Source organism: Phaseolus vulgaris, chromosome 10 (assembly GCF_000499845.2).
Source record: "Phaseolus vulgaris cultivar G19833 chromosome 10, P. vulgaris v2.0, whole genome shotgun sequence".
Taxonomy (NCBI): domain Eukaryota; kingdom Viridiplantae; phylum Streptophyta; class Magnoliopsida; order Fabales; family Fabaceae; genus Phaseolus; species Phaseolus vulgaris.
Window position 1 is genome coordinate 39990176 of NC_023750.2, and position 72089 is coordinate 40062264.

General features: G+C 30.2%; 6 protein-coding genes and 2 long non-coding RNA genes across 22 annotated transcripts in view; 6 read left to right on the forward strand and 2 right to left on the reverse strand.

Annotated features, from left to right (window-relative positions):
- The first annotated feature begins 4900 nt into the window (after window positions 1-4900).
- LOC137819755 (two-component response regulator-like APRR9) lies at window positions 4901-9743 on the forward strand. 8 transcript variants are annotated; one of them, XM_068623731.1, is made up of 9 exons: window positions 4901-5075; window positions 5182-5403; window positions 6480-6641; window positions 6735-6865; window positions 6999-7145; window positions 7494-7602; window positions 7698-8112; window positions 8677-9448; window positions 9604-9743. In XM_068623731.1, exons 2-9 carry the CDS (start codon window positions 5226-5228, stop codon window positions 9715-9717), a joined length of 2028 nt encoding a protein of 675 aa, XP_068479832.1. In that variant the 5' UTR covers window positions 4901-5075; window positions 5182-5225; the 3' UTR covers window positions 9718-9743. The 8 variants fall into 8 exon arrangements, with proteins under 8 accessions (XP_068479832.1, XP_068479831.1, XP_068479837.1 ...); XM_068623734.1 differs by having other exon boundaries at window positions 4923-5075; window positions 7722-8112; XM_068623732.1 differs by having other exon boundaries at window positions 4923-5075; window positions 6999-7130.
- LOC137819756 (uncharacterized) lies at window positions 8381-9086 on the reverse strand. Its single transcript, XR_011082385.1, has 2 exons — window positions 8913-9086; window positions 8381-8830 (listed from the first exon to the last, which is right to left on the reverse strand). It is a non-coding gene; the product is annotated as an uncharacterized lncRNA (long non-coding RNA).
- A 459-nt stretch (window positions 9744-10202) lies between the features above and the next one.
- Window positions 10203-10456, forward strand: LOC137819757 (uncharacterized). The gene is made up of 2 exons (XR_011082386.1): window positions 10203-10329; window positions 10422-10456. It is a non-coding gene; the product is annotated as an uncharacterized lncRNA (long non-coding RNA).
- A 9275-nt stretch (window positions 10457-19731) lies between these two features.
- LOC137818054 (uncharacterized) lies at window positions 19732-20409 on the reverse strand. The gene is made up of 2 exons (XM_068621276.1): window positions 20406-20409; window positions 19732-20090 (listed from the first exon to the last, which is right to left on the reverse strand). Exons 1-2 carry the CDS (start codon window positions 20407-20409, stop codon window positions 19732-19734), a joined length of 363 nt encoding a protein of 120 aa, XP_068477377.1.
- Window positions 20410-23743: 3334 nt separating this feature from the next.
- On the forward strand, window positions 23744-24941 carry LOC137819499 (NDR1/HIN1-like protein 12). Its single transcript, XM_068623372.1, has one exon. The coding sequence runs from the start codon at window positions 23882-23884 to the stop codon at window positions 24635-24637; it is 756 nt and encodes a 251-aa protein (XP_068479473.1). The 5' UTR covers window positions 23744-23881; the 3' UTR covers window positions 24638-24941.
- A 12026-nt stretch (window positions 24942-36967) lies between these two features.
- Window positions 36968-41878, forward strand: LOC137818351 (metal tolerance protein 1-like). 7 transcript variants are annotated; one of them, XM_068621710.1, is made up of 4 exons: window positions 37030-37107; window positions 37240-37287; window positions 38683-38745; window positions 40495-41878. In XM_068621710.1, exon 4 carries the CDS (start codon window positions 40495-40497, stop codon window positions 41746-41748), a length of 1254 nt encoding a protein of 417 aa, XP_068477811.1. In that variant the 5' UTR covers window positions 37030-37107; window positions 37240-37287; window positions 38683-38745; the 3' UTR covers window positions 41749-41878. The 7 variants fall into 7 exon arrangements, with proteins under 7 accessions (XP_068477815.1, XP_068477812.1, XP_068477811.1 ...); XM_068621711.1 differs by lacking the exon at window positions 37240-37287 and having other exon boundaries at window positions 37021-37107; XM_068621713.1 differs by lacking the exon at window positions 38683-38745 and having other exon boundaries at window positions 37040-37107.
- A 12773-nt stretch (window positions 41879-54651) lies between these two features.
- LOC137818875 (transcription factor bHLH67-like) lies at window positions 54652-58115 on the forward strand. Of its 2 annotated transcripts, none has more exons than XM_068622512.1 (4): window positions 54652-55385; window positions 55841-56449; window positions 56805-57227; window positions 57529-58115. In XM_068622512.1, the coding sequence occupies exons 1-4, from the start codon at window positions 55353-55355 to the stop codon at window positions 57610-57612; spliced, it is 1149 nt and encodes a 382-aa protein (XP_068478613.1). In that variant the 5' UTR covers window positions 54652-55352; the 3' UTR covers window positions 57613-58115. The 2 variants fall into 2 exon arrangements, with proteins under 2 accessions (XP_068478613.1, XP_068478614.1); XM_068622513.1 differs by having other exon boundaries at window positions 54749-54854.
- A 12439-nt stretch (window positions 58116-70554) lies between these two features.
- The window catches only part of LOC137818111 (protein CURVATURE THYLAKOID 1B, chloroplastic-like), a 2445-nt gene continuing 910 nt past the window's right edge, over window positions 70555-72089 (forward strand). The window contains exons 1-4 of the mRNA XM_068621342.1: window positions 70555-70962; window positions 71310-71413; window positions 71506-71592; window positions 71722-71784. Of these exons, the coding sequence (XP_068477443.1) occupies window positions 70806-70962; window positions 71310-71413; window positions 71506-71592; window positions 71722-71784 (411 nt within the window). The 5' untranslated portion in view covers window positions 70555-70805. The remainder of the gene's footprint in view (window positions 70963-71309; window positions 71414-71505; window positions 71593-71721; window positions 71785-72089) is intronic.

A 72089-nucleotide genomic window follows, 5' to 3' on the forward strand; every position in this document is an offset into this window, starting at 1 on the left:
ACGTGAAGAAGATCATAGAAGAAGGAGACCTCAACCCAACTTTCATGGATTTAGACCATCTCATGCTCATGAAGATAAACGTGAAGATGGCTACTACCGAAATGCAAAGGCTAGGCTACCTTCGGTCCAGCTTCCTTGTTTCAATGGCTCTAGTGATCCTAATGTATATTTAGATTGGGAGGCTAAGTGTGAACAAATATTTGAGACCCATAAGATCCTTGATGAGCACAAATATAAGCTAGCCACCTTAGAATTTAGTGATTATGCCAAAGAATGGTGGCGTACAATTGTAATGGACATTATGTATCGCAAGAAACCTCCCGTGGTTTCTTGGAATACTTTGAAAGAGTATATGCGCGCGAGGTTTATTCCTCATTCTAGGAAGGAACACTTGTTGAAGTTCCAAAGGCTTCCTCAAGGACATAGGATGGTAGATGAATACTTTAAAGATTTTGAAACCACTTTGACTAAAATGAATATGCATGCTAATGAAAAGTCAAAGATAAAATGGTTTGTCCGTGGTTTAAGAAGAGATATTAGAGAATTTATAGAATTAAATGAGTACTCTTCTTTGAAGCAAGTGCTTCGCATAGCCATCAAGATGGAATTATATCTTTTGAAAACCACGTCTACAAAACAAGTTTCTACTACAAATTCTTCTACTCCTAAGTCACCTACCAAAACTTCCAATATAAAATGTTTTAAATGTTTAGGTTTTGGGCACATAGCTCTTCATTGTCCACAAAAAACCTTAATGACAAACAAGGTAAAACAAGACCTACCTCACCCACCTCCCTCACGTAAAAATGAAAAAGACAAAGAAAGCCAAGTTGACATGAGTCTTATCCTTTCACCTCCAAGGTGTTTTCCTTCCTTATCTTTTTCATTACCCAAGGTTTCTATTTCAACACCATCTTGGTTAAAAAGTGTTAGGGATGATTTCATACCTCCTAATGGTTTTCACCACTTAAGAGGCCTTTTTCCAAAAGATATCATCATTCCCAAACAAATTTTTCCAACTTGGTCGATTTATAGAACCTCCTTTTCTGAAATCCCATTGTTTACAAAAACTAAGTCATGTTTGCCTTTTTCTTCTACTTTTACTTGTAAAACTAAACTGACTTTGTTATATGCAGGGATTCAGAATTCGTGGACGAATTCTCTCCAACTCGAGGAGTATGATGAGAATCAAATAAAGAAGGCTTTTATTAATGAAGGGAGAGGTCATTCACCTACACATTTGAAGTTCTTCCTTCTAGTCTTTTCAAAATTAAAAAGAAGACATAAAATAAAGAGAGGATCAAGCCATAAAGCCAAAGAAGTCTACAAGCTTTCAAGAATAGGCTTCATTTAAATATCTCTCTTTATAGTTTCTTTTATAAATTTGTAAATAATATAGAATGTTTAAATACATAGTTTTTAGGAAAGGTGCTTAGAGGGAAACCTTAGATACCTCTTTTGTAAAAGCATCTTTAGGCATTAGTTTAGAATTTTCTAGAAGGTGACTCTTCATGCTTCACTTTAGGTGCTAGAAGTGAGTAGCATGCAAGGGACTTTTGGTTAGCTTGTTTTGTAAGCTTCATGACCAGCCCTTGCTCCTATAAAAGGAGGGCTTAGGTCATTCACAATTCAGATTTGAATTTTATCTAAAGAAACTATACTCAAAATTGGAGTGAGCATTTGGAGAGCTTTGAGCTTCTTTTCTAGTCTTATCTTGAAGGACCATGGTTTCCTCAAGTGGCGGCTTCCACACTCATCTAGGAGCATCCATTCTTCTAGTGGCGTGATCATCCAACCATTCCTCCATCTTCATGAGCATTCTCTTCTCCTTCCTTTCTTCTTCTTCAATTTGTTCTTATTGCCTTGAGTTTTGAGTTGTTTTTGTTTCGGTTCCTTTAATTTTCCAGCACCTATTTTCTGTTTAGTTTTTAAATTCTGTTCGGTTCTTTTGTTTTGAAGTTCAATTCTGTTCGGTTTGTTCTTTTCCTTCTCCTTTGTTGATTCAATTTGACAATATTTGGTTCATCCAAATGAGTTTGGGATTTGGTACTTGTTTTGGTGAGTTCTTGATCTTAGAACTATGATCCAACTTCTAAGAAAGTGCCTCTACATTTTCCAGCTCAAGGTGATTCCTCAAAGTGTCAAGAATCTTGTTCTATGTGGCTATTGGAATCACATCAATTAAGAACTAGATTTAGTAGATCGACTCATCAGGTAATCCGATGAAGTCGACCAAACATGTCTACCTCCTCCATTTTGGTAGCTTGAGGTCTAGGCGAGCATGCCGACCTCCTCCATTCTGGTAGCTCATGGTCTAAGCTGAGCACGTCATTTCGGGACCGCTAGGAATTAGGTCGAGTAGACTGACCCATCAAGTAGCCTAATGAAGCCAACAGAACAGGTCCAAAATGCAGTAAAGTGAGCCTATATCCAATTCGATGATCTTGTTAAAATAATGTTAGAAATAAGTAATCTCGTCACAACGTAATTAATGTGTTTTTAATGCACGAGGAACCCACCTCCTCAAACACTCTAATTCTCTTACACAATATCCCTTATTATATCACTTAAATGCTCTGATTCTCTTGCGTAATATTCCTTGTTATATCCCTTAAATGATCTGATTTTATTTGCGCAATATCCCTTATTATATCACATAAATGCTATGATTATATTACAAAATACTTCGATTTGTATACATGATATTCATATTTTATGAAAGGATCTAATATGGCACATTAAAACATGAAGAAACCAAGGTCAAAGATCCAAGCCACTAGAATTATTTCTCCTTTTGACCACAGCATGGAAAAAAACAGTATTTCGATCTCCATCCTTAAACCATGACATCTTAGTCCTTTCTTTCCAAAAACAAATATTGACAATGAAGAGCATGATCAAGCTCCTCCTTAGCAATCTTTTCTTGACAGAGAAGTCCATCACTATCAGACAAACTAGCAGTCTCTAAGTTTTTTTGAATACCAAGAAGGATACCCTGCTAAAGAAGAACTGCATCGTAAACATTACCAAAAGAATTTTTATTCCAGTCTCGAAGCTCAAGTTTCAACCTTTTTAACTTATGTTGCAAGATAAACATAGGACAACCAACAACCTTATTAGCCTAAGAATCATGAATAAGCTTCAGGCACGAAGTGTCCTAAAGCCACACATCGAAAAGAAACGAAAATTGATAACCTTCCGCAAAGAATTACTAGCAAGAATAGAGGAATGATCAGAACAATTTTTAACAAGAGCCTGATAAGTACAAGAATCACATTCATCCAGACACACTCCATTACATAAAACCCTATCAAATCTTCTATGTATTCTATGCAACCCTCTCCTTCCATTACATAAATCATAATGTGCATTAAAAGTCTTACATAGATTGGTTTTATCATCAATCAAAATTAAGGATAGAGAAATGATAAGAGTAATGGGTCATATGTCGATTAATCAAGACATTTCTTTTAATGTACCACCCTTATCTTTAATATTTTATTAAATCACAATTAGGTCTAAGACCCAAAATCTATTTCACATTAGTTACATTATATAATTAATTTACATTATATAATTTTCTAATAGAACATTGAGGCTTTGTTTGGATCAAGGAGATGTTAAAAAATGTAAGACAAACAATGTCACCTTTTAAAATATTCTAATAGTAATATTAAAGTCAAGTTTATCTTGATGATCGATTGAGATGAAGGCAAATATGAGTGTTAAAAGATAATTTAAGAATCCAAATATGAGTTAAAAAGTCTTACCTTAATTACAAATAAAATAGTTAGATAATATATAAAGAAGAATACTTAGAAAACTATTACATTAATATTTTAGGTTAGATGTAATATCCTCATCTTATATTAATTGTTTATGACTTATTAATACTGAATACCTCTTATATATCTCACTTGAAACATCCTAATGGAAGATTAATTTATTACAATGCTAGTAAAATAGTAACAAATGAATCTCGTATAAATTAATCTTGAATAAGAACCCCATGATGTCACTTCGATTATAATTGTGACTTTTATTAACCATCCTTTTAACACATTCACACAAAAAAAGTTATTACAAAACTAATTAAAGGATCCATAAAAAAGAATTATATTAATCACCCAGTACTTATAATAGTAGAAACAAAATATTTTTGATATCAATCAACCAATACTTTTGTAATTTTTAAGTCCACAAAAGCTATTTCACTCAATATTTTAGTTTATGTCACTCTTTCTCATCTCTCAATAATGTCCTTATTTTATTTTACCATAAGAAAGGAAATAAGTGTTTTCATTTTATTTTATTTTTCTTATTCTTTCATTTCCTAAATTCTTAACATTTTAGTTTTTGAATTTTATTTTCACTAGCTATCAAATTGTTGTTAGATACTCACTTATATATAGTACACACGAGATGTATATGTTTTAACTGTGACAAAAAATATTACAGACTACATTATTTACAAATAAACTAATTTATAGTACATAAATAAGAATAATTCATATCTTACCAAACTCAGTTTTGTAAAAAAGAATTAAACCTAAAGTTACTTCTCAACAATTTTATCTTTTCACGTATTTTTTCTTAAATTTATTTTTACTTAAATTAGAATACTTTTACTAAAATGAAAATAAAATAAAATGAGAATGGATAACGTATCAGACCGACTGGACTTACAAACAAAAAGGAAGGCATGAAAAAACAAATAGATTAAATCTGGGTGACTCCACGTGTCAGTGTTTCGACCACAAGATCAGAGTATTGTAAAATAATACCAGCTATTACTGTACAGCAAAATATCGGCCCTAAGAGAAGACATAAGGATGACAAGTGTCCATTAGGTGGACCCCACGTGTGGCTGAATATCACCTCAAGCGCTTCATATTAAAGTAATGGATGGCGGACACTGCGCCACGTCATCATGGAGCAGCGATCCACCTTTTGATGATCTACCGAGAGAGATGGAGATTTTGGTGGGAAGATATTTTTGACGATTTTCGCGGTTGTGGGAGAAAGCTGGTCACCAGTGAATCAGAATCGGAAGCAACTAAAGAAGAAGAAGAAGGGTTTATTATTATTATTATTGTTATTGTTGCTCCTGAAGACGACGACTGTGACGAGATCAATTTCACTTACTCTGTTTTCTTCTTCTTCCTCGTCGTAACCGATTAGGGTTTTTCTCTTTGGTCGTGGAATGAGCATGCTGTTGTTCGAGAATGGCTGAGTTGAGTGGTACGATGCAAGAGCACGGGACGGACAACAATAATCGCTCTGCAGAAGTGGTTCTGTGGGAGAGGTTTCTACCGCGGATGGTGCTTAGAGTGCTGCTTGTGGAAGCTGATCATTCCACTCGACAAATCATCGCCGCGCTTCTTCGCAAATGCAGTTACACAGGTTTTGTTTCTTCTTCTTAATTCGGAAGAACTTGTTGTCGATTTCCCTGTTTGTGTCGTTTTCTTCTGGATGATGTTTGTGGCATTATATTAGTTGCCTTTCGTTTGCGAAAATTTTACTTCTGTTCTACCGTTTTGATTATGGTCTATGGAATTAGGTTACGTGTATAACAGCGGTGGTATCCAGAGAATACTTTTATTTAATTTTCCACCTGTTGGATCCGGGCAACGTCATATATACGTTGGTCAATGTGTTGCTGTTTTTTTTTCCTCAGAATTTGTAATAAGCTTTTGCAGTCATGATGAATTATGACCTGAGTGCATAAAAAATGAGAATCTCTGTTTTCATTCATATATAGACTTATTCGTCGTTATGTTTAGAGTGTTTTGTTATAAAAGAAAACGCAATAAACGTGATTACCTTGACCAAAGTTTTAAAAAAAGGCCACAACCCTGTGCAAGTTCACGAGTGTACATGGCCACAACAGTAGAAGCATCGGCAATTTTCCGCAGTATCAATAAACACGATGAAACTGCAACTGTAACCGCAATTTAAAATCTTGACTCCCACTGTAATTTTTTTTTTAGTAGAAGTAAATTTGTTTATCAAGGGGTATAGGTCTGTCGGTTAAAGCAGTGTAGTAAGTGAGTTGTTATAAATTCTTGGTACCCAGTTTGTCTCCATCCTTTGAACAAAAAATGAATAATCCAATTTTTTTCATTTCAATCCGTTTCGTTTCAAATAATGTATTTATTTACATTGTATATTTGGGAGATACATTTGTAAGGAAAGTCTGGTAACGTTTATTGTGTAATACATATACATACATATAATACATATACATACATATAATACATATACATATATGCATACATGTAATACATACATGTAATATATACACACATATATATGTGTATATATATATATATATATATATATATATATTTGGTTTGAATATCAAACAATTTATTTTTTCAAGAAACTGATAATGGAAAACATTATTGACGATCCAATTTCAGCATGACATTATTGTTTTCGTGCTTTATAACTTAATGATAATTTTCTTTTCCATGTAGTTATCGCGGTTCCAGACGGATTAAAGGCATGGGAATTGTTGAAGAAGAAGGCGTCTGAGCTAGATCTTATAATAACTGAAGTGGATCTGCCAGCAATATCTGGATTTGCACTTCTTTCTTTAATCATGGGGCATGAAATTTGTAAAAACATTCCTGTCATAAGTATGTTGTCATTTTACTTTGTATTTGTATTTTTAGTCTCAATGTTAGACAGAAATGGCTAATGGGCTCAGGTTTATTCTCATCGCTGTGCAGTGATGTCTTCTCATGATTCTGTAAGCATGGTGTTGAAATGCATGCTAAAAGGGGCAGTTGATTTTCTTATAAAACCTATTCGGAGGAATGAACTCGTGAACTTGTGGCAACATGTATGGAGAAGGCACGCTGTATGGCATATTTTTCAATCTTTTTATAGAGATTTTTTGTATTATTTTCTTCTTTTATAATTGCTTGCTCTTTTAGCATATATTTACTTGTTCCTTTTTTCTTTCCTCTCTCTGCCGTATACTATTTATTCAGAGTAGCGCTCCTACTCAAAATACAACTTTTTCACCAACAAATCTTAAAACTGCCTCCGAGGATAACTCTGCAAGCAATAAATCCAGTGGTTCTGTGGCTTCCTCTAAGAAAAACAACGAATGCAGTGAGAGAGTAAGTGAGACTCAAGTAAGTTTCGCTGCCTCAATTTTGCCAAATTTGTCTTCTAATGTGATTCTTACATATGTCAATTTTCTTAGAGTTTGGTTTGTTGAGTGTGAAGTGATTGACTTTTAATTTAATTATATTTTATATCTGAAATTCTTTCTACAATTTTCACTCTGCATGGATTGAGTGACATATAAAGACATGCAACCTAAAACTATTGCACAATTCATTTACAAAACCACTTCGCTTGAAGAAAATATCCTTTCTAGATTAGTTTTGCTTCTGAAATTTCACATAGAAAATATCTTGTCGAGCACTTGTACCTTGCCAATTTTGGAAGTTTATAGTACATACGTGGAAACTATGCAGGACATGCCCCAGCTGAAAAATTCTAAACAGAAGAAAATTGATTTGGTGAAGCATGAAAAGTTTGCCAGATTTGAAAGTGAATCAGCGAAGATTAATAATGAAACAAGAGGTATACGAATTTTGTTTAACACTTGGATAAGAATATGTTTTTATCTTGTTTTAATGTATTGACTGTTGTGTTATCCGTTAAAACATTTAATACAGATAAATCAATTACAATTGTATCAGACACTGCAAGGTGCGACAAAACTTTTGAATCGACGGATCTAAGGCTAGAACAAGACCATTGCTGTGCTGATACTGAAATTGAGGTTGAAATCTTAAAATATGATTTAGGCATAGGAGATTCTAATATTAGTACTGAGTTGCATGAATGGAGTGATGAACGGGTGAAACCAATTAAAGGAGCTATTGACTTGATTGCTACATTTGGAAATCTTCCAAAGCACCCTGATGAAAACTGTAATCTCAATGGTGGTAATACAACCATGTTTGATGGTGTTACGCAATTGGAACTTTCTTTAAGAAGTGATTTTCCTGGAAGCTCATGTAAACAAGCAAGCGAAGCAACTGAGGAATCTCAAAGATTGAACCATTCACACAACTCTGCATTTTCTTGGTGAGTTCTGTGTTTTCTTGTGACTTTTTTAGTTCTTTAAATGATATCTACCAATACCAGATTCTGTAAAATCTTTCCAAAATCTTTCTACCCTAAGAAACTAATTTTGATCAGTGGAAGGAAGTTCTTTGTGGAGTTCTGTTATATTATTTCTCTCATGTTCTTTCATGTATTTTGTCAGTTTTGGTTATGCTGTTCTATATTAACATTAGTGAAAACTGAACAAATGGTGATTTGGAGTGAAACATAATTTTGAGAGCCTATAATCTATTATAATCTCATGGAAGGATCCAATTCATGGTAAAATCAAATCATCTCTTTCTTAAACTATACAGGTTGGTCCCTCTTTTGTTAAATATGAAACTTCTGCACCTTATGGTTCCCCCAACTCCCTGCAGCCAAAATTAAAGGCTACGTTTAAGCTTTCATCCTTGGATGATGAGACATCAGTACCCAGTTTTTCATTCTAAATTATCTTTCCTAGTGATCCTCTAAAAAAATCAACTGGCATTTCTTAGCGATTACACAAGTTTTCTGACTGTGGGTGACAATTTCTATATGCAGGTATAGTAATAGTAAATTGGTGCACCCTCTTTTTCAAACACCATCAATTACATCAACTGAAGTAAACAACCCCAGTTGGGATTCTCACGAATCCCATAAATTGTCTCGAACTACTTCTGGAAATTGTTGTCAGTATGGTGGCTCAAATAAAAACCTGGAGAATATGATCAGTACAGTTATTGATCAGTATGGACAAGTTAAGCCAAATTTATCAAACAGTCAATGTGGAATGTTACCTGTTTCAGGGGTTATTTCGGATCTTAAGTCCAAGGGACATGGTAATGTTCTCACTTCTGTGTTCTCCGCACCATGCGGTACTCATCCTGTGTGGAGTTCGAAACCAGTCTGCCAGAACGAGAGTTCTTCCTTTCCCATAAGTACCTCCTCCCAGTCCAATCCGGAAAGTCACAACTCTGACCAATATCATGACTGTTCCAATATTGCTCCTTGTCTTAATCAAAATGTAAAGGAAGACACTGATTTGGATCAGGCAAGGCATGATTCTCCTGCTGCTGATCAGAGTACTGGTAACAGTTTATGCCATGATACTTCATATCATGTCAATAGTAGTGCTTATGGAAGCATGGACAGTGGAAATGATGGGCATGCTACTTCAGCTATAGTATCCAAGAACAACCCAGAAGGTTTCAGTGATAGTGTTTGTCATAATTATGATGGGTCTCGAGCCACATATTCTCATCGCACTAGTCAAAGAGAAGCAGCTCTAACCAAGTTTCGACTGAAGCGGAAAGAGCGATGCTTCGAGAAAAAGGTATTACAACCTCCACTGATATTGTTAGTAAAATGCTACTTTACTTTGAAAGTATTTATGGTAAATTTATTTCTATGGCTATAGTTAGGTTGGAAACTCCTGTACTATCTTCTGCTGATGAACTTACTGATAAGAACTCTTAATTTCTTGTAAAGGTTCGATATCAAAGCCGGAAGAGACTGGCAGAACAGCGGCCTCGGGTCAAAGGGCAGTTTGTACGCCAAGTACACAATGATCATCCAGTTGCTGATGCTGGTGGTGATTCATAAAGTTGTTTTTTTTTTGTTTTTTTTATTTATTTAGGTTGCCTGTAGTATTAAATTGCAGCTGACTGTAACACTGATTGCGTCAACAAGGATTAGCTGTAGGTTGGTGTGCGTGTGTGTGTGTTGGTGAAATCTGTTTATCTTGAAGCATTAGGCAAAGTAAGAGTAGGCCAGTTGGGAGATAGCTAAAGGGCAGTATTTATTCTTAAGGTGTTTCCTCCTGACTTTATATTTGGACTGCCACTTGCAAATTTAGGATTTTGTAATATTTAGTGGGATCGATTTTGGTTTTACCTGTGTATATGAATTCTTGGTTAAATACTAATATAGGTCTGTAATTACATAGTTTGTTTCAGTTTGAAAAAATTTCCCTCGAGAACCTCTGGTTCTGCAGTTGAATGATCTTTCTTTGCATTCGATTATTGAACATTGTTTTAAACTCACATGGTGCAGTTGCCCATCTATTTCAATTCGCAACCATTACTGACGTTAATTTTCACTCTACTCCATACATAGGTATAAGTGTGAAAGGTAAGATTGCATACCTGTAAGTCTCCGTGCCACTTGGAAGGTGGTGGTAACCTGGGAGAGTATATAAATTATGGCTTTAATACTGTACGGTTCCCTTGCATGTACATGTTCTACAGTTTTCTTTTTCGTCTATCTTTCAAGTTTCCTCGTCTCTAATGAGAGAGATTGGAACGCAGTTGATCGGAAAAGCTGAATGTTAATGGAAAGCACTTTCATAGCTATTGGCTGCGGCTGTGGATACATTGATATTGAAGAGTGGTCCTTGATGAAACCAGCACATGGACTTGCACAGCAAAAGCATCAATAATGTGCATTTGTGGGACACACCATAATGTCTAGGATGATGTGGGACTGGAAGAGGCAATGATCCAAACTCTGATTAGGAACGAATTAACAAGTAAAACATTGAACTGAAGACACGTTAGCAGTAATGGGCACATCATGCAGAAGCGTGACAATTTAATCTTGTCCATACATTTGTAAAAGGGTTAAGATCGAGTCACATCACCTTCTTCGGCTATTCTTTCTTGGGTAATTACTATGAACCGATTTTGATTTGGACGTGAAATGATAAAAGTATCTTTAGATAAAATAGAGTGCAAATCAAAATAATCTTGAAATCTCTTTTCTGAAAAATGTTTTTGGATTTGAATTTTAGAATACTTACTATGAAATCTAAATATGTTTTTCGATTTGGATTTACAGAATACTTACTATCAAATCTCTTTTCTAAAATACGTTTCTTGGCTTTATTTTCCGGAAATTTTTGGATAGAGATTATTTTTTCATTTTGGAATTGCTTTTTCTGAAATGCAATTTTGATTTTCGAACTTTATTTTAAAATTTTATATTTGGAACACAATCATTTATTTTGGATAATGTATTTTCTTAATTCTAGATTTTCATTTCGGAATGAAAGCTAGTTGAAATTTATAAATGTATTGGGTGCATGTTAAAGAAACCCGGGTGTAGGAAGAATTTTCCTCTTTCTTATTCTTATCATTGCCCGCTTCAGACCTAATTCTCTTAATATTTTTGTAAAAAAAATCAGGAGCGTTCGGTAGAACTGAATTTTGACTGTTTCTTTCTGCACCTCCATATATTATTCTCTCACCTCCATAAATTTTTGTATTTCCAAAATTATCTCTGTAATATTTTGGATTACATAATCTGGAAGTCTTTTCTTAAACTCGTAATTAGTTTTTTGATTACATAATCTAGAAGCCTTTTGTCAAATACATGATTAATTTTCAAATTATGTAATTCGAAAGTCTTTTTAGTTTCTGGATTATGTAATCTGGAAGTCTTTTTTTAAATGTGTTCAGATTACATAATTCGGAAGCTACTTTATGAAAGTGACACAAGAAGGATAAAAATGTATTTTCAAGGAGAGACAGAAAAAACATGTAGAGATGCATGAAGAAGTAGCCTGAATTTTTATTTTTCTAGAAATAATTTTTTGTTTAGATTTGGTCCATCTTCTAAAAATAACATTAGTAAATTAGGTTTCCCATAAATGATTTTTAGTGAAGTTTTTCACAAAAAGCATTACAGAGAGATGACTATTTAACTTTTTTGAGTTAAAGTTAAATGTTTATTACTGTTATTAAATCAGTAAAGGGGTATAAAATTATTATTTTTTGGTAAAAATCAAATCCTCGCTTTGGTTCCTAATGTAAGACACTTATAACATAATTCCGTATGCGTAAAAGTAATTAATTCAGTTTATTTTACTGAATTTTTAACTCAATATTACCAAGTAAAAATTTGCCTTTTATCATTAAAAACTTTTAAAATTCTCTTCTTATTAATAAAAATATATATTCATACTATTTAATATGGACAAACTATAACACACCCTATAATAAAGGCCACCGATTTTTTTAAAACGTATTCCTCTATTTTGATTTTTTTTATCCTTTTTATATAAAATAAGAAATTGTACAACTATTTTATTAGAATAATTTTTTTATTACATTTCTTATTCCTGTAAAATAATATTGAAAGGCATACAAAAAGAAATGGAGAGAGTATCTCAAGGAATAATACTTTTTGAATTCAAGAAAACTCATGTGAATATTTTGTGTATACACTTCAGTAACCAAATAGATTTGAAGCATTTTATGGATTCGCGATTCCTAAAAGTGATATGATATCTGGGTACGAAAGATTTATCTATTGCCAAACTTCCTTTAAGAGTATAATAATTATATATTTCCAATTATATATATGATCTAGCCATAAAAAAAATAACAATAAATAATTATTATAAAATTTGTGATAGAATAACAACTAAACCAATTCATAAGTTATTTTATCATGGAAGAAAACATAATGGTCATTTAACATTACCGTTTCCCATTTTAAGGTTTTTATTATAAGAAAATTCCAATCTAATGAGGTTTGGTTTGTCTTTTGAGATTGAATGACAGAAGCAGCCATAATGCTGACAGTGGTGCTTACACGTGAAGATGTTATATGAACTAAAACTCAAACAGAAATTCGTTAACACAGCGTATGTGAGATTGTGATATTTCACCACTTTCACACCTATGTCATATATGCTTAAAAAAATAATTTTAAAAAATAATTTATTAATTTCTTCTCTAAAATAATAAAATTAATCACTAATTTAGAATATTTATTACCGAGATATCGAATAGTCGTTAGTTGATTCCATACCGGTATATAGGCATCTTAACATAATTTCACTTAAGTATCATCTATAGTATACTCACATCATTAATAAATAATGAAAAGTAAGATAGACACAAATTAGGATATAGTTGAATTTTATTGAGTCCAATTTATTCGTCAGTAAAAGTATTATAAATAAGAGAACATCCAAAGTTAAATGAAATGTAAGGTCAATTTGATCATAAATTAATATTATTTACTCATACCGAGAGAGTGATTGTTAAGGTTATGAATAAGTATTGCAGGTTAGTAGCCATTTAGGTTTAGTAAAAAGCAAGTTCAATTTCGAATGGTTTTTTGTGAGTGATGGAATTTGACTTGTAAATGTGTTGTGTGGATTTTTGGTTGTATTAGGAGATATTTTGTGTGTATTGTTTTGACTAAAGACTAGTTATAAAAATCTGATAAGATAAATTATGATTTATTTTGATGTGGCTTATCATTTCTATTTATAAGATATTTGTCAAATAGATTTTTCATCTTTCTCAATTTTTTTATTATATCACATTACTAATTAAATTACCTACCATTTTTAATTTCTCACTGGGTGTTTGGACTCCTTGAATGCTCAATAATTTTTTTTTCTGGAATTATATCTGTCGAGTTTATTTTTCCTTTCTGCGTTTCTCTAATTAGACTATAACATTTTGTGTTTATTAAACATTTTATCTCCTTTTTTCTTTCATTGTAGTGAAAAACAAATATGGAGATGTTGGCCCAGAACTAAAACAAGTCTATATACTAGATTAACATTTCTTTGATGTAGTTTCTTACCAGAAAATCATTAAATAAAAATCAATTTTAAAGATAAAAATTAATTAATTGTTATATTTTTTTCAGCAAATAATTAATTAAATTAAAAATAAAAGGAACACTTCAAGGGTGTCTCAATCCTTCTACAACCTACTCTCTACATAGTCATGCATCCTGATAAAATTACTATATTTTACAAAACAAATAGTTCATGACAGAATAGAGATTACAATTAAAAAGTTTGTTTCCTTTTGTGGGTTTTGATCCACTCCCTAAGATATCAACAATCTGCATAATTTGTTGCTTTATACCAACAGACTTCTCATGAATCCTCAGGGAACTGTTTCACCGTGATCACATTTGGCAATCGTTGCTCTTCCTAATTATTAATTGTTATATTGACTAAATTAGATAATATTTTAGAGACTAAAAAATTATTGATTTATAAATTAGTTTCTATTATTGACATATAATTTTTAAATTGGTATCTAATTAGTTACTAAGTTTTTTGCTACCTAATTTAGAATCTAAATAATTAGTAGTTAAAATCTTGGTAACTAATTATATACCAATTTAAAAATTATTTATCAAATAAATAATAGAAACTAATTTAGAAACCAATAATTATTTTAATCTCTAAAATAATATCTAATTTAATTAATATAGTAACTAATTATTTTTTATATTTAAAATTACTTTTTATTTAATATTTTTTAGTAGTGTAAATTAGTGATTAGTAATAATCATTTTTCAAAGTTACAGAAATCTAAGCGAAAGAAGAAATTGGGAAACAATTTTGGGACACCATATACTTTTAGACAAATGACACATTCGATTAATTTTAAAAGATACAAATAAGAAGATAAAATTAAATTAACTTCTTCATAATTTTAGTTAATTTTAATTTATGGAAAAAAATATTCTTTTTATCCTCTTATTTTCCTTTTTTCTAAATGTTATCTTTTATTGTTATAATCTCTCCTAAAACCTCTATACTTTATATATAGTTTAATACAAGTATGTGTATAAGGTAATTTATTTTTAATTTGTCTATAAATCATCATATATAAAAGTAATTGCAGATTAACGTTATGTGTTAATAAGAGACTCACCACTGTATACAACAAATTATTCAACATAGTTTTTGTGTTTAATATTTGAATTGAATTCAAAATTACAAGTTAAAACAAGCTTACGTTAATTAATGCATGTTTTCAACAAGAGAGACGCGTCAGTGTGGTAAATAGAATTAAAAAGTAAATTGAGTAGTTGGAAAGATAGATTTTTGTTGGGAGGATTTGTTTGACTAAGTTCATGCTTTCATCAATATCATTGTTCTACGTTTCTTTGTATAAAATGTCTTCTATGGCGTTGAAGGAAATTGTGAAATTACAGAGGAGTTTTCTATGGGATTCGAAAGGGAGGAAGATTGTTTGGGTTTTCTGGAAAAAGGTTTGCGAACCACGGGAAGTTGGAGATCTCGGTATCCTAGATCTAAGATTATTCAACATGGCTTTGTTGGGGAAATGGATTTAGCGTTTACACTCAGATAATGGAGGTTTATGGAAAGAGATTTTTGAATATAAATACGGAGGGTGAAGAAGCCTGAAAGAGAGTAGGATGTACAGTAAGAATTCTCTTTGGTGGAGAGATCTGAAGGGGATTTGGAGTATGGAGGAGTGGGCAAGGAGATTTGAGGAGTGCGTTGAATGAGATGTGGGAAACGGGAAAAATATCTTCTTCTGGGATGATGTTTGGGTGGGCAATGAAGATTTGAAGAGTAGATTTCTGAGGTTGTTTTCCTTAAGTATTAGTAAAGACGCAAATATAGAATCCTTTGGGAATTGGGATAATGATTCTTGGAAGTGGGACATTGTTTGGAGAAGGTGTTTATTTAATTGGAAAAAAGTTCAGGAATGTTAGCTTCTTCAGGAGCTTCAAAGCAGATGACTCGTCTCGAGTAAGGATAATTGTTGGGTTTGGAAGGATGGAGTGTCATTTGGGTTTTCAGTTTGTTCGACATATAATATTTTAAGAGGATGTTGTGAAAGGGATGTAAATCAAAACATGAATAAACGTAAATTGAACACATACAATAATGTTCACATATAGATCTTATCATATTATGATTCTCACACAATCATACAATCAAGAATGAATAGGCACTTACCTTGATCCATGAGTGATCCTAATTGAGTAATTACTTTATCTCCTTCTTTCCAATCTATCTCTTAGCAATTCCGTTCTTGTCACACACTTTCGTGATGGTTAATAGTGAGACAACTATTATTTGCAGAGACAGAACCTTATAGCCTTTCGTTCCCAATCTCCATCAGACGTGGATTTTTCATTAGGTATATCATCAGATATATATTTCTCATGTTAACCAATGGACCCTTTATTATATTATTATTATTAAATCATATTTGGGCCTGAAGCCCAAACTCTAAGTCATTAATCAAAATCAAGGATACAAAAATAATAAGAGTCATGACGGTTACATGTCATTTCAATCAACACATTTCCTTCCATGTACTACTATATCATCATTTCTCCTTAATATGACTTTATAATGAGAAATCCATAATAGGTTCAAACATAATGTCATTTTCATCAATTTTCATCAATAACAACATAATTTGTTTTCCACAACATAATTTACATGCATATACATAAAGTAGAAAACATAAATTTCAGAAACTTTATTTATTCAATGAGCTCAGAGTGTCAAATAAGCATTAATAACAACATTCATCATTCACTAGTAGACATAATGCCCATATTTACAACATGACCAGTAAATGTTTTGGGCGGTAACCCTTTTGTTAAAGGGTCAGCAATCATAAGATCAATGCTAATATGTTCTATTGACACTCTATGTTTCTGAACTTCTTCTTTAACGGTAAAGTATTTCAATTCCATATGTTTAGCACCTTTGGAATACTTGTCATTTTTAGAAAAGAAGACAGTTGCAGAGTTATCACAATAAATTCTCAGCGGCTTGACAATACTGTCAACAATTCCAAGTCCCGAAACAAAATTCCGCAACCAATTAGCCTGAACTGTGGCCTCAAAGCATGCCACAAATTCAGCCTCCATGGTGGATGCAACAATGTCTGTCTGCTTCGCACTTTTCCATGAAATCGCTCCTCCGGCTAAAAGATACACATAACCAAAAGTAGACTTTCGTGTATCCACACAGCCAACAAAATCTGAATATGTATATCCAATCACCTCAAGATGATCAGATCTTTTATAAGTAAGCATGTGATCCTTCGTTCCTTGCAAGTATCTTAAAACTTTCTTTGCAGCTTTCCAATGATCCAATCCTGGATTACTCTGGTATCTTCCAAGCATACCAACTGCAAAACTAATATCTGGTCGTGTACAAGTTTGAGCATACATTAAACTCCCAACAATAGATGCATAAGGTATATTCTCCATCTGTTTCCGTTCCAAATCATTCTTTGGACATTGCATGAGACTAAATTTGTCTCCTTTCTGTATTGGAACAGGAGATGTCGAACATTTATCCATTCTGAATCTCTCTAAAACTTTATTAATATATGCTTTCTGAGACAAACTTAACAATCCTTGTGATCTGTCACGGAATATTTCAATTCCTATCACATAGTATGCCTCACCCATATCTTTCATCTCAAAGTTATTAGAGAGAAACTTCTTAGTCTCACTTAATAGACCAAGATCATTAGTTGCAAGCAAGATATCATCAACATACAAAATCAGGAATATAAATTTGCTTCCACTGACCTTCAAGTATATACACCGATCAACGATGTTTTCCTTAAACCCAAAGGACACAATAGTATCATTGAACTTAAGATACCATTGCCTAGAAGCTTGTTTAAGCCCGTATATTGATTTCTTAAGTTTACACACCATGTGTTCCTTTCCTTCTTCAATGAACCCTACTGGTTGGTCCATATAAACATCCTCTTCTAAATCCCCATTCAGAAAGGCAGTTTTGACATCCATCTGATGCAACTCAAGATCATAATGAGCTACTAATGCCATGATAATTCTAAAGAAATCTTTCTTAGAAACAGGTGAAAATGTTTCCTTATAATCAATGCCATCCTTTTGAGTAAAACCTTTGGCAACAAGTCGGGCCTTGTAACGTTTGATATTGCCACGAGAGTCGCGTTTAGTCTTAAAGACCCATTTACACCCGACTCTCTTGCATCCTTCTGGCAATTCTATAAGGTCCCATACATCATTCTGTGCCATTGATTTAAGCTCATCTTTCATGGCATCTAACCACTTATCAGAATTATCATCTTTGATGGCGTCTGAAAATGAAACTGGATCATTATCAATACCTAAGTCATTTTCTAACTCTTGTAGATAAACCACATAATCATTCGAAATAGCAGACTTTCTTTCTCTTTGAGATCTTCTTAACACTATTTCTTGTTGTTGTTCTACTACAGGTTCATTGTTAACTTCATGATCATTAATTTGTTGTTCTGCTACTACAGGTTCATTGTTAACTTCATGATCATTAATTTGTTGTTCTTCTTCATTGTTGAGTGACTCAACTACATTAGGAACAACAATACTTGAAGTAAAGGTACTAGTTAAAGGAACTTGTACTCTAACTTCCTTAATCTCCACATTTTGTGAAGTATCACTCCCACTGGTTTCACCATTTTCAATGAACCGTGCATTTCCAGATTCAACAATTCTTGTGTTATGGGTAGGACAGTAAAACATATACCCTTTTGACTTTGCTGGATAACCAATGAAATATCCACTGATTGTTCTTGCATCCAATTTCTTCTCTTGCGGATTGTATATTCTAACTTCTGCCTGACATCCCCAAACATGCAGGTGTCTCAAAATGGGTTTCCTTCCTGTCCACAATTCAAAAGGTGTCTTTTGAACTGCCTTACTAGGAACCCTGTTCAACAGATACATGGCAGTTTTTAAAGCATACATCCACAATGAAACAGGTACAGTTGACTTACTTAACATGCTCCTAACCATATCCATTATGGTTCGATTACGCCTTTCTGAAACACCATTTTGTTGTGGTGTACCTGGCATTGTGTATTGAGCACAAATACCACGTCTCTCAAGGAACTTAACAAACGGACCAGGGTGTTGTCCACTTTCATCATACTTTCCATAATTTTCACCACCTCTATTTGACCTAAAAATTTTCACCTTTCTGTCTAATTGCCTTTCCACTTCATTTATATAAACTTCCAAGGCATTCATCGCTTGCGATTTTTCATGCAGTAAATAGACATAACCATAACGTGAAAAATCATCAATAAAGGTGATAAAATACCTTTCTTTATTGAAAGAACTTGCATCAAAAGGTCCACATACATCAGTGTGTATAATTTCAAGAAGCTAAGTACTTCTTGTGGCTCCCTTCTTTGTGTGTTTTGTTTGTTTGCCTTTAATACAATCCACACATACATTCAGATCAGTAAAATCCAAACTTGGAAGTATTTCATTCTTTACTAATCTCTCCATCCTTTCTTTGGAAATATGTCTCAAACGTTTGTGCCACAAGAAAGCAGAACATTCATTCACCAAACTACGTTTAGTGCCAACATTATGATGCGAGGTCATAAGAGTTTCAGCATATAGATTATCGAGATTCAATCTATATAATCCATCATAAAGAGTACCAGATCCAATCAAATAGGTACGCTGATATAAACTGAAACAACCATTCCCAAATTTAAAAGATTATCCGGCAACATCAAGTTTAGACAATGAAACTAAATTCCTAGATATACTAGGTACATAAAAAGTATCCATTAAGTCTAAATAAAATCCAGTGTCAAGGATTAAACGATAAGTCCCGACTGCTTCCACTGGAACCTTCTCTCTATTCCCCATGAAGACAAACTTTTCATTTGGCTTTATGGTTCGGGTTGAAAGGAATCCTTCCATCATGTTAGAAACATGAGTTGTGCATCCAGAATCAATCCACCAAGAATTATGTGGAACTTCAGTTAAGTTTGATTCAAAACATACATAATAAGCATTAATGGTGGTTTATGTACTCATTAATGTCTCAACAAGAGACTTATCAGTTGTTTGTGAGCGCTCTTCCATAGACTTCATGAATTCTTTTGCATTCTCAGTTTCGGGAAGAGCAGACTTAATATTGTTTGCTATGCTCATCCGCATAAACATTAGGTTAAGTCTGTTTGACTTTTCCCAAGCCCTATAATGAGCTTTCTCCTCATTGCTACTATCATCAGTAATAGCAGCAGGTTTCTCGATTCGAATGGCCAAATCAAGATCCAATACACCTAAGTGAAATTGGACTTTTTCACTCCATTCAGAAAAATTTAGACCATTAAAGACTGGAACAGACGTAACTTGCGAATGTAAGGCTACAGGAACAGATACTGCAATCACACATGCTTAACATTAATACTTTGAGTCATAAACTAAACATACAATATAGATTCAGAAAACATTCTATGTGTACTAATGTTCTCCTTTGGGAGATTCATTAATACACAAAACATAATGATGCTAATAGTATTAACTTTATTTGGCAAGATATATGCATTAACTAGAAACATTTGTTATCTTTGGATATACAAGCAAAAACTAATAACACATACTCACTACCAACAATCATATCCATTAATCATAAGGACAACTAATCAACCTTTGGGCGATCCAAAAATGTCTTATAATAACGAATTTTCATTTACCCATATTTAAATAATTTTTAGCATTCATTCTATAGGTAATTGAAATAAAATTTATCAATAATCTGGAATTAAATAGAACTTAAAGATTTGATCACTTTGGTGATTACAAATCTATCATACAAATAATTCCATAAATAATATCATTAATTGAAATAAAATTTCATCCATAATTTGGAATTAAATAAAACATAAAGATTTGATCACTTTGGTGATTACAAATCTATCATGTAATTAATTCCAAAATTTCAATTTAAAATTTAATACATAAAGTGGAAAATTAATTTTTCATTCCTCACTTTCAATCAATTAATTAAACTTTAATTTAATGAACATAACAAAATTTCATTAAAACTTTAATTTAATGCATAATTTAAACATAATAATAAAATTTCATACATGCATAATTTTATTTTATTTTTTTATTTTTATTTTATTTTGTTTTATTTTTAATTTCCCGTAACACAAATGCAACCAAAATTAGTTGATACATGATACTATTCACAATAATAGGTGCATGAAAAAAAAAAGGAACGTAATGTGCAGGGAAGAATATAACAAAATTTGAATTAAAACTTAAATTAAATTTTGATGAATAATGAGTCATTCCAAACGGGTCAACTATTTCAGCCCATTTCACATTTCTCATGAAACCCTAATCCAGAAAACTAGACCTCCACGTAATGAACCAGCAACGGTGACCCTAAGCCACGAACCACCGCGACGTCAAGGGTCCAGAAACCTCCGCGTCGCAGCCACGAACCACCGCGCGCAAAGAGCCACCGTTCTGCGCGAACCACCGCGCCGCAGCAGTAGCAGCCACCATTCTGCGCAAACCACCGCGCCGCAGCAGTAGCAGCCACCGTTCTACGCGAACCACCACACCGCAGCAGTCACCGTTCTGCGCGAACCACCGCGCTGCAGCAGCAGCAACCACCGTTCTGCGCGAACCACCGTGCCGCAGCAGCAGCAGCCACCGTTCTTGCGTTTGGGTTCAAAAGGTTTTACGCCGTTAATGGCGTTGATCCATAAACCCTAATTTTAAAAATTAGGGTTCTTCAATTGGGATTAATTAAAATTAGAGTTCTTTAATTTTGATGGTTTAGGACAATTAGGGAGAATGGAAACCTTAATTTATAAACCCTAATTTTAAATTAGGATTCTTAAATTGGGAATATTTTTTAAAATTAGGGTTCTTCAAATTTTGGAAAAACATTAATGGAGAATCACAAAAAATGAGCAACGAGGATCTGATACCACATGTAAATCAAAACATGAATAAACGTAAACACATACAATAATGTTCACATATAAATCTTATCATATTATGATTTTCACACAATCATACAATCTGAATAGGCACTTACCTTGATCATGAGTGATCCTAATTGAGTAATTACTTTATCTCCTTCTTCCCAATTTATCTCTTAGCAATCTCCTTCTTTCCAATCTATCTCTTAACAATTCCGTTAGCCTTTTCGTTCCCAATCTCCATCCGACGTGGGTTTTTCATTAGGTATATCATCAGATATATATTTCTCATGTTAACCAATGAGCCCTTTATTCTATTATTATTATTATTAAATCATATTTGGGCCCAAAGCCCAAAACTCTAAGTCATGTGAGTCATTTTATAGAAATTAATTTACATAATTTCTTACAAGGGATTGTTCATCTTTGTTTGCTTCGTTTTGGAAGATTAAGGCTTTGTCTTCAACAATGCTTGGAGGGTGTTGGGTAACTCGATCGCTACTAAAGCTAACTTGGTTATACGAGAGGTTGAAGTTGGTAGTACGTCTTGTTGTATGTGTGGGGAGGAAGAGGAGACGACAAGACATTTATTTTTTGAATGTAGAATTGCTTGGTTAATTTGGAACCTGTGTTATGATTGACTTGGGGTGACGTCAGTTGATCATAATGATACCATTTCATATTTTTTGCATTTTAAATTGTGCAACGTTCCAAACTCTGTAAATGTTGCTTGGGGAAGTGTTTGGATTGAAGTTATTGAAGAGATTTGAAGACATATGAATAAACACATCTTTAAAGGAGGAGTGCTCGATCATTCTGAGATTTTTTTCTTGATTCAATTAAAGATTTGGTCTTGGTTAACATCTAAATGTGATTCTGCTTGTTTTTTTTTTAATTGGTGTCATGATCCGTGGACTTGTTTGTTTTTTTTATCAAGAACATTGATAGTTTTGAGTGGGTGAATTTGTGACGTTTCCTTTAGTTATCTATGTTGTTTTTTTATGAGTTTTGGGGTCTCTCTTTTGTAAGGAGTTGTAATGTAAAAATGTTAGATCATTCCTGAAATAGTTCATATTTATTTATTTTTTCTTAGTGGTAAAAAAAAATATATTTTCAATATTATCTGACATTGAATATTCTCTAACTTAAAAGGTGTAAACAAATTAGATCGAATCAAATCTTGAGATTTGTTTGTAAAATAACCTATTGCAATCAATCTTAATTGGAAAATTGAGTTTGATATATTAAGAGAATACTAAGCTTGAGTGTAAATGGTTTAACTCCTTTATAACTTAATTAACTTCATTTTTTTTTATGAAAATCTTAAATTATTTTTCAAGTTTAGCAATATAGTATCTAAAACTTATTTTAATACTAATATACTATTAAAAGATATGTATAAATTCTCAGAAAAAATGATTCATATATATTAAAAAAGAAGTTAGTATTTTTTTATCAGAAAAAAAGTTAGTGTTTTATATAAGTGCAATTCAATATTAATTAATACAACATAATTTTTGTTCTTTAAAACAAGTGTGTCAGCATCTCAATAAAGCTTAAATAACACCATATTTCTAAAAGAATTAAACATATAATATATAAACGAGTTATATGTCAATCTTTAATGTCAAATTTTAAAATTAAAATTTAATGTATTTATTTAATAAAATCCAAATTAAAGTTTAACTTGTTTATTCAATTTAATAAACGACACATAATTAATAACTTCTAACTAAATACTTTACAAATAATTTCACTACGATTTACCCTATTTCTAAGGTATATAATGTTAAACTAATTCATTATCATTTATTTGTTCGAAGAGCACTCCCTAACTAGCTATCTAACATTTTTTAACAAAGATGTAAATGCTTCTTATGGTTAACTTTAGGGTTTCTTAACGTTGATAAAAGCAAATAAAGAAAAGAAGTTGGATAAAGACAAAGCAAGGCATAAAACAGAAAAAATAAAAGTAAAACACATAGCATAAAGTGTGATCAATAATCAACCAATGATATGATCCAAAAAAAGACTTAAAGAGAAACACAACCCTTATGCTTTGATTCCAAGTTTCCCTGCTTATTCCATCTCATGGATTTCCTTTCACTTTTTCACTTGTTCATCACTTATATCCACACCCTCCACCATTTGTAGCTGTTACTTCTACATTCATATGATACACATAACACTCACACAACCTCTTTAACTAGAGATCAACCACTCCTCCCATGGCAGAAATGCAGATACACCATCAAGAAGACCATAACCGTATCCCTAATAATCCTAACCCTAACCCTAACTCTAACCCCAATCATAACCCTACTCATTACACACACTACCGTTTCCCTGGCAAAGTTCCCCACCATCAAGTCCACAACATGGACAAAGCTACACCTTCTCGCTTCAAACCCAATGCACCCAAACGTGAACACTGCATTTGCATCACCGTTTTCGTCCTCTTACTTGGCATCATACTCCTCATCCTGTGGCTCGCCTACCACCCTTCCAAGCCACGTTTCACGGTGGCCAGCGCCGCTGTCTACGGCCTCAACGCCACAACGCCGCCATTCATGTCCATCTCCATGCAATTCAACATCGTCATAAGGAACCCTAACAAGCGTGTCTCCATTTCCTTTGACAGGCTCTCAGCCTACGTTTCCTACCGAAACCAACCCATCACGCCGCATGTCATGCTTCCCCCGCTCTTCCTGGAGAAACACAGCGCCGTGTCGCTGTCGCCGGAGATCGGAGGCGTGCCGGTGCCCGTGTCGGTGGAGCTCACGAATGGACTGGTCATGGACGAGACTTATGGGGTGGTGGCTGTGAAACTTGTGTTGTATGGAAGGTTGAGGTGGAAAGCTGGTGACATAAACTCAGCACATTATGGATTGTACGTGAAGTGTGATGTGTTGATGGGTCTGAGAAAAGGTTTTGTGGGTCAGGTTCCTCTCCTTGGATCTCCCGTTTGCGACGTCAATACATGAATAAGTATGTTCAGTTTCACATTTCAGACGCGATTTTTCGCATCTTTAACGCGATTCTTCTATAACATGTTTGAAAACATGCTAGAAAACTACCACATATGATCTGATTAATAAACTACAGTGTGTGCATGCATGTATCTAAGTGATCCTATTCCTACTACATTTTAATATTTTTTTTGTCAAAAACCAGCAATTATAGGTATAGAAGTTGGGTTTTGCATTGGGTGTTTGAGTGATATCTATGTAATATGTAAAAGAAAGTAGAGATTTGATTATTTGAAGTCTTTTGAGTCTCATTGCACAATGCTGTGTTGAGAATGTAGAAAGATTAATAAACAAAAATCATAAATATTACAAGGTAAAAAAAATCATGAAATAAAATTTAATTTTAAAGATAAAAAATAATTAATTATTATTAATTAATAATTAATTTATTAAAATTTATTTATTAATAATAAAAACTAATTTAAATATTCATAATTTTTTAATTTTTAAAATAATATATAATTTAATCGATATAATAATTTATTTTTTTTAAATTAATTTTTGTTTAATAATTTTATAGTAATATTATCAATTTGTGAATGATGGTTAAACAAATTCTTTGAAACCGTCAAATAATAAACAGAAAATCATGAAAAAAAATCAATTTTTAGATACTAAAATAATTAATTACAATAATAACTAAATTAAAAATTATTTTAAAAACTAAAAAAAAAAATGATTTATAAATTAGTTTTTATTATTGTTAAATAGTTTAGCAACTAAGGTTTTAACTATCAATTATTTAATTTTTAAATTTGGTAGTAAAAACTATGATTTGTTAATTGATACTAATTTAGAAACTATTTAACAATAATAGAAATTAATTTAGAAATTAATTTTTTTAATTTTAAAATGTTATTTAATTTAGTTATTATTGAAACTAATTATTTTGATTTTTAAAAATTAATTTCTATTTCATGATTTTTTTTATAGTAAAATAATACCATTTATAATAATATAATATATTTTAAATTAAAAATAAAATAAATATAATTAAACTATTAATTTATTAAGATGTTAATGTGTCAGTTTTTTTACCATTATCACCCTTTAACAAGTCATTTTTTATTATCAAGAATGATATCCAAGAGTGAAAGATAATTTTGTAATTATATAATTTATAAGCAATCAAATAATAGTTGTCAAATCATGATTTCCATTAAACAATCAGCACCGCTCTGATTAAAAAAAAATCTATCAGCATCTTTGGTTTGATTGGTATTTTGGATTGACGTGTTTGGGTGACAGAAAAAAAGTTTGGAGGAATGTGAGTTCAAGGGACAGCAATATCTAGTTGTCTTGTCTGGTCTCTATCCTAAATAAAGTGCTTACTGCTTTTGTAAAGCCAAAACAACGTATACTTATTATTTTATTAACTCTACTCTTTACTTGTTCAAATGGAACTATTAAGAATGGGTAATTCATTTATGAGGTATTATTTATCTCATTATTTCAAAAGTTAACGATTTTTCTGACTGATATGATATCTCCAATACAAACACTTGTTAGGATAATGTTTGAAATGGTTCTGATACTTTTAAGTCTAATTCAATCTCAAAAAATTAGCTTATAAGGATGAGGTTTGCACTAACTTATATATTATAAAAGACTCTAATTTTTAATCGATGTGGAATCTATAACCCATAACACAACACTTTGGTAAATACAAAGTCAATTTATTCTAACCATATGGTTAGTCTGCTAACTTTAAAAAGTCAGTTCATCTAGAAAAAACTTTGTGAGAATTTATCAAAAATTGATAGTAAGCTATAGAAGAATATTAGATTGGATAGATATTTTTAATTTATTCTAAAATATTTAAGATAGATAAGCTATACACTATTTTTTCAGTTATTATTGATATTTATCTTAGGAAAAATAAAATTATTCATTATTGTAATTTATAATTTTTATATTATTTTATTTCTTAAATCGTTATATAATATTAAAAAATATAATTTTGTTGTTATATACTATAAAAAAATTATTAAATAAAAAATAATTTCATAAATCAAAATAATTAGTTAAATTAAAAATTATTTCATTATATTAAAAATTATTAATATCTAAAGTAGTTTTTATTATTAATAAAAATATATAAAATATTTTTTTTAATTAATATCTAATCATTATCAATATTTTGACTAATAAAATTTTAGTTAATTCAATTTTATATTCTAAATTAATCTTTATTAATTATTTAAAGATTAATTTAAAATCTAAAATATTAGTAGTTAAATATTGATAACTAATTTAAATATCAATTTAGAAATTATTTTATAAATTTTTATTAATAATAGAAACAACTTTAAATATTAATAATTTTTTAATCTTTAAAATAGTATATTTTTTTATCAGCAATAAATTTTAAAATAGTATATAACTTAATTAATATAGTAACTAATTATTTTTAATTTTAATTTTAATTATTATTTAATACTTAATATTTTTCTTTAACTTTGATTTAACAATATATAAATTTGAATAAAGGATAGTTTTGATGTAATTTGTTTATGTAATGAAAAAAAATATTGAGATAAATCTATTTTTTAATTATATATATAAGTATATAAAGAATGAATTGAAAATGAGGTTTAAATTTTTTGTCATATAGATATAAAAAGATAAAGGTGGATTATTTTTTTTAATATGTGAAATTGAATTTAGAATTTAAATTTTAAATTTCCAACCACAAACATGAATGATTACAAATAACACCACAATGAGAGTGTCAAATCAAAACTGAAATCAAATGATTAGATATCCACTCATAATTCATTATGCCTTATTTTGACATCTATCTTTATGCTCATTTTATACGTATAAAATAAAATAAGTAAAAAGTTCTTAGCACCTATCTTTATATGTAAAAATAATAGCTGCTTTTTTTTTTAATATTATACCATTAGACGGCTCATATATTCTTTCTAAGTGTTGAATCAGAAATTGTTCTTTTATATATATATATATATATATTTTTTTATGGTTGATAAAGAAAAACACATAATTCTACACATCTCAGATCATTTGGGAAGCTAATTTTTTTTTAATGTAATCTCTATTGAGTCATGAATAATTATGTCTAATTCGGCAATTCAAATAGGAAGATTGACTTTGTAGAGGGTAGGTTGTATAAAGGTTGAGACATTTTTGAAGTATCTTTTTTATTTTTAGTTTAATTGATTATTTGTTGAAGAAAAAAAAAATTCCTTCCACACGGACAAAATCCAAAAAGAACATTAATAAGAAGTTTTTTTTTTTTTTTCTCTTTAGTTTTTAAAGGGATGCTTGTGTGCTAAACTATTTTTTTTGTAAGATTGAAGTATTTAAGTAGCACCCATTGAAGGTTTTGAGAGATGAATTTTATTTTATCTTAAACTTCTATTTTGATATTTTGATTACATATTAAATAACATTTTTCTCCTCGTCTATCTTTTTTTTAATGTGGTATAAGAATTTCTTTTATCAAAAATAGGGATGATCCAATTCATGTGCAAAATCGCACAAAAACAAACAACTCCTTCTCCCAAAAACTTCTCACTAACTTCCTACTATAATAAATACAGTTTGACCAACCTAAGTAAATAACTTATTTTTAATTGAATACATACAAACCAGGGGATTCAAAGACCAATCGAAAAAGGAAAAACAAGTAGAAGGGACTTTAAATGTTATACAAGACAAAACCTTTAGTTGAGCCATGGAGAAAATTTCAGAATGATTAATCACTCCACCTTTAAAGATGTGTTTATTCCTATGTCTCCAAATCTCACTTACCACCGCAATTCAAACACTTCCAAAAATTAAATTAACAAAAGTATGTGTTTCATGTATATTAAACTGCAAGAGATGTGAGACAGAATGTAACCACTTGAAGCAAAGGTTCCAAACCAGTCAAGCAATTCTATAGCCAAAGAACAAATGATTTGTTGTTTCCTCATTCATCCCACACAAGCAACATAAAATACTTTCTAATTCAACTCCACGTCTCTCCAAGTTGACCTTAATAGCTAACTTATTTTCCAGCACCCCTCCAACCAGAGACATGGGCTGAAGACGCCTTTATCATCCATAAAGAACTATACAATCGTTTAGCTTTCCCTTCTTCCTCTCCCCTTAAGAAACTATAGGCAGAACTAACAGAATACTCAATAGACTCACCATCATTCCAAACCCATTTATCCTCATTTTTCAGGATGAGACTCAAACTGTGCACGTCCTCAAGAAGCTGACTGACTAACCTAGTTCTTCTCCCACTCGAAAAGACCCATTCTCCAAATTAAATTCCACACCCAAATGTTATTAACCCAATCCCCACATCAGAAAAGCTTGGCATCTTTAACCACAGACAGAGAGAAAAGTCTTGGGAATCTACTCTTTAGATCACCGAAACCCACCCAATTATCTTCCCAGAAGAAAACTACCTTCCCATTACCCATTACCCACTACCCACTTAAAGCGATCTTCAAAAATCCTTCCTCAGTCCTCCAACTTCCAGATCTCTTTCAGATCTCTCCAAAAAAAAAAATCAATGTTGTTTAACCTCTACTCTTTCTCCAACCTCCAACCTTCAAATGTTATATGTTATATATGAAATAACCACTGATAAAAAAAATACTTATTTGAGTAGTATTATATAATAGGTTAAAAATATTTCTTTTTGTTAAAGTAAGAGGTTACAGAATACCTTATTTTTCTCAATTATATTATTTATTTAAAAATATTGATACACATTAAGGGACCAACCATCTTTGCTTTCTCTATTCTTTTACTCCCCTAGACAAGCAACTACACTTAGTCAACTACGGAATTGTGCAATTTTTTAGTCCTTCTCTTGATAACGAAGATAAATGGATCTGGAAGGATGGAGGTAACACTGATTATTCAGTTAACTCTGCGTATGTTTTTTTTTAAAGAGTTCGATAGAGGGGGATTCCTTGAGTTTGTATAACAAGTTTGGGAAGATTGAGGTTTTGCCTTTAGCTCACATCACTACTTGGAAGGTTATGGAGAATAAGATTGCTACTAAGGTTAATCTGGCGAGACGTGTGATTGTGGTGGATAGTTTGCTTTATTGCTTTTGCAGGGAGAAAGAGGAGACTACAAACCATTTGTTCTTTGAATGCAGAATAACTTGGTTGTGTGGAGTTAATGTTATGCTTGGGTAGGGTTGAAGTCAACAAATCATCTTGAGCCTGTTTCACAGACGCTCCTTAATTTAGCTTTTGGAAATATCTGGATTGCTTTGGTAAGTGAGATTCGGTGTCATAGGAATAAACATATTTTTAAGGGAGGAGTGATTGATCATTTTGAAATTTTCTCCTTGATTCAAAGGTCTGATCTACTTCTAAAGTTCCTTCAACTTGTTTTTCCTTTTCAGATTGATGTCTTGATCTTTTGGTTTGCATGTTTTCAATTAAAAACAAGTGATATGTCTTTGGTTGGGTAATTTTTTTTTTATCCAAAATGTATAAGAGTTTAATTACCGCTAAAGTGTTTTACATTTATTTATTTTTTCTTGCTCATATATGATGAAAACATTCAGAATGAGATCAAATTTATAGGTGCAGATCTGTTGCCACGTTTTTGGTCGGCAGGAAAACTGTACCTTAATGGCATATTATATTGCCATTTCATCATGGTTCATGCCTTAACCCCAACCTATAGAATACTATTCAAAATGTTTCATAACTGGATTCTAAATATTCCTCGGAGGGTTCAACACTTTTACGGTCATACTTAATATATACCTTTAAAAGGGGTTTTAATGTTTTTTTTAATTGTTGATGGTAGTAGAATCTCTTATTCTGGTTGTGTAAGGAGTTTAGAAGGGAAGGTATCTTAGGTTGAATTACTTGAAATATCTTTGAAATACCTTTTATATATTTATTTTTATAATAAAAAAAATTTAAAAGATAAAAAGAAATCCAAGCTCATTTGTTGGAGAATACTAAAGGCTATGGCATAGGAATATGTGTTGATCAAACATATTATTAATAAGTGAATTTTAAGTTTAATTTAACTTTATAAAATTAACTCATAAGATGAGGTTTACATTCAATTATATACTATAAAATGTTCATATCTTTAATCGGTATGTGATCTCCAATACACTACCATCAACTCGAGACTGTCAACTCGTGCATTATATAATTTAAAAAAATAGACTATATGAATACAAATTCATTTCAATCATACCTTTATCTTTCCTTACAAAAGAGAGTGAAAATCATTCTCTATTTTTATCTTTGTTCCAACATGCATCTCCTATGTGGAACAATTATCCATCCAAAACAGATTTTACTAAAAAAAAAGAAAAATACTCTGCTTTAGGAAATTTGAGAATGAACTTCATAATTTGAGTATTATTATTTGTTGATAAAAAAAATACAAAAATACTAGTTTTATTTATTTTAAATTAAGTAGGATATTTTTAGATATGATATAATAGTAGAATTAATGTATAATGTAAAAGTATAATTGAAACTTAAATACAATTATAATAATTAATATTTAATTAAAAATTACTAAGGGTTAAAAGATAAAATTTATAATATTATATAATTTTTTATTTTGTGATATTTTGTGTTTATCAACTATAGTTGTATCTTATATTTATAGCAACGTCTACCTACATAGCAACTAATTTTACATCTACCCAACTAATATCAATTTTTAATTAATTTTTAAAGAACTTTTAACTCCTTACATTAACATTAAATAAGTAGTGGAAATTCATATCTAAATATAATAAAGGCACAGCAATTTTGCCTAATATTTTTTTTTGTGTTCTTTCTGCATGTCACTGTGGAACAGATGTTATTATTCATTAAAAATTACTAAACATTGAATGTCCCATTGGAATATACTTCTACATTATTTGCAAAGGACAAATAGGGCAACTCATCAATGTTGTGCAGACGAAGACTTAATAACTCAGATGACTTGTTTATTGAATATAATAAAATAACAAAAAGATCAAAACATATTTTTTTATTATTGAATGTCCAAACTAATATTCTTTCTTTTTCATTCACTTAAAATATTTTTATTTATCTATTTATTTAAAAGTGTAAGGCAGCTAACATCAATTATTATTTTTTAAAATTATTTTATCTTCACTTAATTCATAAATATTTATATATTTACTATGAATAAAAAATAATAGCAATAAACGTCATATTAAAAATAAAGAATAACTTGACTGGAGCATATCAATTGAGAAAAGTGTTAAACATTCATAAATATATGATATTATTCTCATTTTTTCTTTAAAAAGTATCCTTTCTTAATAAAATCTCTTTATTTTTTATGAACTACATTAAAATCTATCTGTCTGATTACTTTTATTATAAATAAATGAAAAAGTTGGTGGAAATATTTTATTTAAAACTGTAATAATACATTAGCTTTATCCATAAAATTTCTTAATTCATTATTTAATGTAAACATCTTTAACCATAATAATTTCCAAGATATTTTTGTATACTGTGTCTGCAGTGACAGAAACTGTGTCTCCAATGACAGTACCAATCAAAGAAACACGATATTTTATTAACGCACGAGAAAACATGCCTTCTCCTGTCATATTCAAACACCAGTTGGTGAAGGGAAGATCAGATGGAAACTTTTATATATATATATATATATATATATATATATATATATATATATATATTTATTTATTTATCAGCAATAAATGAAAACTTATATAAAAGGATCTTTCTCTTTTAAGTGTTCTCAATTTTTATTTTTTTTATATATCAATATTTAATTTTATTACTATATTATGGATATGATTATTTTCTATTTTTTTCTTAAACATATTAAAATAGTTATCAAACATTTTTAAATGTAGAAGAGTGTTTTTTTATTAATTGTCTGAATTATATTTCCATTTCTTTAATTTTCACGGTTGTTTTTTAACTTAAATTTTTGAAATTTTATTATCAGCATTTTTATTTTATATTCTTTTCTTACTTTATCTCTAATAATCTGACTCTCTAAGTCTTTCATATATACAAATAGACATAAATTTATATTTCATTTAAATAAATATAAAATATATACAAATACATGTAAATAAATATAAATATACATATAATAATAGTAAAAAAAAAAGATACGCAGTACTCCCGCACTTGTGTTAATGCTAGTTATTAAGAAAATTTATAAATTAATTTATCAATTAATATTTATTAGTTATCAATATTTTATATCAATTTTAAACCTTAATTAATAATTATTTAAATATTAATTTAAAAACTAATTTATAAATTTTAAAAATAAAAAAAATATTTACATATCGATATTTTTTAATTAAAAAATATATAATTTAATTACTATAATACTATTTTTTATTTTTAAAATTTATTTATATTTAATAATTAATTTACAGTGATTCGAGAAGATAATTTAGATAATTTAAATAAAAATATAATAAAAGAATATACATAATTAATATAATAAGTTACAGAAAATTGTTATAGTGTGAACAAATTAATTTTGACTAAAGATACTAATTATTTAATTAGTGAAGTATCTTTAAAGTTTATCCAAATGTAAAAAATTAAGTTTATTTATAGTTTTATAAATAATAACAATTAACCACGTTTACAAAAATCAATATAATATAAATAAATAAAAAATACGAGACTAAAGTTATAGAAAAAAAGATTTAGTTTTTTAAATTTATGACAATGATTCAAAGGATAAATAATGTTTGAAGTTTTAAAAACATTTTGATCTTAAATTATTGCATCTTTCACGTGGCATTTATATTTCTGGCATTTTTTTTATTAAATTATTAGTTAAAATATGTTTTTCTAAGTTAAAGTTTTTAAATAATCTCATTACAAAAACAAATGTTTCAAAGGTGGTGTCAAAGTCATGTATCAATTTTAACATCATATTACATAAGACCTAACTTTTTAGTTTGTTTGCTTGCATATATATATATCATTGAATTTTTTAGATAATTTTTATTGCACATAAATTTTATTTGCAAGTCAAAGAAGGTTGACCAACATTATTATGTCGTCAAAAACAATTTATGTCTCCTCCTCGTGCATGAGACGTCGTAGTATCATTACTATGTTCTTTTATTGAGACATCTCATAAACAATTAATGCATTCTTGTATTGTATGCTAGTGTTTAAAAATCAATAGATGATCTCAACTATTTCAAAATAAATAATAGAGATGTATTTAAAATTGAATTTAACTTTGATAAATATAAAAATATAAATTTTAAGAAAATTATATTTAAATTAATAAATTTATCACATGGCAATTTGTAGTTAAATAAGAACATTTACTTTTTAAAATATACAAAAGTGAGTAAAAATAAATATTTTGAGATACCGAATGCCTTTAGAAAATAATACCCACGTTATATTTTTAATTATATATATTTAATTAACTTAATTTTTTTTTATAAAAGTTTTCATGTTAGGCATCACTATGCAACTTGACATCTTAGGCTGACACCTTAAGTAACAACAATCATCTGCTATTACATGAAAAAAGTATTATTAAAAAAATAAAAAATAAAGAAAATACAAAAATATGGGAGGACTAGACCAAAACCCACATGTTAAAAAAAACGATACATACGTAGACTATACCTATTATAAAGAATTATAATAATAATCAAACTATCAACACCATATTATCACTCTTAATTTTCATCAAATTATTTTATAATTAATTCAGTAATTTTGAACACTTATCATTAATATTATTATAATTATTATTATTATTATCAGATTATTTTTTTTATTTTTTCCCACAAATATCCTTATTTATTTCATAATCCTGAAATCCTTCACATTACAAGCACGTTAAAATTTTAAATCATTTATAATATCCCATACGATTATTTAAGTAATTCAACCACAGCCCCCAAAATGGACTGCGAATCTTATTTAAAATAAAATGTAAAATTAATATCATCTAGAACCAAACACACTCTGTAATAGAAAAATGTACAGTATATAATTTCTTTTATCAATTATAGAGGTCAAGGAAGTTACTTAATTATACAAGTTAATATTTTTTTATACATCTTAAAAACTAGATTTATATATATTTTTAAGCATTTATATCATCTATTATCACAATAATTATAATTATTTTTAAATCTAAATAAACACTATAATTCTCCAATTATTCTAAAAAATTATATATAACAATATTTTAACATACATACTATTTCACAACCATTCACATGTTTATAAAATAATATTTCCTAACTAGAGGTAAGAACTTACTTGCCAACAAATTCAGATCACCACAAGGTCCCAATTAAGTTACTATAACTCTTTACTTTAAATTCTTTAACATCTTTAATTAAAATTTCAAAGATACTATATAATAAAAAAATGTCTTCAACCTATCTTAAATCTTCTAGATACCATCTCCCATGAATATATTAATTCAACGTAACAAACTACTTATTAAACTCTAATATTAAATAGAGTTTAGAGAAAATATTTTTAAAAGATGGTTTTTTTTATGAAGTAAAAAAAATTATAACTTATTTATAAAGTTTTCATTATTTATCTATTTTAAAATTATATATTTAAAGAATATTATAGGTCTTACTTTTTTTATCAACTTAAATTTTAATAATAATAAATAAATCATTTTAATTTGTATATTTATTTATCTAGATTTAATGTAATGAAGAAAAACTTCATATTAGTTTGCCTTTATTTAAGATTATTGAGTGTTTGAAAAAAATTCATGAATAATTTGATGAAAATACGCTTAAAAACATTCAATAAATGTTAAATTAAAAACTATGGAGACTCAATTTTAAACAAATTGAAAGTAGGAAATAACTTAAAAATTAGAAATTAGAGTATAAGACGAAAGTCTTATATAATGTAGTTAGATGAGAGTCATACCAAACATGTGAGTTGTCACCATAAAAAAAATCTAAACGACATTATCGAGAGTTACTGAACTAATTTTTAAAAAATGTTTATAATAAATAAATTAAAATAAATAAGCACAAAATATGTAAATAATTTTGCAAATTATAATAAATTTGGCCGAGTCAACCTATTCCAAATCCAGAAATTATAATATTCATAAAAAAATGAGCAATAACTTTTATGATACATAGGCTTTGCATTGTGTTTGTACTCTCATTCAATTATGATTTATCATATTGGAAAAATTTAACATTTTCTATAAATAATTTTAAAAATCATTAATGTTTTATTAATTTAAAATGTAATGACTTTTAAGCTGATACTATATACTTATTAAACTCGACTTTTATTGCAAAATAAATTCTGTGCCTTATCTTATCAATTAAAAAAGACCTTCATTTTTAATATACTTAATTTTCCTTAATAATAAAAATATTAACAAGTATTTGTCAGCATCTCTAATAAAAGTTTGTTACGAGCTCTTTTTTTTTTTTAAAATGTCACGACTAATACGTAAAAGAATTAAAAAGCTATTGAAATAAGTTAAATATATTTTTATTAATGTATTTTTAAACAAAATTAGTTTTTGTTTTTAATTTAAACTTTAAATTTTCTAAATATTTTTAATAAAAAATTATTGAAATGATTTCAGTAAAATGTTAAAATATTTTATACTTATTTAAACATTATAATACCTTACAAAAAATAAATTAATTCTAATAAAAAACATATTTAACTTTTATTAAAATTGTAAGTCAGAATGAAAAAAAATAATTAATACATTAAATACTATATTTCTTCTAATGTTATCCAATAAGATAACTTTATTAACTTTAATATCAAGGAGACATTTAATACAAAGAAAACTGTAACTCATTAGGAATATAAAATTGATATTTTTTCTATTCAATGTCTAACTTATTAAGTAAAATGGAATTTATTTTAGAAAACACTATTTTCTTAAAATATCTCTTAACAAGATTTCTAATAAAACTGATTTAACAAAAATATCGTAATAAATAATTTATGTTATTTTTAAGAATGCGCACAAACATTTCTAAAAATAGCAATGACCAACTAAATACGTTATAAATTCGTGATTCTGGGAATTCATAACCATAAGGATAATGATTTTGAAAAATAAAAAAAATTCAATTTTGTCAAACATCCTCTTAAAATCATGTTGATGACGTTAACTTTTTTAATTAACAATATATTTCCATAAAATTCGATTAATTAATACATGTATAAAAAATGATGCAATTGTCTATTTATAAATTATAATATACACTAAATTCATTAATTGATAGAATAATTATATTAAAAATATACCTATTGTGCTTTTATTTCTAAAAAAATTCGGCAACGGATAATTTTCAACTAACCCTGCTAAATTAAGACTGCGAATGAAAGAAGGATTCAGAATCAGAATCAAGAAGGAAGGAGGGAGAGAGATCCAGAACGGTAGTGTCCATTTTTGTCACGGTGGGTCCATGCCATTATTTTTATTCTAATCCCTTTTCTCTCTTCTTCAACCTTTTGCATCTCTTTTTTCCCTTATCACCTTTCTTACACCCTCTTTTCATTCTTCATTTTTTTCTCTCTAATTTTTCGTAGAATCGCGTTTCCATTTTCACGACGGTAGAACCCTAAACCCAGAGCTAAGTGAGTCGTCACTTTTTTTTTTTCTTAGCAAGATAATGAATACCTGTGTCTTGCTTTCTTGAGTTTTTTTTTTCCGATTTTTTTTTTTGTGGTTTTGGTTTTGTTTCAATGCTTATGATTTGAGGCTGTGTTGCACGCGTGCGTGGTGATTGCTGATTCGGTTTTTTTAGTGGCTCTCGGTGGAGATTATTTTGGAATTCAATTTTAATGTAGTTTAGGTGACCCATCGCTGTGTTATGCTGTTGCAAATTTTTTGTTTCAGGTTCCGTGAATTGAATATTTTATTCCGTCTCAGAACTTGATGCGGGTACAGTTGTACAGGAGATTCAGTCACCTAATCAATTGAATGCTTCGTGTTTTATTGCATCGTTTATCTGTCTATGTTCATATGCGAATTTAAGTGCTTCCATGCTGATGTAGTTATACTCGGTTCTTGGCGGCGGAGTTTACTGTGGTGTTGACTAATGAAACCCACCACTTAATAGTCTTGCTCTTTGCTGACTTGATTATTTTGCAAATAAAGTTGTGCTTCAAGGATTATATGGGCTGTGCGGGTTTTCCACCCCTCTACTGTATTGATATTCTTTATATTGTGCAATGAGGTTTTGGTCTTCTGCTTTTTGCTCTGCTGTGCTTGGTGTAGGTTTATGTTGCACGTTAATTTGAATTTTTGGAGTATGTCTGCGATTCATTGACTATGTGCCTATTACTTGTGGCTACTGAATGAGTGTGTTGCATATTTTTATGAATAATTATTTGAAAAGAATTGGTGTTTGTGTTACATGTTAATTTTAATTTTTGGAGTATGTCTGCGATTCATTGACTTTGTTGCCTATTACTTGTGGCTACTCAATGAGTGTGTTGAATATTTTTATGAATAATGATTTGAAAAGGAATTGATGTTTATGATTGATGCGTAGGCGTTTTCCTGCACTTGTGAAACTATTTGTTCAATCCCTACTTGGAGTGTGACTGTAAACCTTTTTGGGGCTTGTCATTTAATAAAACATCACTGAATATCTGACTGAAGTAAAGTTTGTCTGGCTTGAAGTTTCATTCTTTCTGAGTTTGTTCATTTTGTTAATCAATGGTAAAATGTTGCCCTTGTAATTTACAAGTTGCTTGCATTTAATTATTTGTTTTCTTATGAAATTCTTCAGTCCTGGGTTTTAGATCTGTTTTACTATGTTAGTTCATTTAAATTAGTCAGTCTGTCATGTTTCAATAACTGAATTAGAAATAAAATTCTGTATATAAAATATATTTGGCTAAATTTATTAGTCAACCGTATCACCGTAATTATTATCATGCATCAACTACCCAATGATTAGTTTTGCATCAATGCCCTTATATTTGTAACCGTGGATAGTTACGTCATAAATTTGTTATTTTTAGGAGTATTTGAGCGGGGATTGCAATTGCAATAAGGCTTTCTGATTTGGCGGACTCTTAGTCACAGTATGTTCTGACCTATTCTTAATGTATCTTTCTTTAGTAGGAATTTCATTTTGTGCTTTACAGGTTAACACTCATACTAATTTGCTTACCTCAAGTTAAAAAGGATTTCCTTTGTTCTAAAGCATATTTTCCTGAGAAAATTGAAATTTAGCTACCTTCTACACTGGCCTTTTGAATCATGGTTTTGTGCTGTCTCTGTTGTTTGCCTCGAAGCATCCCTTCTTTACCTACTCTTAAATGGTTTCAGGCAGATTGAGAATCTGACTCTAGTTTAGGCTATGTAAAAAAGTTCCAAATTGACTCTTTTGTTCCTCCCCCCCCCCCCCCCGCTAATTTATACTGAAATTATTTACACTCTTTTCTCATTCAAAGCAATGCATTTATTGAACAAGTGAGGCTATGTCAGTTAAATTGTCTTAAGAAGTGCTATACTTGTTCTTCATCTTAATCAATGTGAAAAAACTTTAATCAACAGTCATTGTGAAACGAAGGGGAGTATTCATGGTGAACTTCCTGACTTGTAGCTCATAGGCATCCCTCTCTTCTGTGTCTCCATTCTCCATTTCTCAAACATCTCCTCCAGAGCTTCTATACACGATTCCATTCCTGTGTTCACCATCCAACCCCCCACCCCCACATTTGAAGAGGGGGATTTTATTGTGGGGTTTATAAGCTCTGGATTATAACTCCAACAACAACACCTAACTTTTGATACCTAACTTTTTTTGTGTACTTTTTTTGAGGTTCTTATCAGTTTACATTGACCTTGACCAGGGGTTTGATGTTTGGCTTCTATTGCCTAGAGACGCAAGTATCTTTTGAATGCAAAAAGAATATATCTTTTTTCTTTCTTTTCATAGTCCAAAGGGGAGTATTCATACTGTTGGCTTCAAATTTATCCTTCAGTTTCTTAATGTTGCTTTTCTCTACTTGTCAGTAATGTTTTCCCTGCCATACAGTGATTTGAAATATGTATTGTTTTGAAAATTTCTACATCCTTCGTTGTATTATTGAAAACAATTATTCTAATTAAGAAGATATTAAAAAGTTTGTTTCCAAAATATTTTTTTTTTTTTTTTTCATTTAGTACTTTATTTATAAAATATTAGGAGGGTTTGTAGAGGAAGGATGTGTTAGGAGGATTTCAGCATTACTCAATTCTATAAGCACCGTTGCTTGAGGTCTACTTATTTTGCTATTTGTTTTCTATAACATCTATGTAGGTATAATTGTGACACAATTTTACTCAATTGACGACATATGGTATTGTATCTAACACTTTTAACTGAAAAGAATTACATTTTATATTCTGTCATATAAAATGATTTTATTTTACTTTGATTTTCTACTCAGACTACTCAATTGTTGCCTGTGTATTAAAAACTAAGCACAGACAGAGACACATAGATCATGTGGGCTAATGTAAAGTCTTAAAGAAAGTCATTGTGATCTCTAATTTATTTATAACACCATTGTGTCAAGTCTTAAAGAAGATCATAGATGTACAATTGGATAATGGTTGATACAGCTGCTCAGCGTGGTATCTGCAAACCTTACTTTTTGGCCGTTATTTTTTAAGTACTTATTCTACTTCTGGAGTAGTGTCCCGTGGGATCAAATTGTCCCAGATGAACATGAACTGTAAAAATTTATTGATATTTGAAATATTTACTTGTTTATGTTTGATGCTTGGAAGCGTTATGTTTTTTCTCCAACTCAAAAAATGATTTATTTTTCTATATATTGTAGATGGAAGCACAAAGCTCTCAGCAAACGCAAGTTATCGAGATCAGTGGAGATTTTCCTGATGGCGGAAGAAAGATTTGTGGGGAAGCGCCATGTGGGTTTGCTGATGCCGGATCCATCATCAAGGATTCTGAAGAAAGATCAATTTCTATGCGAAAGCTCCTTATGGCAGTGATCCTTTGTGTTATTTTTATGACTGTTGAAGTGGTTGGTGGCATCAAAGCTAACAGTCTTGCTATACTGACTGATGCAGCACATTTGCTTTCTGATGTTGCAGCCTTTGCCATCTCCTTATTTTCTTTATGGGCTGCTGGATGGGAAGCTACACCTCGCCAGTCATATGGATTTTTCCGAATAGAGATTCTCGGTGCCTTGGTTTCTATCCAATTAATATGGTTGCTTGCTGGTATTCTGGTATATGAAGCCATTGACAGAATCATTGCTGGTCCTAAAAGCGTGGATGGTTTCCTAATGTTTTTAGTTTCCGCATTTGGTCTTGTGGTTAATATCATTATGGCTTTGTTATTGGGTCATGATCACGGCCACGGACATGGCCACGGACACGGACATGCCCATGGACATGGCCACAGCCACAGTCACAGTCACAGTCACGGATTTACGGTGTCTACCCATCACGATGCAACAAAACATACAAAAGATGAACACCATCACACACATGATGATCACACAGACCATCACGATGAAAAACATTCAAAAGATGCTATCCATCACACTCATGAAGATCACTTGCACCATCATGATCACGAAGAACTTGCTCAACCTCTTCTTGACGAATCAAAAGTTGAAACGAAGAAGAAGCAAAGGAACATAAATGTACAGGGGGCTTATCTCCATGTACTGGGAGATTCTATACAGAGTATCGGAGTAATGATTGGGGGGGCAGTTATATGGTATAAACCCGAGTGGCAAATAGTTGATTTAATTTGCACTCTAATATTTTCAGTAATCGTTTTGGTGACAACCATCAATATGCTGCGAAATATTTTGGAAGTCCTGATGGAGAGCACACCTCGTGAGATAGATGCTACTCAGCTTGAAAGGGGGCTGTTGGATATGGAAGATGTAGTGGCTGTTCATGAACTGCACATATGGGCCATTACAGTGGGGAAAGTTTTACTAGCTTGTCATGTTAAAATCAGACGTGAAGCAGATGCAGACGTGGTGCTGGACAAGGTTATAGACTATATCAAAAGGGTCTATAACATCAGTCATGTAACCATACAGATAGAGCGCTAGATTTCATCTTCTATTGAATATTTCGTGATAGTGAAAGATTAGAGGGGAAGGATTTAAGTAGGACTTGAGGATTATGCTTCTGAAACTCAAATTTCTCTATGGCAATAAAACTCTTATATTCTTCTTTCTAGCTCTTTTAAGAGGGCAGATTTGAGCATTAAATATTTTCATGTCAAGTTTTTATATCTTTGATATATTATTGGCAAATGCTTTATTGTTAGTTTTTTTCATACATAAATTATGTGAATTTTATGAAGTAGTTTGAAACTTTATCTGCTACTATCCAATACAAGTTTGCCTTGCTGACTTAAATTCATTGTGGGTTTTAATACCAAAGGGTTACGTGCCACCAGATGAGCAACTATTATTGTGTTTTGGAGTGTATTACCGACAATTGTTGTGCTTCACAGACATGAGACTGTAAAGCTTCTAAGCTGTCTGTTTTACTGCCATTATGAATTGATTTTAACACGACTTTGCTTTTCTATCCGATTCCACACGTTACCAAACACAAAATGCACAAGAAACATATGTGTGGAATCATAGGTTCTATTCCCTCAAAACACGCCCACAGTATTTTGATGAATCACCAAGTTTGATAGGGTGTCCTTGGTGAACAACGACAAGATTCTGCAGTCAACGTCTCACTGAGTTAGAGTTAAAATAAATTAATGTTACAAATGCTTCTGCTCTTAGTTTTGCACGTTATAGAGTGTGAGAATACGTATGATTGTTGTTGAATGGGTGTAAAATTACTATGCAAGATATTATACCCTCAATAAGATGCTATGAGTAAGAAAACTACAAATTGAAGTACGATTAAAGGGTAGTCACATGTGCTGGATATTGAGTCCTGAACTAGCAGTACAGACAAAGGAAAACATCCCAAACTGTTCCCACCCTGAGAGCCAAGGCATCTACAGTGTGAGCTTGTAAATTTAATTTTGAAAAAAAAAATTTTGTAAGTGAAGTGATTCATATTTTAATGCTCTCTTTTATAAGTTAAATTTAATTGTTTCTTTTAAAAAAAAATTATACGATTTTGGTCTTTCTACTTTTTTCTTCTTCTAAAATTATAGCTTTTAAATTTAGAAAATTCACAATTTTGAGTTAATTATCAATTTTTTTATATATTTTAATTAATTAAATTATTTTTTATGATATTTAAATGATTATATCAATCTGAAGTCTTATTTTTTTTTTCCTTGTGACATTATCATTGTTATTTATAATTTATTCGTATTATTTTCAATCATCGAATCTACTTACTCTTTTTTATTATAAATAAGAGTATATAATTTTGAGAATGCAACTTTCCTTTTTTCAATATTTTATTTCTTCTCTTTGAAGGTGCATTTTTTACAACACTCCCACAACCAACCAAAAACTCATCCCTCAATTATTTCAAAACACTCTCATTTGTGTTTATCTATATCTTTTAATTTTCTTTGCAATCCAACTATTTCAATCATTCATTTTTTATCTTTATTTTAAAATTAATTTTTAATATTTTTTTGAAAGAAGTTGTTAAGTATTAAAAATAAATTTATTCATAATTTATAATTATCCATTGTAAATCGAAAATGTAGTGCATATATTTTAAAAAAAATAACATTTATTTATAAAATTTAATTATATTATAATTTATATATTTAAAATATTTATTAATATGAATTTTAATATATAAACACATTTATTCTTTGAAATGCAAATTTAAACCTTAGTTACTAATTACTTTATCACTTTTTTTTACATTAAGATTTTATATGTTTAAATTTCCTTTTATATTAAATTTGTTGAAAAACAAGGAAAATACAATATGGAGTTGAATTGAATTTGAATTATTTTTTTTGTCCTTTTGCAAATATCGTTTGATGATGACTTCTTAAGCAATGATTTGGGCACCAAATGATAAGATAAGAACTTTTGGATCTAATAGAGAACAAGATATGCAACTTAATGATTTATTTCATTAACTTAGTTTAAAATAGTTTAACAAGAGTTTTTTTTCCAAAATAGATCTCCTTCTCAAGTTCGTACAAACAATAATGAATATTTAGTGTAAAGAGAAAGGAAAAATTGCATAAAGTATTTTTATATTGGTTTATTTGTCAGTATAAACTACATCCAGTTCTATATCCACAAATTAAGTTTCATTAAGTAAACTAATGATGTGAAGTACAATGCGATTATTCTTTAGACACATAGTCACTTCTAACTAACTCATTGAGTATTCTTTCCCACAAGCCACTCTTAGTTTAACAAGTATTCTTTCTGCTAACAAGCACTCCTAATTGACCCCATTTAAGAATTCTTTTCTACAAGTCACTTCTAGCTTAACCAAGTATTCTTTCACAAGTCAATCTTGACTTCACCAATTATTGTGTTCACAAGCCACTTTTGGCTTCATTGAGTATTCTTTGAGCAACAACCATTATTGATTAATAATGAAGTATTATTTACCAAACAATCACTCTTGACTAAGATTTGTGTGGTGATCAAGAGATCACGTTGATACTTACTAGATAATCGTCTATAGATGAATATGAAATTTGACCACACTATTCCAGTTTGCTAATAAAACAAAAATAATGTTTCAACAAAGTCTCTATCCACAGATTAAGTTTCATTAAGTAAACTAATGATGTAAGTACAATGCGAGTATCTTTGGGCACATAGTCATTTCTAACTAACCCATTGAGTATTCTTTCCCACAAGTCACTCTTAGTTTAACAAGTATTCTTTCTGCTAACAAGCACTCCTAACTAACCCCATTTATTTTTTACAAGTCACCTCTGGCTTAACCAAGTATTCTTTCACAAGTAAATATTGAGTTCAATTATTGTGTTCACAAGCCACTTTTGGCTTCATTGAGTATTCTTTGAGCAACAACCATTATTGACTAATAACGAAGTATTATTTACCAAACAATCACTCTTGACTAAGATTTGTGTGATGATTAAGAGATCATGTTGATACTTACTAGATAATCGTCTATAGATGAATATGAAATTTAACCACACTATTCCAGTTTTCTAATAAAACAAAAATAATGTTTTTTCTATGAAGCTTTGATGGGTGTAGGAATTTCAACAATGTTCTAGAACTGTACAACAAAGTCTCTTTCTTCTTCTTCTTGAGTTTCTTTATATAGGTTTAGAAGAAATTAGCTGATGTAAATCTTTTTCTAGCCGTTGAACAACTTCAGTTCTATGTCCTTTTACATATGACGAGCTTACTTGAGTATAATATATTAAATACACTTCATGAAATATTAAATACTCTTTTCTTCTTTTATGTAACTTCTCAATGACTAGATGTGTTTATCTCTTCTTGGGCATTGTGCCTTTTGTTTAACCTTTCCTAAAGTGTAGCACCATACAAAGTAGATGTTATAAAAAAACGAAGAGCTAAGTTAAACCAAGAGGGGGAGTGAACTGGTTTTATAAACTTTCTCCTTCTTGAAATTCTTTTTCAAAACCTTTGAGACTGAAAACTAGATAGACCTTTATTTGGAATCTAAATTGATACAAAAAAGGAGTGCAATACATTAAAGAATAGAGAAAGCAAGAAATAAAGCACACAAGAATTTATACTGGTTCAAATTCTCCTGATCCTACTCTAGTATCAACAATTCAACCTGAGAATTGTTGGTTCCACTAACTTTCTCAAAAGTTATATAACAATCAATTCTTGAACCCCTTCAAGAGGATATATAACACACTTAATATTAAGAGGATATGCAACCCTATTATCTCTCACGCCATGAGAGAATCTATAGCTTTATCAACTCTTAATCACTAAGATAACAACTCTAGATAGTCAACCCAAAAACAACAATAAAATACAAATTAAAAAAATACAACTACATAGTAGAAGCAGCTCACAAAATTAACACTTGAATACAATCTTTCTTGAATTCTTTGAGTGCACAAACAAGTATATGAAAATTGTAAAAAGCTCTCTGCTTACTTGAAAAATCTTATGCTCAAAATTTGTTATTCAAATGTTGAGACAAATGCTCTATTTATATATTTTGAAGTCATTGATCAAAACAAATTTTAATGCAATCAATTATTAATCCATTTAATCTTTATCCTTTATAAATAATATGATGCTTTGTGAAGTTTTCATAAAATAAAAATTGTAAAAAGCAAAATTTAACAATAGTTTAAATTGAGAAAATAAAAAAATTAATTAATACTAATTCATGTACATAAAATGACTTGTCCAAATAAATAAAACTAATACAACTTATAAAAAATAAATAAAACTAATACAACCTATAAAAAATAAATAAAAGTATTAATTTTTTTATAAGAATTTAATTGTTTATAAAAAATTTAAACTTATAATTACATATATAATAATATATTTTTCTCATAACACAAATTTCATTTATATAATAAAACTTAGTCATACTATTTTATATCATTTTACATTTATCAACTAGTTTATCAACTAGCATTTATCCAATAGCTAAGAGCATATCCATTGGCAGAGTATGAGGTTTATTTAATTTTTTATATCTTCCAGTGTGCAACATTCCTGACCATTTTGTAATTTTTACTCCAATGCAATGGTAAGAACAGATTCTTATTAATATTTGTTATAAATCCAACAAATACTTGCTAGGATAGGTTTGAAATGACTCTAATACCATGTTACAGAGTGAACTTTAAGTCTAACTTAACCTCATAAAACTCCTCATAAAACCGGTTCATGAGGTTGATGTTTGCACCCATTTATATATAATGAAATGTCTTCATCTTTAGTTGATATTCGTTGTCGTCGGTAGAAATATATATTTTTTTATTTTTAATAATTACTTTAAAATTGTGTTAAAGTTGATTTTTTATAGATTGATAATAGAGTAAATTAAACTAGCAGTATCATCAGAATTTTTTTTAATTTTAATATTTTTAAAGCAATTTTTTTCTTAAAATAAAATATAAATTTTGAAAATTGAAATTTAAAAAAATCTTAAGTATATGAAATTAATGAAAAATTTATTTAATGGTGATTCGTAAATATTGCATCATCACTAATACTGGTGTAAAAAAGTTGAACAATTATTAAAACAATAAAAGAAATTACAGTAAAAATATTCTTGAATTGGATTGTTAGTAGGGGAAAAAAAAAAGAAGAAGATGATTTGATATAAAATCTCAAAATATATATGACAAAGAATGCACATGAATACTACTTAGAAGTATATAGAGTTAGAGATTAACATATTTTGAAGAGTGAGATTGAAATTGAAAGCAGTATTTGAAGTTAATATAGTTTAGAATGTTGGTGTCTGCAAGACTGAGCAATAATAATATATGGAGTACATCTCAAACTGCACCTTCCCAAAGAGGGAAGGTATCTAGACACAGTAAACAACTCTGAAACAATTAGAAACTTTCACACCAACTCATTTTCAACCCTACTAATGTTTCAGGACAAACTGGAAAATATTTTGTCTTAATCAATAAAAAACTTTACTCACATATTATTCTCATTATAATCTTTATCAAAATGGTGGTTTATATATATATATATATATATATATATATATATATATATATATCACCGTAAGAAAATTATTTAATAAAAACTAATTTTAGAAAAAAAAATAATTAGTTGTTATATTAGCTAAATTATATATCATTTTAGAGACTAAAATTTTTTTTTTTCTAAATTAGTTTTTATTATTAATAAATAGTTTCTAAATTGGTATCTAATTAGCTACTAAATTTAGAATTTAAACAATTGGTAGTTAAAACCTTGATAGCTAATTAGATACCAATTTAGAAACTATTTATCAATAATAGAAACTAATTTAGAAACCAATAATTTTTTTAGTCTCTAAAATGGTTTCTAATTTAATCACTATATATTGCAACTAATTATCTTTGTTTTCTAAAATTAGTTTCTATTTAGTGATTTTCTTGTAGTGTATATACACTTTTAATATATAATTTTATAATATGTATTTTTTTTCAATTTTTAATACAATTTTAGATGAGTAGTTGATTGCAGCATCTCAGTTTAGTTTGTACATGTATGTGATATTAAACTTTTTTTTCTTTCATAACTAATTTTTCTTTTTTATATTAATTAAATTAAGAGTATAATTGAAAAAAAAAGTAATTTATCTTAAACACTACAAGAAAATTATTAAATTGAAATTAAATTTAAAACAAAAATATCATTATATTAACTAAATTAGATATTATTTTAAAGACTAAAAAATTATTAATATTTAAAATAGTTTCTACTATTAATATAAATTTATAAAATAGTTTCTAAATTAGAATTTATAAAATAGTTTATAAAATGATTTCTAATTCAATCAAATATTTGATTTGTAAAATTAATTTATATTTAAGGATATTCTTATAGTAAAAATTTAAAAGAATATATAAAAAGAGAAAAATATACATTTTTTTTTACATTAATTTGTTTAATAAAAAGATTCTTCCTAAAAAAAATGGATGTCGTTCCCATAAAATAGTTTTTTAAAGAGTGTAAAAAGTTATAAGAAAAAAAATTGATACCAGCTTTATCATTATATCCTTCCATTTTTCATCTTTTTTATTCCCTCTCTATTACTAAACACAATGAATCAATAACACAAACACACTTAAGTTTTATCCACAAAAAACATTATTCACGTAAATTTCTATATTTGATAGTAAATATGGAACTTTTATCATGTGTTTGGTCTCATAATGTAATTTCCAAAAATTTAAAGTCATTCTAAAATTGTTGATGAAAACTAGAAAACATAAACTTGTAAGTTTTTTTGCCCTATATATTAATTTCATAATTTAGAAAAATTTATCACTTTTGTATAATCTGTTGAAAAAATGGCTGTGTAATTTTTTAAAATTAATAGAATGGATACATTGTAGAAAAATGAGAATAATGAAGAGTAATACATGGATTACATCTAAAAAATGATAGAAGGGTTTTACTGATATAGAAGGAAATACAAAAATCGCCTTATACGACACACAATAAATCATTGTAGAACAGTATCTGCGTGAGAGGCCGAGTAAGAACCATATCCATCTACGAGGGACATTGGATTTCCATGCACATGCTTTGTTTTTGTTTGGCTCTTATATGCAAATTGAAACCCTATTACTGAGTTGGAGATTTTCTGCAAGATCTTCATATATCCTTCACACTCACAAAACCAGATAACGTATGTAGAATTTGAGGCCAACTATTGTTGTGCCTGGTTCCACACTTGATACATATTCATACGTGGTTAATACCAGGTTATCCAATTCTACCATGCTTCCTAAATCAACCACCGTCCACACTTTTTCTATCTTATCTGTAAACATTCATCTTCCACTTCAACAATCTTAACCATGTTTTTGAAGATTATAAGTTCAGGATTTGCATTATCATATGTAAATGATAAGGTAGTCCTACATGTCTCCCTATACCAATTATTATTCATTAATTGGGTTATGCAGATAAAACAAAATCAACCATTCTACTTTCTTCTGTTAACTTTTATTGTTTTAAATTTTTCTGGTGTAAAACAATCTAAAATCTCATGCAGATTATGTAAACTACCATCAGGTTCATCTTAGCAAGTTTGCTTTGACGTGTTATTTGTGTTATAGTGGTTAACTTAACTATGGCCAAAACAACTTTCAAATGAATATCAGATAAAAGTAGAAGAGTTGAAAATAATTATTGTTTTTCTATTTTGATGTTTGAAATTTTATGAACAAAAAATGAAATACATTCTTGGAAAATTGGATTCGATTAAAACAAAACCATGTTCAGACACAATGAATGCTAATCTAAAAGCTGGCTGCTGCATGGGCCCCACTCCAAAATTCCAAAATTTTATTTGGACCAAAATACACAGATGTGGGCCCTTGGATGTTAATGAGAGTCAACTGCGCCTTGCTAGGATATCAGATTTTTTTTTGGATCAATAATAATTTGGATATCTTTGTAATTATACGATTTCCTGAAATTAAAATTTTAATCTATTGGCTTAACTAATATATTTTAAAGTTATAGCTATTTTTTTAATTACTTCATTAAGTTATATTTTGTACATCTAAAAAAATTTAAATTATGAGTTTAGGATTTAGAGTTTAAAATTGTTAGAAAATAAGAGTTACATACACAATTTAACCCTAAACCCTAAAATTTAACCACTATCACAAACACAATTCTTTCTTTAGTATTCTTATGATTTTTATTATATTTATTAATAATATGAATATAATTTATATTATTATTATTAATATAATAATAATAATTATTATTATTATTATTAATATGTATAAATTATATTAATAATAAGTATAATAAAAATGGTAATATGACCAAAGAACTTGTCTGGTCTAGTGGTTAATGTTTTCTTGGTCACTGAAATGACTTGAGTTATATATAGTCTCACGCATGAGTTGAAAGTCTCGTCTTGAGGGGAGTGTGTTGGAAATTCTACATCAACTAGAGATTATGACATTTCTTAATATATAAGTGAGTGCAACCCTCACTTTATAAGTCAGTTTTATAAGTTTGAGTTAGACTTAAAATGCATCTCTTAATAAACATCAACAAATGACATGCTTCGTTACTTTTTTTGCTTAATTGTTATCACCTTACTTCTCTCTCATGTGTGTGATAGTGAAGCTTCATATATACTCTTGTGACCATGACAATGAACTTCTCAAAACACTTCTTGAGTACTTAGCACTTTGTTGATAAAGTCACACTTGACTCTTGTAATTGATAAAAGTTTTTTTTTTATTAATTATATAAATTTATACTGCAATTGATAACACTTTTTAAAATGATTTATTTGTTGTAGTAAAACTTAAATGTTATTATTTCATATCATGTTGTAAAATTTTTGTTACTTTTATTATATGATTTGTTGTTATAATAGATGGACAATGAATATGAGAAAGGGCATGCTACCATGTTCTAGAATTTTTTTTTTTTTTAGCAATGAATAAATTGAATAAAGAGACACTTCAGAGTGTCTCAATTCTTATACATTTAAAGCTCAAGGTTTCTCTTACTTTCACAGTTGGCCAATACCAAATTGCAGATAGGTCATAATAAAAACATAAAGATTTCATATGCAACTAGTAATACAAGATTTCCATATTTCTAAATCTATATTACCAATAAATCTTGACTCCATTTTATCCAAAGGTTTCGTTGTTATAACCAATCTACATAATCATCCCTGCAAATCCAATCCATCACATATATCTCTCTATCCTAGAGTTATGATTAGTAATGATAGACCAAACAGTTTATCCAACCAACATATGTCTATTCATTTGTTATACGACCCCCTCCACAAAGAATCTTCCTTCATCTATATTAAAATGATAAACAATAGTAACCAAATGCATGAATCATAAGACCACCCTGCATGTAGACCGCAAAAAACCTATTATTATCTATCTCTCCCACCCAATCTAACCCATCTTACTTCCTCATTTAGTATTCCATAAATCCTTTCTGGGCGTTCAAAACCTACGTTCTTATTACCCCACCTCATCTTCATGTCTTCCTTTTTATAGATTTCAGGCATTCATTTGGCTCCATACACCATTGAGAGTAAATCAACATAGCTAGATTTCTTTACTAGTTATCTATATGACCATGCCTTGAGTTGTGCCAGTATAAAGATCTCTGAGCTATCAACTCTACCATTCTTGAAGATAATTAAGTTTCTTTGTTTTCAAAATTTCCCTACCACTGCAATCTACATACACCTCCACATTCTGTTTATCTTCTGTGTTTCCCAGCCTAACTTAAAAAGCATGAAGTGATTTCTAGTTTCCTAGTGGTACACCGTACTCTTCCCTATCCATTGACTACACATGCACCATATTCTCCATGCAACTTTACATTTAAAGAAAATATACTTCCTTGTTTCCTCTTCCTCCCCGCACATAACACAAACGTTACTTTCCAAACCTAACCCTCTTTTATCCAGATTAACCCTTGTAGGGAGTCTGTCTGTAAGAACTCTTTAGACAGTCGTCATCGTAGATGGTAAAACCTTAATGGTCCAAAAAAACTCATATAACGGTCTTAAGTCTCTTTCTACCTCCATCCTTAATCTCCTGTATGCCGAACTAACTGTGTATATTAGTTTTTCACTCGCCTTCCATACCCACTGATCCCCTATTCCTTGTGATAAGGTTTTGTCATCTATAAGTTGCTTTAAATTATTCTCCTCACCCACCTCACATTCAAATAGAGTCCGTCTCCACTCCAATTTCCAAATCCATTTATTATTGTCCCAATCGCCTGTCTGAAATAGACATGCTGTTTTATCTGAGGAGATTGAAAAGAGTCCTGGGAATTTAAAACATAGAGTCCATGTATCTATCCACTTATCCTCCCACAACCTAATTGATTTTTTTTTGTCTCCTATCCTCCATGTGACATTATCTTCAAAGTCGTTCCCCCCATTCCTCCATCATCCAAAGTCTCTTTAAGTCCTTCCACCAGATAGATTTCTTTAGGTTTCTTCCATTTCTTTTGAGTTTTCTCCAACCTCCATACTTTGATTCTAGGATTTCTTTCCATAATCCACTCTCATTTGACTATAAACGCTAAATCCTTTTTCCTAACAAAACATAATTAAAGAGTCTTAAATCTATGACTCCTAAACCTCCTTCCTCTTTGGATTCATAAACTTTTCCCATACAACCAATGCTATTTTTTTCCATCCTTCTCCAATCCCACATGTCCTATAATGTAAAGAATAAGAAAAAAAGTCTCAAATAAATAAGGTGTAATACATAATTTTATTTAATGATTTAAATGAATTTGCATGACGGGTAAAATGTTTTATTGACATGTGTTTCTTTAAATTATGTATACTATATTTTCATGAGTTCATGCATTTTATTTATTGTTCTTTAAGTAAGCACTCTTTATTATGTGTACAATTTATTGCAAATAATGAATGAATAATTATTGAATTCACATATATTTACTATGTAATTGTTTAATAAGAAATCAATTAATTAAAAGATTTTAAATTTAAAGTAATTTTAAATAATAAGTAAGATTAACGAGAAAAATGGAGATTTAAGATTTTTTTTAATAAGAGAGTAAAAAATAATCAAAAGGTCTTGAATTAAAGATAATGAAAAAAAAATATTATAGAAATGTGGAGATTGATTTTACCAACTTTCTCATGTAATTATTCTTTCCTTGTCTAACAAGTTCATATCAAGCAATTGATATTAAAGTTTGAGATTTAAACGTGAACTAGTCTTACCCTCATTCCAAGTTTTAGGTTGTACCATGTTTCTTTTTATGTAAATTCAAAATCTACAAAAGGGTTTTTTTTTTTTCAATTTGAAATTAAAATTGTAAAAATCGTGATTTAGTTAGTTGGGTGACAAAGAATTTTAAAAAAAAATATATTTTATATAATGTTATTTTAAAAAATTAAAAATACTCACAATAAAATAATCAATTATTATTTTATAAAAAACTACCCTGGAACAATTTTCTTAAGCCAAAACAAGTTATAAGTTTTTAAACATTTTTTAGTATTTAACTAAATATGATTTTTGATATAAATGTACTCTCAGCATTTTATAAATCTTACCATTAATACATTTTTTATTCTATTTTATGAATCCGAATTATTCATAAATTTTTGCACTTTTTTTATATTCTTTTTATCCTAATCTAAATAATTGTATTACTGATTTTGTTTTTTTTTAGAAAATAATAATTTAAAAATTCTTATAATTATATATAATTTTTGATGTAATGAATTTAGAAATAAATATAAAAATAAATATATATAATAAAAAATAAATTTATAATTAAATAATATTAAAATATTAAAATAATAATTATAATATGATTGTTTAAAAAATTAAAATTGTGAATGTATCGTTACTTTTTTTACTATCTCACTTCTCACTTTTTTTTTAATCTAAACACAGGCTTAGAAAACAGAAGATATGGTTGTCTAGAAGTTGTTGAAGCTAATTTTTTTGTGCGAATGGATAGCAAACGGAAAGTACAAGGTAAAGTCTCTTTCTTCTTCATTGTTTTCTACTCAACACTATACATATCATTTATATTCATTCTTCCTCCACATTAAATTACAATACTCAAATCAGATTCATTATAACCTTATGCTTAAATTAAAACTATGCTAATGCTCCTAGTTACCTAAGGTTGAGTTTATTCTCAAAACAAGTATTAAAAGAGAAATTAAATATAATTCATCCTCATAAAATAATTTGTAAATTAAGAATTATTTTTAATTAATTTTATTTTTGTTCTAGTAAGATGTTTAATATATCCTCTTACATCAAAACATAGATATATTGATATAACGGTCCATAATAATACATAACAAATTTAATTAAAATATATTTTGATATTATATTAAAAAATAAATTTATTTTATAAAATTAACTTGTAAAATAAAAATTGTTTCACTTATATTATTATAGATTTGTTTTTTTATGCCTAGTCAAAAGTTAGATTTCTAACAAGAACTACAAATTTATGCATGTTATTTATCTATTTAAAATGATATCCTTGGATTGTTATATATGTACACATAAATAAACTAAAAAAAATTAATTACATTATTTTCTGGGAACAATATATTAAGTGAAAGTTTTTTAATCATGTGGTTATAGTTAGAGTATATTATTAGTGTGATAGTGTATATATTATTGGGATGTCTCCAAGGTTCATGCTCTCACTTTTTTAGTTATTTGAAGTATGTTTGAATGGTGAAATATAGATTAAAATTGGAGTGAGTGAGAAAATAATAATAATAAAAATATGATGTATGGTATGTGATTTTGTTGTCATGTGTAACTAATATTAGCCTGAATAGGAAATTGGACATGATCCATCATCATCATCATGCAGACCACACAATCCACAGAAGGCCTTTCCAGCCCTCTGCTTCTTTCTTCTTTTTTCCATTTTCTTTTTTCTCTTTCTCTCTCATCTCATGACATAGAAAGATGGGAGAGAGAGAGAGTCCCACAACTGTCTGTCCCCGCTGTTGGACAAAACTGCCACCGCCAATAATGCTTGGGACCTTGTAAACCAGACAAGTAACTCCCTCAAACACACTCTCTCTCTCTCTCTCTCTCTTACCAACTCTTCACAACACTGTTTCAAATGCATCTCATTGCAAACCAAAGCATATCTCTTCTAACCCCAGTTCACAAGTTTCCACCTTTCGTTTCTTACCACATCCCTCTCTTCACCCTCTTCCCATATCATCCCCTACTTTCTACTTCTACTACTCTTCTGTGACCTCAACCTTCTTCCAAACAAACACACTATTTATTGTTTTTATTATTCATTATTATTATTATTATTCTCTCTCTGTATATATATAAGAGGCTAGCAAAGGCATCAGAAACACAAAGGAATATATTGCGGGGGTGTTAGTTACTCGAATGGGGTCTCGCACTGCTTCTCCTTAGGGCTTACATTTATTACCATTCTTTTGTTAGTATCACTACCATACGGAATGTTGGTCACCCTCATAGAAGCCTAAGGTAGCAGCATTTAAGACCATATACTTTGATCACTGCTCAGCTTTGATGGAGAGGCTCCAAGGACCCCTCAATTCCTGTGTATGTGTTACTTACTCTACTACTACTATTATACTACTAATTAATACTACTACTTTCTATTTTCTACTTTCTTTCCACACTCTCCCAGCCACCCCTTTTCTTCTTCCTTTTCCTTTTCCTCCAACCCCATTTCTGGATACAAGAAAAGTACTGCATTTACTCCTCAAGACGTATGCATTAAATGCACACCATTGTGTTACTATTTTCCTGAAAATACATGTATCTGCTCCCTTCTTTGACATTCCTCTTTAGTTCCTCTTTTATTGCTCACTTTCCTGTATATACTTACTCTCTTCTCCATTCTGACCCAACCCCAACACCATTAATGGAGCCGTATATTCCTTTCATTATTCTTTTCAATTCAGTTGGGTGTGAGAGTGAAATAAAACCAATGCCTTGTTATTATTCTCTTGCCATTGTTTCTCACTCCATGTGCTAAATTCCTTCTCTTACAGTTCTTTGGAGACCCCTTGGGTGTGAATTGTTTTGACCAAGTTCTGGTTGATGAAGAAAGCCTGAGACTAGAGGAGGAAGAGCAGCTTCTGATATCAAGTTTGGAGGACAACATGCCTTTCCTTCAGATGCTTCAGAGTGTGGAGTCCCCACAATTTTTCCCTTTGAAAGAGCCAAGCTTTCAAACACTTCTGAGACTGCAGCACATTAAGAAACCGTGGGAGGGAATGACCTATGTTCCAAGAATGGAAGCACAAGTTCAGACAGCATTGGAGCTAGAGAGTTGTGTGACACACGACATGTTGGAGATGCAGTCGCCAGTGAAGTCAGAAAGCAATGAGCTCCAACACCCACTTTCAATTTTGTGTGTTGAGAAAGTGAGCTATGAGTGCAACCAGGAACCCCACAAAGTATCACAATCATGTCCCAAATCTCAGCCAGCAGCCACAAGGGAAAGGAGAAAGAGAAAGAGAACAAGGCCAAGCAAGAACAAGGAAGATGTGGAGAACCAACGCATGACCCACATTGCTGTTGAACGCAACCGGCGACGCCAGATGAATGACCATCTCAGTGTTCTAAGGTCCCTCATGCCTCCTTCCTATATTCAAAGGGTATGCATTATATGCACTCAATTTTTTGTTGTATGGAGTCCAATTGTCAACCCCATTTTTCTCAAAGTGATTATTTTTGTTTACTCAGAAGAATTGGAGTTTTATTTTGATAATTTAGATAATAAAAGTGTATTTAAGATTTACAACATAAATCCCTGAGGTCCATTTAAATTCAGACTGGAAAACAATATCCATACTGAGGAAAGTTTTTTTTTTTCCTTTTCCAAGTCCCTTCTCTTGCTTTATCCGTGCTAAAAATCCAACCTTTTTCAGTGTGGGATGCTGAAAAATTTTGTTTTTGTTTTTTTACCCTTTTTATTGACACTGATGTATTGGATGATTATTCATGGTGTAGGGTGACCAAGCCTCAATAATTGGGGGTGCAATAGATTTTGTGAAGGAGTTGGAGCAGTTGCTTCAGTCCCTTGAGGCACAAAAAAGAATGAGAAAGAATGAAGAGGGAGGTGGTTCTTCTTCCACCATGTTGTCTAATGCCCCTCCACCATCATCATCTTCATCACCACATGGCTATGGAATGAGGTCATCAACCAGTGAGGAAGTGAACTGTGGGGATGAGATGAAGGCAGAAAACAAGTCAGAGGCTGCAGACATAAAAGTGACCTTGATTCAAACCCATGTGAACTTGAAAATTGAGTGCCAAAGGAGGCCAGGGCAATTGATAAAGGTCATTGTTGCTCTGGAGGACCTTAGGCTAACCATTCTGCACCTCAACATCACCTCCTCAGAGACTTCTGTCCTTTACTCCCTCAATCTCAAGGTATTACTATGTCTTTTCACCTCAATTGTTTTATTTTTAAATATGGTCAACTCTACAAAGTGGAATCAAGTCAGTGTACTATTATTTTCTGACTTGCAATCTAAGCAAAACCTGCCTTCCCTATTTCCAACATTGTCTACAATTATAATTATAATTATAGGGAGAATTTCTTTTTGGACCTTTGGTAAATCACTATTCATTTAACATTAGTATATTCCTTGACTGTACTACACTTCAACTTTCTTTTATTTTATTTTGGATGATAAATAATGGACTTTGGCGTGGTGTGGCAATAATGCAGATTGAAGAAGGCTGTAATCTTCGTTCAGCAAGTGACATTGCAGAAGCAGTTCATCATATGTTCAACTTCATTAATGGTAGCTAGAGACTCCTAGCTCTCTAACCTTAGGGAGCGGTTGCAGAGGAATAAAGGACAAGGTCGAATCATTGCAAGGAAGATGGAGAAACGGGGAACACAGGGCATCCATTTCTTGTCTACATATCAATATGAGGTGTATAATGTTAGGTGGTAGCTGAGAGATAATAGATGATGGTACTGAAGGGAGGCTAAGGCATGTGATATTATTGTTTGCTGCTCAAATGGTTACTCTTGTGTTGATTTAATTAAAGTGTTAGCTTTGTTGTATAATGTTGTGGTGAATTGCTTGTTAACTGTTTCTTTGGTGTGATGAGAATTTGGATGGATTGTGGTGGGGTATAGAGGGTAGGGTCTGTGAGAGGAAGGACCCACTTTGAAAATTTTGGAGTTCTCATCATTACGAATTACTAGGAGGGGAATGATGCATCTCTTTTTATATTGACTTTGCGTGATAGCCGTATACTATAAAAGATGTTTCATAATATATATGCTCACTTTCTGATGGGTTCTTTTCGGCCTCCTCCAGTTCATGCCAGCATCATCCCTTTTGCCATTATCTAACCAAATAAATAAATAATACTGCAACCAAAGAGAGGTAAAAAGAGAGTACTGTACAAGTTTGTTCAGTTTTATCATATATAAAAGAGTGATTTTTTTTTTATATTGTATGTTTACACATACAAAATAACACAGAAAGAGTAAAAGAAAATTTTGATAGAAGTTGGAGAAGTTATAATGTGAAGGCCTTCAAGATATTCTCCTTGAAAAGACAGAATGTGCACTTGGGAGTTATATCGAAATAATATGGTATTTATGTTACTTATGATTAAGACATAGATGATAAGGACATGTCTATAATATGTAAATTATATCAGATGTATAATTTCCTAAATTCAAAGTTATTGTCGTATTTGTGTTCCACTTCACAAACCCATGTTCTAATCAATGATGGTTAACATAATAACAAAGTAGAACAATCCATTTAACAGGATCTCAGCAATGCGATGGTTTGAGACAAGAAAAGAACCATATGTCAATCATCCTATGCTGTCAATATACATAGCATTACTATTTTGATGGTTTTCACAACAACGGCATAACGTGTGTTGCATTATGTTGAGGTGTTGGAAGTGAGAATAGCGAGGTTGAGAATGAAGTAACGGTAGGAAGTCATATCGGGTGAGACAGAGGATGGCACAAAGCCTTGTTGAGAGCAGTTTCAGGTTTGAAAATGGACGATTTTGCTGCAAAATGGTTCGTGCATCTTTGGTGATTAGCATCATTGGAGACAAGGGGAAGGAGAAAAGAAGGAAAAAGAGGAGAGTGACGTGGTGGAAAATTCGCTATGGTGAAAGGTGTTTGACGAGAAGGTGTGTGAAGGGTAGGGTGAAGTCAACATAATGATGAAGGGGCAGTCCCTATCCCACAGCCCCACACCACAGCATCCTGTCCTCTCTCTCTTTCTCATCAAATTCTCACTATAATATAATATAATATATTTGTCTCTCCAAAAAGCAACTTTCTTTTTAAAAAAAAAATAGATAAGATAAATTTTGAAAAGTGTCCAAACTCAAATACTTGTAATGAACTAAAGGGTCTTCTTAGTCTTCTCTAAACTAATGAACTTTTGCTGTTTCTATGAACTAAATCCACATTGGTTTGTCTAACATATAAAATTACAGAATAACATATTTGTCTCTCCCAAAAGTAAAATTGAATAATACATTTGTCTTTCTCATTCACAATGAAAGAGAGAGAGATAGAGGAAAAGAATGGCTTAGAGAGGAACAAAAGTAGCAGCCATCCCCATGTGCAAGTGTGTCAGAAGGACAAAACCACCCTCTCCTTTTCAGGCCCAACCCCAGCCTCAGTCCTATTCATTTTTGGTCCTCGAGTTGCTGGTGCCTAGTGGTGTACCTCTTTTTCCCATTGTTCATGCCTTTCTCCTTACCTTTTCTCTTCTTTTTCTTTTCCTTTGTGTCTCCAAGGGCTATAACTTCTCTCCCAATTAATTTACCACCCCATCATCCCTTCCAAGGCCACTAACTTTTCTTACTCTCCTCTCTTCATTCATCACTCATCATTACCACCTTTGCTTCTTCTACTACAGTACTATTTTGCACAATGCACTACCTCATTTTAGATATCAGAGTTCACCAAGTCAAGCCACGCGCATACAAAGCCAAATTTCTTGGCTGGTCCACTTTCAGAATGCCAACACAGACACTTTGTTACACTTAATTGCCTATTCATTACAGATTATATCCCCCCAAACGCTTAGCAAACATGGAAATGATCACGGGTTTCATCTACACAGTTTCACCATTCCAATCATTTTTCTGTGATATTGACATGGAGGAGCAAGTTAAACATTGAAAATGCAAAACTATAAATCTTCTTATTACATTTTTATGTTTGTAAGGCATTCAATATGTTTTACCTTTTTATGAACCATTGAAATAGGAACATAGAATGTGATCCTTGAGGTAGATTGTAAATGATAGTAGATAGAATTGTTCAACTAAAGGATGATGTACCTAAATTTGGTGCCATCCTTGAAGATCATAGGCATATGTTCACTTTAAATCTAAACATTGGAATTGCTTTTATTAAAAGACAATCCCTAATAAGGGTGGCTACATCTCATCCTAGTCCCCTACTCCATTCTAACTTGCATTTGACACTTCCTAAAGGAACTGTGATGAGATTTGTAAAAAGTCACAGTATCATTATTTTCTTTTGGTGGATGAAGTAGCTTCCTTGATTAAATGTCATCCAACTGTATTGTCAATCACTGAGTGAGATGATGAACTCTATTGAAACTATTCATGTTTTCAAAAGCATGAATTACATGTAAAACATGCCAAATTTTGTGAAGAACTCTTCAAACAAAGTTTTATCAATAGGTTTTATTGCAGAAAATAATTTATCAATTAGCATCTTGCTTTTGCATGGCGCCACAACATTGTCCTCGGGCAACAACAACCTTGACATTAATGAACCCAGAAGAAGGAAAACTGGTCAGAAGTTCTTGGAGTAAGCAACTTTTTATTGGAAAAGAAGAGACATCCTTCGAACTTCACGCTAATTAGTCTCGTATTTTCATTCTATCATTAGTATGATTAAATTAGTATGATTAAAAGAGATGTATAGGATATCCAAGAATAAAGCACAGCACATTTTTTCATAACATATTTTTTTATTAAATAACTTAATCAATAAGAAAGTGAAAGTATTATTCAACTTATAGGATTAAATATATTATTACCACAACTTTGACCTATTCTAATATGTTATTAAAAATAAACGTCTATAAATATTCAAGCTGAAACAAAATACAACGAGTTTGTTTCTAAGTAAAAAATTCGTAATTTTTGAATTCTTCTAAAAGTATTTATTTTTCTAAAATAATTAGTTTTCAAACATGCTCTATGTTTGTCTCATATCTAAACTTTATAATGGAGAAAGTGATTAAATTTTTATCAAAATTGACATATTTTAAAAAAATTATCCATGAGTAAGTAATGTAAATATGATATAAGTTTATTATGAAAAAGTTATATAATCATTACACAATTTAAATTTGTCAAAGTAACTTTAAATTTGTCAAAGTAAAGTCTTGTTAATATGACACAATTTTAGTGTAAGGAAAGAATTTGTTTTTGATCCACATCACTTTAATTAATCTTAATCAAAACTTTTTTTAAATGAAGTTGTGTAAAAAATAAGAGTGTCATGCTAATAAGAATAAATATAATATGATTTGAACTAAAGTTGTGTCATGTTGTCACAATTAAAAGTTGTTATCCTACTTGTATTATCTTTAACTTGTCTCGGAACAAATTTCCTTAATCATCAACAACATTGATCCCCACTCTACTACAAATAAAAAAACTTTGAAAATGGTAGTTCTGACAAGAGGGTTTGAGAGTTCTCCTACACTTACCACCTTTACCTTGCATATAAACAAATGATATGTAATAAGTGTATTTTTCTTAATCATCAACAACATTGATCATTCACTCTGTTTCAAATAAAAGACTTCGAAAATGGTAGATCTAGCAATAGGTTGGAGTGAAAACTACAACACTCTTATAAGTTAATATAACTTTTATTTCACTGTTGCTTTTTAAATAAGAATACAATCTCTCTAAATAATCTTACAATAAACTTTTCAAATTCTACATTCTCTCTCATAAAACCTATACTACAAATTACATTTAAAATCATAGTATAAATGACATTATTCAAAACTAGAATTAAAGATAATAATTATTGACCCATTCAAATTTCTAAATAAAATTGATGACGACATTGAGTTTAATGCTAACAAATTTCCTTATTAAACCCAAACCTTTCACATTCTTCATTCAGATTTTTTGATGGTCATCACCCAAACTTCCAATTTTGTAAACCTTTTTTCCAGGTTATCAAATTTTGCTTCAACACTCTCCAATTGAGATACCAGGACACTCATTTCATTTAGAAGATTCTGCTTTTCATTAGTAAATTGCATAATTCTTCCAAGCTACTTGATTTTTCCCTTAAACCTTCAAACTCAATTTTGTCATCACAAAGGAACTTCTCCAGTTATGTACTTTTAAGTCGAGTCCGAACATCTGATTCTTCGCCATCTCCACAATTGCAAGCACTCGTCCATTTTCGTCCTCCAAGTGCAAAACCCGATCTTTCATGAAAACCGAATAACCTTTCTCCAATAATTGTCCAATATTGAGAATATTACTCTTCAAGTCAGGTACATACATAATAAACATCCTCCATAGTTTATTGTTTTCCATCCTTTTGAGAAAAAAACATATTTTTCCTCGACCTTTGATAAGAGCTTTTCTTGAGTCTCCAAAAGACACATGTCAATCTTCTATCTCTTGTATATAAAAAAAAGAGAGATGTTTGTGCCCACACATATACTAACACCAGTGACCTTGTCCCACCAATTTCGTTAGTTCATTTGTCCCCTCTCTTCATTGTTGTTTCCATGACCACGACCTCCATTGTGATCAAAATCGCAACCTCCGCGTCCATGTCCTCTTCTTCGGTTGCACATACATCACTTTGTCTTCTTTGATGATCATCTTTGTTTGTAAGGCTTCCTCCAAGACTTCTTGCTTCTTTTTCTTTTTTCATTGTTCATGTGCTTCAAGAGAACCCGAGAGATCATCAATGGTCATCTCTTCCAAATTTCTTGAGTCCTCGATTGCACATACAACATTTTCAAGAATTTTATCCACTACCCTTGAATTTGTGACCGTCTCTCCGTTGCGTTTTAGCTTATTGTCTACTGTTTGCACACAACTGATGTAACTAGATACATCTTCTAAATCATTCATCTTCATGGCCTCTGACTCACCCCGTAGAGTTTGAAGACGCGTTTGTTTAACTCAGACTACACCCTTGAACACCTTTTCCAAGATGTCGCATGCTTCCTTTGAAGTGGATGCACCAACAATCTTCCTAAAAATTGTCACACCATGTACAAAACTGCCTTATCTTTCCATCATGTCTCTTCCAACACTTTGTTTTGGGTCGTTGAGTAACCAGTGGTATTGTCTGATTCTTCAAAACCTTTTGAACCACCTCCCAAAAATCTTGAGATCCCAGAAGAACTTTCATTTGGATGCTCCAATTGTCATAATTGACCATCTTTGTTAGTCGAGGCATGGATGAATTATTGGTTATACTGGTCATAGCTCTAATATTACTGTGTGAACAAAAAAATATAACTTTTTATTTAACTGCTGTTTCTCAAATAAGAATATAATTTCTCTAAATAGTTTTACAATAAATTCCTCAAATTCTACCTTCTCTTTCATAAAACCTATACTATAAATTATATTTAAAATCATAGTATAAATGATATTCCAAACTAGAACTAAAGATAATAATGATTGACCCATTCAAATTTTTAAATAAAACTAATGAAAGATTTGAGTTTAATACTAACATAAAAATAAATAAATAAACCATAAAGTATCATTAGCAGTACAACGAAGTACTGTTTCAATATCATTTAGATGAATTTGGATTTTACTTAATTATGTGGCTTACATAACCTAGCTAAAACCCATGATAGGTGTTGGTTTAGCTATGACAAGTCCAACACCTATTACTATGACTAATGGTTTGGACGTAAATCAGAAGGCATGGAAAACGAGTTATCCTCTCGGGGGACCGCACTACGACCATTTTATCAGAACCAGAATCTGCACATTATTGACCCACGTACACACCACTATTCTTCTTTGCTACTTATTATTATTATTATCATGCTTTGGTACTTAGCCCCTCACTGGTTACGTGACTTTATATACATGATGCATGTATAAGACTACGTTCCTCTAAGGTTGGTGATGGGGATGGGACAATGCATAAAATCCAACTCCATTTTCTTCTAGACAAAAAGATAATCATGAAGTTAACGTTGTTTTTTATCATTATTTTGCAAAAACTACACTACACAATTTCTATTCCCATCCTTTAACCACCAAATTCAAACTAATTTTGACCCACTGACAAATTATATATACACAAATAGCACAGTACAAGTGGATGTTTTGTTTCATCTTGCCCATGAATCACTTCTACTTTAGCTAAGCTTCACCTAAGTTTAAGTTGAGAAAAACAAGCTAAATTGGAACTTGGTGGCTGCTTTTTTTTCTAATTCACCAATTTTCTCATTCAATCAATTTGGATTACAATAATCACTTTTTTTTTTGTGTAACACTGTTAATGTTATTAATGGAAATGAGTTTTGTGGAGCGTTCACATCTTGTGTAAGTGAAGTAACAAAGTAATGGATTAAAATATATTGCCCTGATCGGCACGGTACATAGAAAAATTTGAAAGTTTTGTCTAGAACTTGTCTCTGAAATGTTGACTTGTATGATGTTTTTAGTGGGTTTGGTAGTGCGTGCCATTGTTTTTGGTAGGAAGGAGGATGCATGCATAGTGATGAGAGAGAAGGAGGCTGACAAAACAAACACAAAGGCATCTGCAGCAGCTCTTAGTGTTGTTGATGTGTGTTTTGACAGAGTGACCAAAATCTTAATAAGTTCCAAAGCTAAGATTGTTATGCGAAATTGGTAATTGAGGAAACAGTGTTCGTACCATATAGCACGAGCAGCAACAACAACAGCCAGATCTAGCTACTTGTCTTAGGCGCTTCAAATTCCAAAGAGAACCTTTCTGACCTTGCCCTCTTCCATCAACTTTACAGCATCACCGTGAAAAGTTAAAAATGGCAAGACTTTCTTTCTTTCTTTTCCACTTTGCACTTATTTGCAGTTAGAAATTAGGTTCTGAGTTGTGATCAGAAGGCAACATATACAAATAAAATAGTTGAAGGCTCCCATTTCAGCTGATAGTAATAGCCATATTTTTCTTTCTTTTGCTTTGTTTTGTGTGTTTGTGTGATGTGTCTTTGACCATTGGTTTTGGGAGGGTAGGAGTTAGGAAGTGTGAGTGTGGGGAATATAGGTCAGAGATTCGAATCGTGAGGTATGCAGATCATTGACAGAAGACAGAGATCTTCTCTCATCGGACTCTATTGTTTTCAGGAACCTAAGCTCATTTTTATCCTCTTGCATTCTCACCTTTCTTAAGGAGCTCTGCTCCAGGACTGACTAGTCAATGTTTCAATAATGTTTTTATCTTAAAAACATATTTTTTAATCCTAATATTTTGAATAAAGATAATGATATTTTACAATAAAATAATAAATAAGTGTGTAAATTTTATTTTGTAAATAAGTTGTATAAGGTTAAGTTAGATTTAAAGTTTTTCTTAATATCGTATTAGAATTTATCTTAATGAAAATTTGTTAGATTTATCAGACTATCCTATCTATAATTATAAGTATAAGTTGAGAATCTCGATGTATAAACCTTATAAAAAGTAAAGATTATAATATGAGGATAAGCTTCACCTTATAAATTATTTTTCATATAATTTAAAATTTGCTTGTTATTATGTTCCTAAAAAATATGTTTGAAAATAATTATTCATTAATACTTGTTTACAATAAGTGAGAAGATTTGTATATAAGTTCTAGTTTAGTTCAAAAGGTTTTGAGATAGTAAAGTTATTGCTAATTATGTGACACTAAATAATATTTTCTTCAGTACGGATTTGAGTCCACTACTACTACTGTGCGGCCACGCATGCTTCAGATTAAAGGTAGATTTAGGCTTTACTTTCTCTGTTATGATGCAAAAGTTCAGACTAAAAATTTATTTATATATACATTTTATTTTTAATATATTTCTCAGTATATGTCACACAATTTTATATATTTTCTTTTACCTTATCCCTTTTTAAAAATAGCAGTAGTAAATGATCTTCTCACATCTTTCACACTCTCTTTTTTATTTTAAAATTTCAAGTTTTTTCTCTCTCTCATATTCATCTTTTCTTTTTAGGATAACTTTTAATTATTTGATCTTAATTATTTTTTCTTAAATAATATCTCATATTTAAACAAAAGCCACCTGAAATAAAAGATTATATAATAAGTATATGTATTAGAAATATATTAAAATTAAATTTAATATACATATTAATACATAAAATAATAAAAATATAATAATAATAATGATGAAATTTTAATTCAAAAAATAAAATGGTATGATAAAAATCCACATACATAAATGCATTTGGACATGTGTTTAGTTTTAATATATAATTCTTTTGACATTCTTTATTTAATTGGTTTAGTTGATTCTTTTTATTAATAAAAAGTAATATATTAAAATAAAGTTTTCAGTTTAATCTGTTTGCTTGTAACAATGTTAGCTAACATAAAATAAAATGTATAATTGATGTATGTCCAGCTTAGGAGAAATTATTATGTAACTTTACACAATCAAGTCAACTGTAAATCCCACCAAATGTTGATAATTTGGTTTACTCATAAATAACACACAATATAATTTTAGTTACGGGGAATTTTAAAATTTGGACAATGTTCTAAAAGTTTTGTTTAAGTTAATCAGGAAGAAATTACAATATTAACTTGATTTTAAAAATTAAAAAAATTGAACTTTCTTTATTAATAATAAAAAATGGAGGAAGACAAATTTCTAAAAGTAGATCTTATTCTTACAAAGTGGATTTTAAGTCTAACTCAACCTAAAAAACCAACTCAATGAGATGAGGTTTACACCCACTTATATTCTATGAAAGACTATAATTTCTAGTCGGTGTGAGATCTCCAAATACTTATTGAATTAAAAATAATAATGTATAAAAAATTTTAAAAGTGGATCTTAACTTCTATGTTTAGTAATAGTATGAAAAAGGGAAAAAAATGTTATTTTAAGAACTAAAGGGTAGAATGTAGCAGTTTAGAATCTTCTAAAAGAATTCAATTTTCTCACGACTATCATTTTTTCTTTTATTTTCAGCAGTTTTATTCTAGATGAATTCACTGTCTAATTGTGAACGTATGAGGATTGATGTGAAAAGATAGTAGATGTTGGTGTTACATGCAAATGAAAAACCCTAAACAATGACAATATCAGTATAATAGAGCATTGAAGTATTGTTTAGTTGAGGAGAAAAAGTGAAGATTGAAGAGTATGGTTGTGGTGAGGAAGGACAAGTAAGCGTGGGTGATGAGGTCATAGAGAAGCAAGAAAATGATGATGATGCCGTTTGGATAACTGAGTTTGTGTTTAGTTTGTATCCTGATATGAGGAAAAGATGGCATTGGAGTGCATGGAAGCACATGATGGATAGGGATATGAAGTTAGAGCAGAAGACAAAACACAGTGGTACAATGGGGACTCATGAGAGAGACAAGTGGTCCTCTATATGCAAGTAAAAACAGCAATCTCATTCTCACCTTTCAAACATTTTCATTATTTACTGTCACTCTTTCTTCATCTTAAACTTCCATTCCTCCTTGCAATTGCTTTCTTCTGCAGATCTGCTTACTCAACAAAAAATGCTTTAAACATAGCTCAAATCATGGAATATTGATGACCTAGCTCTACCAATTTACATGTCACCTGTTATTTTAAAGAGAACAACCATACTTTTACAACTTCATAATCTTTCAAAATCTTTCCATCCCCTCACCAAAACTCAGAAAAAATTATTTCTCCATTTACTTAAGTAATTTTTATATTATTCAGAATTGTTTTGGAAATTGGACTAACGACACTACAATAAAATCATGAAATAGAAACCAATTTTTAGAGACCAAAATAATGAGTTGCAAGACTATCTTAGAAACTAAAACAAAATTTGATTTCTAAATTAGTTTATATTTTTGTTAAAGTTAAATAGTTTCTAAATTGGTATCTAATTAGCAACCAATGTTTTTGCTACCAAATTTAGAAACTAAATAATTGGTAGTTAAAACTTGATTACTAATTAGATACCAATTTAGAAATTATTTAACAATAATAGAAATCAATTTTTTTTTAGTTTCTAAAATGGTCTCTAATTTAGTTACTATTGCCGCTAATTATTTTGATCTATAGAAATTGGTTTCTATTTCATTATTTTTCTTGTGGGAATATATATTAGTAACTCATTTTCTTTAATATATTCCTCTATTATTATTGTCTAAATTTTGTTAAGATTAATGAAGTTTGGAAGATGTCAAGGACATAATTTTGTGAATCTAAATAAATTTTAACCAATATTTAATAAACATGTGGAAACTCTTCTTAATCAATACCTAAAATACTCGCTAACGAATTAATAATAGAAAAAAATGGTAAGGACTTGCCTGTATTTTTTCTTGATTAAAATTGTGCAGTAATTTAAAAATAATGATTAAATTTATATTATATTTAGTCTTTAATTTATTTAATGGTGTGTTGATATAAGTACATGTGTTATATGGGTGATGTAGATAGAATATGATTTCAAGCCTAGTTACACTTTAATTGGGTTGAGAATAAGAATAGTTAATGATAAATACATAAAAGAAGACTGTGATACGATGACAATTTTCATATTATATAATCATTCAATATTATAAAATTTTGTTTTTTTATATTTACTATTTAAATATAATATTTTATTTTTAAAAAGGTTTTGTAATAATATATATAGTTGTAGTAGATGTATAATAATATACATTATACTTGGATAATGGTAGTTGTCAAATATATCATGGTTATAAAAAAAGTGGGGGTTGGACTTTTATTATATTTTAGTCAAAAGTAGTAGAAAACAGAAAAAATATAAAATAAAAGAGGGTGAGATTGGGAAGTGGAAGGTGCAAAGAGTAAATTTTCATATAAGAACACATTAGTTTTTTTTTTTTTTTCTTTTTCTTTTCTCTGTTCTCATTCTTTTTCTTTTTGTTCCAAAACCTTAAAAATAAAAAAGAAGAAGAAGAGAGAACCTCCCATCCTTCCACGGGATAAATATAATTTCAAGATAGTTAGGAGTTTTATAGAAGATTTATCTTGGGTGTTATTTACTTACAATTTGTTTGTTGTTGAAATATGATTGTGAAATTGAACTAATTTTAGGTTAGGGTATGAGTAGATAATGTTTGACAAAATTTTAGTTTTGTAAAATATGATGTTTTGGTTAAAAAATTTGGTCATGTAGAAGATAAATGTTGAATGTACCTCACTGAATTCATAACTTGTCATTTTAGCGAGGGCAACGTGAAATGTAACTTTGGTTTTATAGGAAACTATTAAACAAAAATAGTTCACTTAAAACATATACTCTTGTATTTTTATAACTTGATTATTTTAAGTTAGTATTTTATAAAGGTTAGTTATATGATCATTATAAAATTTTCATATTATATGATTTTACAATTACTTATATAGATGAATAAATTATGTTGATATAAGAATATTTGATTTTATCATTTTGTTTAACTTTTATCTTTAGAGATATGTTGATAAAAAAGAAGAGTATGATTTTGGAAGTAAGATGATTATTTATAATATGTTTGGAAGTAATATTCAGTATACTATTTTAAAAGTTATGAAGTTTTAATATTACTTTATTTGAGTTCTTGGTGTATTTAGACAGATAAAGAATATATTTAATTTATTATTCTTATATAAAACTTTATAAAATTCTGATTGACATTTTATATAATTTATTTATTGTTTTATTAGCTTACATGGTTTTGTTTGGCGTGATTTTGTAACAGTGATGATAATGTATTAATACTCATATTTAAATTAACATCTCTAAAATATTCTTAACTATAATACTATTGAAAGGAAAAAACTTACCTATCACGGCAACGATAATGCTACTTATTAATTTCTTTTTGCCTTCGGATCTCTTTGTTTGTGATAAAAAAAATTGTAAAAAAGTGAATTATTTTTAGTTGATTTTTATATATAAAAAAATTAAATATATTTATATATACAGTAAAATAATGTACTTTTTTTAAGTTTTTCCAATTTCTATCATATTTGTTTTTCTATAACAAACAATTTCAAGTTTCTAAAGAAAAAAAAAAGTTTGTTTGTTCCTATATTTTTAAATAATTTTACTCAAATGCGTGAAAATTATAATAAATAATTAATTTTTTAGAAAACCTTTTTTCTAATTCTGTTGAACAAGCAGACCCAAAATAAGCTTCCTAGATAGTGTTTCAACAAACTTCTTTACAAATACTTAAAATAAAAAAATAGAAAAAAAAACGAAAGAATACATTCTTTGGTTAAAATTACTTTTGTTTAAGTTAATTTAAAGAAATTCTATTTTATAATGTTTTATATATAAAAATTAATTTTAACTTCTTAACTTATTTTACCTTTTCTTTTAAAAATGTTTATGGAGAAGTGGTCCAAACATATATTGAAAGTGATGATGCCCTATTATCTTGTAACCATTTTTTTGAAGGCATTTTGGGGAGAGTTTTGGGTCCAAAAAGCCCAACCAGGAACCTCCTATCCTCTGCAATACCATAAAAGCCTATCTTGCAGCCATGTCAGCACACTATCCAGAAGAAAAGAAACGAGTGGTTCTGCTGCAACTCCAACACTCATTTTCAAATTATGAAACACTAATGAAATTAACACACCAAAAAATTTAGAAACAGAAGAAACATATCAATAACTTAAGCCACTTTCTGACACCAGAAAAAGGGAAAGGAACTTGATCCATTTTCTGTCCCTGGTGGACTTCAGAGTCTTTCATAGGACAGTAAATTGTAACCAGAAAAAGGTTCACTACCAAACACACCAATGGCCTCAACCTCTTCTGCTCTCACTATATCCTCTTCTTCCACACTTTTTGATGGCAAGGCTCCAAGACAGTCACCACCAGCTTCTCCACAATGTCTGAGCCTTCCCCTTCCCCATTTGCACTCTCAAAACCGTTCATGGAAGACCACTGCTTATAGTAAGTCAATCATTCTATATTGCACACTGCACACTGCTCACACCCTTTTACCAAAATCATGCCTTATCAATAATATGTTCCAGATCCCACATTTTGGTTAGTAATATAGCAAAATTAGTTAGTATAAGTTGGAGATAAGATAAACCTCCTTTTATAATATAACTTTTAAAGTTAAAGTTGGAATTCAAATTCTAAGATGGTGTCAGAAATTATCATAGTAGATAATTATTGAAGGTTAAATTCGAATTCAAATTCTGAAATGGTATCAGAACTCATCTTGGTAGACAATTTTTAAGGTTAAGTTCAAGATGGTAGCAGAACTTATTTTAGTGATGATTGCTTTTCAGATGGCAAGATTGCTCGAAATGTTATGGCAATGGCCACAGGAGAGGCACCAGCTGAAGCTTCCTCTACTGAGGTGCCAGAGATTGTCAAGACTCTTCAAGAAACTGTAAGAGTCTCTAGTTCCTTTAATGCGTATTTTGAGTTGGAGTTTTTTTTTTCTGTGTTTCTGACTTGAATTACCTGATGTTTGTTGCACAGTGGGACAAAGTTGATGATAAGTATGCAGTGAGTTCGCTGGTTCTGGCTGGTGTGGTTGCATTGTGGGGCTCAGTTGGGTTGATCTCAGTAGGTTATTTAAATGTTTATATTTTATTCTTTGATTGATTATCACAGCCTGCTAGTTACAAATAACAATTCTTTATGATCATATATGTTTGAAACTGTCCTAAGCAGTAACTGAATCACTTGTAACAGGCAATTGATAGGCTTCCTTTGATTCCTGGGATTCTTGAGATTGTAGGCATTGGCTACACTGGGGTAAGTGAAATATATTGCTGCCATGGTTACACTATTAATGCTTATAAGAATTGTATAAGAACCTCAAACGATTTCGTATTAATTTCTTAGAATGAACTCATAGAAGAAAAAAGAAGACTTGTGACAAATTCATGTAACTTAACTTTTTCATAAGCTCTCTCGTCTTGTAGGGAGGGATATCAGAGAAACCACATAAGCTAGAAGAGTAAGAACCCACATACACAAGGAGAGCCTAAGGAATATATAGGCTAGTGTACATGCATGCATATCGAAAAACAGAAAACACAAGGAGTCAGGAAATACTG

Bases quoted from the DNA above. Each gene is read 5' to 3' on its own strand.
- LOC137819499 (XM_068623372.1), top strand. From the start codon at position 23,882: ATGGCAGAAATGCAGATACACCATCAAGAAGACCATAACCGTATCCCT.
- LOC137818875 (XM_068622512.1), top strand. From the start codon at position 55,353: ATGGAGAGGCTCCAAGGACCCCTCAATTCCTGT. The intron at 55,386-55,840 runs GTATGTGTTACT...CTTCTCTTACAG, and splicing joins AAGGACCCCTCAATTCCTGT to TTCTTTGGAGACCCCTTGGG. The intron at 57,228-57,528 runs GTATTACTATGT...GCAATAATGCAG, and splicing joins TTTACTCCCTCAATCTCAAG to ATTGAAGAAGGCTGTAATCT.
- LOC137818351 (XM_068621714.1), top strand. From the start codon at position 40,495: ATGGAAGCACAAAGCTCTCAGCAAACGCAAGTTATCGAGATCAGTGGA.
- LOC137819755 (XM_068623730.1), top strand. From the start codon at position 5,226: ATGGCTGAGTTGAGTGGTACGATGCAAGAGCACGGGACGGACAACAAT. The intron at 6,866-6,998 runs GTATGGCATATT...CTATTTATTCAG, and splicing joins ATGTATGGAGAAGGCACGCT to AGTAGCGCTCCTACTCAAAA. The intron at 8,113-8,676 runs GTGAGTTCTGTG...TTCTATATGCAG, and splicing joins CACAACTCTGCATTTTCTTG to GTATAGTAATAGTAAATTGG.